Below are 64533 nucleotides of genomic sequence, written 5' to 3' on the forward strand. Positions count from 1 at the left end.
TTCTTTTGTGCAGTCCTGTGGGACTTGTGCTCGGGCCAAACCTTGCTGTTCTCGTGCCAGTGGGTTGCTTTTGCCTTTACCTGTCCCAAAGAGGCCCTGGACGCATATTTCCATGGATTTTATTTCTGATCTTCCTGTCTCTCAAAGGATGTCTGTCATCTGGGTGGTTTGTGATCGGTTTTCTAAGATGGTCCATTTGGTACCCTTGCCTAAATTGCCTTCCTCCTCTGATTTGGTGCCATTATTTTTTCAGCATGTGGTTCATTTGCATGGCATTCCGGAGAACATTGTGTCGGACAGAGGTTCCCAGTTTGTTTCTAGGTTTTGGCGGTCCTTTTGTGCTAAGATGGGCATTGATTTGTCTTTTTCTTCAGCGTTCCATCCTCAGACAAATGGCCAAACCGAACGAACCAATCAGACCTTGGAAACCTATCTGAGATGCTTTGTTTCCGCTGATCAGGATGATTGGGTGACCTTCTTGCCATTGGCCGAGTTCGCCCTTAATAATCGGGCTAGTTCTGCTACTTTGGTTTCGCCTTTTTTTTGTAATTCTGGTTTTCATCCTCGTTTTTCTTCAGGGCAGGTTGAGCCTTCTGACTGTCCTGGTGTGGATTCTGTGGTGGACAGGTTGCAGCAAATTTGGACTCACGTGGTGGACAATTTGACGTTGTCTCAGGAGAAGGCGCAACGTTTTGCTAACCGCCGTCGCTGTGTTGGTCCCCGACTTCGTGTTGGGGATTTGGTTTGGTTGTCTTCTCGTTATGTTCCTATGAAGGTTTCTTCTCCTAAGTTCAAGCCTCGTTTCATTGGTCCTTATAAGATTTCTGAAATTATCAATCCTGTGTCGTTTCGTTTGGCCCTTCCAGCTTCTTTTGCCATCCATAATGTGTTCCATAGGTCGTTGTTGCGGAGATATGTGGCGCCTATGGTTCCTTCCGTTGATCCTCCTGCTCCGGTGTTGGTTGAGGGGGAGTTGGAGTATGTGGTGGAGAAGATTTTAGATTCTCGTATTTCGAGACGGAAGCTTCAGTACCTGGTTAAATGGAAGGGCTATGGTCAGGAGGATAATTCCTGGGTTGTTGCCTCCGATGTCCATGCGGCCGATTTGGTTCGTGCCTTTCATTTGGCTCGTCCTGATCGGCCTGGGGGCTCTGGTGAGGGTTCGGTGACCCCTCCTCAAGGGGGGGGTACTGTTGTGAATTCCGTTCTCGGGCTCCCTCCTGTGGTCGTGAATGGTACTTTGGTGAGTTCTGTCTTTGGACACCCTCTGGTGGCTTTGAGTGGAACTGCTGATCTTTGAGGTTGGCTTTCTCAGCTGCCCTCGCTTATTGCTTCTGCTGGCTTCCCTATTTAACTCTGCCCAGGTCGTTAGTTCATGCCAGCTGTCAATGTCTCAGTACTGGTTCAGATCTCTCTTGGATTTCTCAGATGACCTGTCTACTCCAGCAGAAGCTAAGTCCCTGCTAGTTCATTTGCTGTTTATTGGTTTTTGAATATATTTCTCATTACATGCTATGTTTCTAGTCCAGCTTGCTATTATGATATTTCTGTCATGATCTCAATGGCAAGAGATCATAGCATCAGCATATATAGGAACTAGCTCTTGGAAGATGGAAACTGAGCTGACCATGAACTAAACCTAACGCACAACTAGCAGTGGCCGGGTAGCATGCCTACGTTGATTCTAGATGCCCAGCACCAGCCGGAGGACTAAATAAAGCTAGCAGAGGAAAATATTAGTCCTAGCTCACCTCTAGAGAAATACCCCGAAAGGAGACAGAGGCCCCCCACATGTATTGGCGGTGAATCAAGATGAAATAACAAACGTAGTATGAAAATAGGTTTAGCAAATTTGAGGTCCACTTACTACATAGCAGAAGACAGAAAGGACACTTTCATGGTCAGCTAAAAACCCTATCAAAACACCATCCAGAAATTACTTTAAAACTCTGGCATTAACTCATAACACCAGAGTGGCAATTCCTGTTCACAAGAGCTTTCCAGACACAGTAACGAAACTACAGCTGTGAACTGGAACAAAAATGCAAAAACAAACATGGACAAGAGTCCAACTTATCTAGTAGTTGTCTAGGAGCAGGAACAAGCACAGAGAGGCTTCTGATAACATTGTTGACCGGCAAGCAACTAACAGAGCAGCAAGATTATATAGCGACTCCCACATCTTGATGGGAACAGGTGAACAGAGAAGATGAAGACACCAGTTCAATTCCACCAGTAGCCACCGGGGGAGCCCAGAATCCAAATTCACAACAGTACCCCCCCCTCAAGGAGGGGGCACCGAACCCTCACCCGAACCACCAGGGCGATCAGGATGGGCCCTATGAAAGGCACGAACCAGATCAGAGGCATGAACATCAGATGCATTCACCCAAGAATTATCCTCCTGGCCGTATCCCTTCCACTTGACCAGATACTGGAGTCTCCGTCTGGAAACACGAGAGTCTAAGATTTTCTCCACAACGTACTCCAACTCACCCTCAACCAACACCGGAGCAGGAGGCTCAACGGAAGGCACAACCGGTACCTCATACCTGCGCAATAATGACCGATGAAAAACGTTATGAATAGAAAAGGATGCAGGGAGGTCCAAACGGAAGGAAACAGGGTTAAGAATCTCCAATATCTTATACGGGCCGATGAACCGAGGCTTAAACTTAGGAGAAGAGACCCTCATAGGGACAAAACGAGAAGACAACCACACCAAGTCCCCAACATGAAGACGAGGACCAACACGACGACGGCGGTTAGCAAAAAGCTGAGTCTTCTCCTGGGACAACCTCAAATTGTCCACCACCTGCCCCCAGATCTGATGCAATCTCTCCACCACAGCATCCACTCCAGGACAATCCGAAGATTCCACATGACCAGAGGAAAATCGAGGATGAAACCCCGAATTACAGAAAAACGGGGACACCAAAGTGGCAGAGCTGGCCCGATTATTGAGAGCGAACTCCGCCAATGGCAAAAAAGCAACCCAATCATCCTGGTCAGCAGACACAAAACACCTCAGATATGTCTCCAGGGTCTGATTAATCCGCTCAGTCTGGCCATTCGTCTGAGGATGGAAAGCGGACGAAAAAGATAAATCTATGCCCATCCTAGCACAGAATGCCCGCCAAAATCTAGACACGAATTGGGTCCCTCTGTCAGAAACGATATTCTCAGGAATACCATGCAAACGAACAACATTTTGAAAAAACAGAGGAACCAACTCGGAAGAAGAAGGCAACTTGGGCAGAGGAACCAAATGGACCATCTTAGAGAAACGGTCACACACCACCCAGATGACAGACATCTTCTGAGAAACAGGCAGATCTGAAATAAAATCCATCGAGATGTGCGTCCAAGGCCTCTTAGGAATAGGCAAGGGCAACAACAATCCACTAGCCCGAGAACAACAAGGCTTGGCCCGAGCACAAACGTCACAAGACTGCACAAAGCCTCGCACATCTCGTGACAGGGAAGGCCACCAGAAGGACCTTGCCACCAAATCCCTGGTACCAAAAATGCCAGGATGACCTGCCAACGCAGAAGAATGAACCTCAGAGATGACTCTACTGGTCCAATCATCAGGAACAAACAGTTTATCAGGTGGGCAACGATCAGGTCTATCCGCCTGAAACTCCTGCAAGGCCCGCCGCAGATCTGGAGAAACGGCTGACAATACCACTCCATCCTTAAGGATACCTGTGGGCTCAGAGTTACCAGGCGAGTCAGGCTCAAAACTCCTAGAAAGGGCATCCGCCTTAACATTCTTAGAACCCGGTAGGTATGACACCACAAAATTAAACCGAGAGAAAAATAATGACCAGCGCGCCTGTCTAGGATTCAGGCGCCTGGCAGTCTCAAGATAAACCAAATTTTTGTGGTCAGTCAATACCACCACCTGATGTCTGGCCCCCTCAAGCCAATGGCGCCACTCCTCAAAAGCCCACTTCATGGCCAAAAGCTCCCGATTCCCAACATCATAATTCCGCTCAGCGGGCGAAAATTTACGGGAAAAGAAGGCACAAGGCCTCATCACGGAGCAGTCAGAACTTTTCTGCGACAACACTGCCCCAGCTCCGATCTCAGAAGCGTCGACCTCAACCTGAAAAGGTAGAGCAACATCAGGCTGACGCAACACAGGGGCAGAGGAAAAACGGCGCTTAAGCTCCCGAAAGGCCTCCACAGCATCAGGGGACCAATCAGCAACATCAGCACCCTTCTTAGTCAAATCGGTCAATGGCTTAGCAATATCCGAAAAACCAGCAATAAATCGACGATAAAAGTTAGCAAAGCCCAAAAATTTCTGAAGACTCTTAAGAGAAGAGGGCTGCGTCCAATCACAAATAGCTTGAACCTTGACAGGATCCATTTCAATGGAAGAGGGGGAAAAAATATATCCCAAAAAGGAAATCCTCTGTACCCCAAAAACACACTTAGAACCCTTCACACACAAAGAATTAGACCGCAAAACCTGAAAAACCCTCCTGACTTGCTGGACATGAGAGTCCCAGTCATCCGAAAAAATCAGAATATCATCCAGATACACAATCATAAATTTATCCAAATAATCGCGAAAAATATCATGCATAAAGGACTGGAAAACTGACGGAGCATTTGAAAGACCAAAAGGCATCACTAAATACTCAAAGTGGCCCTCGGGCGTATTAAATGCGGTTTTCCACTCATCCCCCTGCCTGATTCGCACCAAATTATACGCCCCACGAAGGTCAATCTTAGAGAACCACTTGGCCCCCTTTATGCGAGCAAACAAATCAGTCAGCAACGGCAATGGGTATTGATATTTAACAGTGATTTTATTCAAAAGCCGATAATCAATACATGGTCTCAAAGAGCCGTCTTTTTTTGACACGAAGAAAAAACCGGCTCCTAAGGGAGATGACGATGGACGAATATGTCCCTTTTCCAAGGACTCCTTTATATATTCACGCATAGCAGCATGTTCAGGCACAGACAGATTAAATAAACGACCCTTTGGGTATTTACTACCCGGGATTAAATCTATGGCACAATCGCACTCTCGGTGCGGAGGTAACGAATCAAGCTTGGATTCTTCAAAGACGTCACGATAGTCAGACAGGAACTCAGGAATTTCAGAGGGAATAGATGATGAAATGGAAACCACAGGTACATCCCCATGAGCCCCCTTACATCCCCAGCTCAACACAGACATAGCTTTCCAGTCGAGGACTGGGTTGTGAGATTGCAGCCATGGCAATCCAAGCACCAACACATCATGTAGGTTATACAGCACAAGAAAGCGAATAATCTCCTGGTGATCCGGATTAATACGCATAGTTACTTGTGTCCAGTATTGTGGTTTATTATTAGCCAATGGGGTGGAGTCAATCCCCTTCAGAGGAATAGGAGTCTCCAAAGGCTCTAAATCATACCCACAGCGTTTGGCAAAGGACCAATCCATAAGACTCAAAGCGGCGCCAGAGTCGACATAGGCGTCCGTGGTAATAGATGACAAAGAGCAAATCAGGGTCACAGATAGAATAAACTTAGACGGTAAGGTGCAAATGGAAACAGATTTACCAAGCTTTTTAGTACGCTTAGAGCATGCTGATATAACATGAGTAGAATCACCACAATAGAAACACAACCCATTTTTCCGTCTAAAATTCTGCCGCTCGCTTCGGGACAGAATTCTATCACACTGCATACTCTCTGGCGATTTCTCAGTGGACACCGCCAGATGGTGCACTGGTTTGCGCTCCCGCAAACGCCTATCGATCTGAATAGCCATTGTCATGGACTCATTCAGACCCGCAGGCACAGGGAACCCCACCATAACATCCTTAATGGCATCAGAGAGACCCTCTCTGAAAGTCGCCGCCAGGGCGCACTCATTCCACTGAGTAAGCACAGACCATTTACGGAATCTTTGGCAGTAAATTTCCGCTTCATCTTGCCCCTGAGATAGGGACATCAAAGTTTTTTCTGCCTGAAGCTCCAAATGAGGTTCGTCATAAAGCAACCCCAAGGCCAGAAAAAACGCATCCACATTGAGCAACGCAGGATCCCCTGGTGTCAATGAAAAAGCCCAGTCTTGAGGGTCGCCCCGGAGCAAGGAAATCACAATCCTGACCTGCTGTGCAGGATCTCCAGCAGAGCGAGATTTCAGGGACAAAAATAATTTGCAATTATTTCGAAAATTCTGAAACCCAGATCTATTCCCCGAGAAAAATTCCGGCAAAGGAATTCTCGGCTCAGATACAGGTGCATGACAAACAAAATCTTGCAAATTTTGTACCTTCGTGGCGAGATTATTCAAACCTGCAGTTACACTCTGAAGATCCATTGCAAACAGGTGAACACAGAGCCATTCAAAGGAGAGAAAAAAAAAAAAAAAAAAAAATTTCAGCAGACTACTTATTTCTCTCCTTTCTCAGCCAAGGATTTTAACCCTTTAGTGGGCCGGTCAAACTGTCATGATCTCAATGGCAAGAGATCATAGCATCAGCATATATAGGAACTAGCTCTTGGAAGATGGAAACTGAGCTGACCATGAACTAAACCTAACGCACAACTAGCAGTGGCCGGGTAGCATGCCTACGTTGATTCTAGATGCCCAGCACCAGCCGGAGGACTAAATAAAGCTAGCAGAGGAAAATATTAGTCCTAGCTCACCTCTAGAGAAATACCCCGAAAGGAGACAGAGGCCCCCCACATGTATTGGCGGTGAATCAAGATGAAATAACAAACGTAGTATGAAAATAGGTTTAGCAAATTTGAGGTCCACTTACTACATAGCAGAAGACAGAAAGGACACTTTCATGGTCAGCTAAAAACCCTATCAAAACACCATCCAGAAATTACTTTAAAACTCTGGCATTAACTCATAACACCAGAGTGGCAATTCCTGTTCACAAGAGCTTTCCAGACACAGTAACGAAACTACAGCTGTGAACTGGAACAAAAATGCAAAAACAAACATGGACAAGAGTCCAACTTATCTAGTAGTTGTCTAGGAGCAGGAACAAGCACAGAGAGGCTTCTGATAACATTGTTGACCGGCAAGCAACTAACAGAGCAGCAAGATTATATAGCGACTCCCACATCTTGATGGGAACAGGTGAACAGAGAAGATGAAGACACCAGTTCAATTCCACCAGTAGCCACCGGGGGAGCCCAGAATCCAAATTCACAACATATTTCCTTGCTATCTGGAAGCTCTGGGGGTGCAGAGCTGCACCTCCACACTGTGAGTCGGTGTGGAGGTCTTTTTGCACACTCTGCGTGGTTTTTGTAGTTTTTAATACTGACCGCACAGTTCCCTTTCCTATCCTCTGTCTATCTAGAGAAGATTCGGCCTCCTTTGCTAAAATCTGTTTCATTCCTGTGTTTGTTACTTCCCTCTTAACTCACAGTCAATATTTGTGGGGGGCTACCTTTACTTTGGGGAATTTCTCTGAGGCAAGGTAGGCTGCTATTTCTATCTTTAGGGGTAGTTAGCTCTTAGGCTGTGAAGAGGCGTCTAGGGAGAGTTAGGCACGCTCCACGGCGATTTCTAGTGTGTGATAGGATTAGGGATTGCGGTCAGTAGAGTTACCACCTCCTCAGAGCTTGTCCCAGGTTTTCCTGTTTTAACCATCAGGTCATTTCGGGTGCTCCTGACCACCAGGTCCATAACAGTTTGGCTCTAGTGGAAGAGATGTCGCTCCCAATTATACTATTTTGACTCTTGTGAAATTGATGCCACTTTGGTCGTATCTGCCACTAATATTTGGAAATGTGGAGAGTCCTGATTGGGTCTCTCCATCTTCTGGGTTGGCTGCAGTTGAAGAGATGTCACTCCCCATTATACTATTTCTACTCCGGTGAAATTGATGCCACTTTGATGGTGCCTTCCCCCAATTATTTTAGATTTGAAGACTCCTGATTAGGTCTCCATCTGCTGGGTTGGCTGTAGTGGAAAATGTGTCAGGCCCTATTATAATATTTCTACTCTTGTGAAATTGATGCCACTTTGCTGGTGTCAGGTCCTAACTTTTTTAAATTTGAAGACTCCTGATTGGGTCTCTCCATCTGCTGGGTTGGCTGTAGTGGACAATGTGTCGATCCGTATTATACTATTTCTACTCTCGTGAAATTGATGCTACTTTGTTGGTGTCTGCCACTAATTTTTTAAAATGCGTACACTCCTGGTTGAGTCTCCATCTGCTGGGTTGCCTGTAGTGGAAGAGGTGTCAGTCCCCATTATACTACTTCTACTCTATTGTAATTGGTGGTGTCTGCCACTAATTTTTGGAAATGTGTAGACTCCTGGTTGAGTCTCCTTTATATGTGTTGCCTGTAGCAATAGGCCTCCAAGACCAGCAGGCCTCCACAACCTGTGAGTCAACTGCCCGTTTTACTATCCTTACATAATTCTGACAATAGTAGTCTACGAAACTGATAATTGTGTCACCTGAGTGTGGCTGAGCATCAAAGCAGGTTGAGCTGTTGCATGTGGTATCAGGGTTCCCAGCATTGCAGGCCTACACCGCTCCCTCACCCACCTCATCTTAATTTTAAGTTCAGTTCAAAGCTGTAAATGCTGGCCCACGCCCCGATACCTCATGCCTGGCTGATTACTGCCGTGCCATTCTAAGATTTGTACTGTGGGTGAATTGAGGCCACTTTCCTGGTGTCTGCCCCTAATTTGATGTATTTTGGCAGCTTTTGAGCCCATTTGAAGGTGTTGTGTATGCATTTTTGCCTCCCATTGACTCCAATGACGTTCGGCTATGTTTGGCGAATATTCAACTAATAAATCTGCAAATATTGCAAAATCGGCGATCGTAATCCGAACCGAACATTGAAATATTCGCTCATCTCTAATTAGGATTCTCTGGTACTATTAAGGCACCTGATAGGTGGGGGTGCTGTTTCGGTTGTTACATTAGGACCCACAGGTACTATCAAAGCATCTGATAGGTGTGAGTGCTGTTTCAGTTGTCACATTAGGACCCACAGGTACTATCAAAGCACCTGATAGGTGATGGTGCTGTTTCAGTTGTCACACTAGGACCCACAGGTACTATACCCAGCTATAATAATAATTGGGATAATTCAGCCATCTAATGCTGGGAATAATGAGGGCTCAGCGCGCGTCAGGCATCAGACATAACTGCATGTCATATGTCGGGAAGGGGTTAGAAGGGTTGTCCGGGACAAATCTATTGATGACCTAGCCACGGGCATTAATTTCCTAAAATTCTACTAGGAAATTCACTTTGCATCAAATTTATTCGATGTGAATCGAATGTGCCATGTTATGCTCTGAGGTCCACATTCTTCCAGCATATTCAGTGCTGACTTGGCCTCACAAGTTGAGAAGGGAAGATGGGAGAATGCTTTTGCAGGACCTCAGTCCATTGGATGGGTCATCTAGACCCGCGAATCTCCTAACCATTCGCTGCTCTTCTTTGACGTCATTAAAGTGGTCGCAGCGGTTGATGGACCCGAGTCCTGCGTATCGTACATCATAACGCCGTATGAGACCTGGTCACTCACATATTTTTAACCCCATCCTGGCCCTTTACAATCCAGTTTAATGGTGTCTGGACCCTATTTTACTGGATTTTGCTAAAAAAAAAAAAAAAGATATTTTTGTAAAAAAAAATAATAATAATTTGAAGTGAATTAAGCGATTTTACTCAGATGGTGAAATACAGCACAACATATCGAAGAATAACAACGACAACACCAGAGTTTTCATCAGTGGTTTTATTAAGATATACTTTTAGTTTACAGTTTTGCATCTATATTTTTTCTCTCATTATTCATCTACTCTTTTCTTTTCCTTTTTTTTTTTTTTACATTTTATCCTTTTTTCCCCCTCATTTTATCCTTTTATTTTTTTTTCCCCTCACAATAGAGTTCACGTTGCCAAAGTACCGCAGTTGTAAACGTCACTTCCGGTTTCTGCTGCTTACGTACTATCTTGCCATCCGGAAGTGAACTCTATGATCTGCGCGGGTTTTTTTCTCGCCCGGAACCGGAAGTGGTGAAAACAAGCCGTTTTCGTCGTCTTCGGAGGCTCGCGCGTGGTCCTGAACGACGTGAGAGCGGTGTGTGCGGAGCACGGAGCGGAACACCGGTGAGGAGGATGAGGGGGGGAGGCTTTTGAGTGTTTATCTCCTTAGAAACGGAGCTGCTTCTTTATGAGCGGAGAGCTACGTCAGTCGTCCATTATGGCGCTCGCGCTCAGTAATGGCGCCCGGGCCTGCTGCTGCGTGTCTTTGTGGTTACACTGTATCTCTCGTGTGTCCTCTTTAGAGCCTGGATATTTTACCTTGTATCCTACCATATAACACCACCTATATGGAATAGACATTATGGGATGGAATAGACATTATGGGATGGAATATCAGGAGGGTTTTCTGAGAATACACGAATTCTATATAAATAAATAATAATAATAATTCTGACTTAATCATATGCAAATTTTGCATTGGAGTGCTGATGTCAGCGGTGTATGTGCCGAGGACGGTGTCACACGAGGGACGGACTAAGATGGAAGAAATACAAAAAGGGACATAACTTATTGGTCCAAAATATGGAGGGGTATAATGTGTCCTGTGCAACTGAGGCATGGAATATATGTAGATAATAGGGGAATTAACACATATCCCATCTAAACAGGTGTGTATTATATTCCCTGGGCTTGATAGGTGGGGAATGAATGTGGAATATATGTAGATAGCAGGGAAATGTACATACATCCCGTATAAACAGGAGTACCGTATTTTTTGGAATATAAAAAAAAAAAACAGCTGCAAAGATTATAAAACTGGCAGAAAAATGGGCATTGAAGGGCATTAATCAAAGGGTTAAAACTGGGCCACTGATATCACACTGCAGACATATAGAACAGGGAGCCCCACATCAAAACCAGGTGTCTCCAGCCTGGCCCAAATGGGTTCTGTGCATGAGAACTGGCTTGAAAGTGGGCAGGCAGTCAATTTTAGCCATTCGAAAAAGTAACTGGTGTTTTTAAGGGGTTAAATGACTTTTGGCCACTCATATCACTAAGAATACATAGGTAGTGATACCCCGCATCAAACCCAGGTCCTGTTAGCCTTCCCCAAATGATTTCTGGGTATGAGAATTGGCATCAAAGTGGGCAAACAGCCCATTTTCACAGATTTGAATAAGTAATTGATGTTTTTAAGGGGTTAAATGACTTTGGACCACTGATATCACACTAAAAATACACCTTTGTGTATTCTTAGTGAGAGATCACTGGCCTAGAGTCATTTAACAGTTTAACGCCCTTCGATGCCCATTTTTGTGCCAGTTTTATAATTTTTGTAGCTGTTTTTTAAGTTTATTCACATCAGGGCACCTCGCTTCATTGTATGTTATTATTGTGATGCATATTTTTTCTTGTTAAACCTATAAAAAAAAGGAAAATAAAAAATTGCCGAAGAAACTGACAAATAAGAAACCTACTTCAGCCTTGTATAAACAGGTGTATATCGTATTCCCTCTGTTTGTTAAATGGGGAGTGAATATGGAATATCTGAAGATAATAGAATGAACATATATCCCATATACACAGGTTGTATATTATCTATGTTAGGTGGGGAATGAACATGGAATTTATGTAGTTAATAGGGGAATGAACACATTCCATTTAAAAGGAGTATATTATATTCTATGATTGTTAGGTGAGGACAGACCATTGAATATATTGTTCACATTCTGTTTACTCCTTGATCTTAAGGTACCGTTACACTAAACGACTTACCAACGAACACGACCAGCGATACGACCTGGCCGTGATCGTTGGTAAGTCGTTGTGTGGTCGCTGGGGAGCTGTCACACAGACGGCTCTCTCCAACGATCAGGGGAACGACTTCGGCATCGTTGAAACTGTCTTCAACGATGCCGAAGTCCCCCTGCAGCACCCGGGTAACCAGGGTAAACATCGGGTTACTAAGTGCAGGGCCGCGCTTAGTAACCCGATATTTACCCTGGTTACCATTGTAAAAGTATTTAAAAAAAAACAAAAAAAAAACTACATACTCACATTCTGATGTCTGTCACGTCCCCCGGCATCCACAGGGTTAAAACTGCTTTCGGCAGGAGGGCTGCTAATATGCACGCGCTGCTGCCGAGAGCTTCCCTGCACTGAATGTGTCAGCGCCGGCCATAAAGCAGAGCACAGCGGTGACGCTCTGCTTTACGGCCGGCGCTGACAGTCAGTGCAGGGAAGCTCTCGGCAGCAGCGCATGCATATTAGCAGCGCTCCTGCCGAAGGCAGTTTTAACCCTGTGGATGCCGGGGGACGTGACAGAAATCAGAATGTGAGTATGTACTGTTTTTTTTTTTAATTTTTACAATGGTAACCAGGGTAAATATCGGGTTACTAAGCGCGGCCCTGCGCTTAGTAACCCGATATTTACCCTGGTTACAAGTGAACATATCGCTGGATCGGCGTCACACACGCCGATCCAGCGATGACAGCGGGTGATCAGCGACCAAAAAAAGGTCCTGATCATTCCCATCGACCAACGATCTCCCAGCAGGGGCCTGATCGTTGGTCGCTGTCACACATAACGAGATCGTTAGCGGGATCGTTGCTACGTCACCAAAAGCGTGACGTTGCAACGATATCGTTAACGATATCGTTATGTGTCACTCAGCCTTTAGCTGTCTAGTATCAGTAAGATCACAGAGAATTTAGGCAAAGTTGGAGCGCAGCGTGGTAAACATTGCAGTGATGTTCTAAGACTGTGTGAAATTTCGGGCCCCCTGTGCTTCTTTTGTACGCTGCTTAAAGACACCTGCGATGTGGGTTTATGAGCCACAGCATGTCAATTTCTCTTAGGCTACGTTCACATTTGCGGTCCGCGCCACAGCGGCGCCGCATGCGTCATGCGCCCCTATATTTAACATGGGGGCGCATGGACATGCGGTGCACTTGCGTTTTGCTCCGCATGCGTCACTGCGGCGCACGCGTCCGGGCGCAGAGGACGCAGCAAGTTGCATTTTTGCTGCGTCCAAAATCAATAGAAAAAAAAACGCATGCGGCGCAAAACGCAGCGTTGTGCATGCGTTTTGCCGTGTTTTTGTTTGCGTTATGCGTTGCGGCGCCGACGCTGCGGCGCACAACGCAAATGTGAACGTAGCTTTATGGCATGTCTTCTGTGCTGAATTTCCATATTGACTTGCATTAGATGCGGTTAATACGCAGTGTGTTTTACCAGGTGCTTGGTTCATAGGTCACTCAGTCAGGCTCTGCGAGAATGGTGATTACGTCAGTAACGTTACTGACAGATTCCCTTTAAGGGAGCCTCAGAGCAGATCTAAATCTTTAATATTTTAAAGGATTTATTCAGGACTTTTTCTTTGCTGCTCTGTTGACGGGGCGGTATTGCCGATGTCATGCCGATTAATAGTCGACTCCTTGCAGTAACGTCCCGCTAACAGAGCAGTACATCGCTGAGCCTAATCACTGGTGCCAAGTTTTGAAGCAAGGAGGAAAGAAAGCGAGCTGCAACCACCAAATAGTTTGGGTGGGTTTTGTGTTACCTGACATCAGCTTGTTGCGTCACGTAAGCCCTGCGCCCAACCACCGCTGGTGTCACTGTGGACGCCTTCGAACGTATAAGCAATCAGGAGGCCAGTAACCTTCCGTTAATTACTTATCCATTTGAAGGTGGGGGCAGTGACACGGTGGTTGGTCACAGGGCTAACATGAGAACAACCTCACGTGAGCTCCTGGAACACAAGTTCCAACACCGCTGGAACAGCGCCGGCATGGGAAATGTTTTTTATTTTAACTTGGCCAAACATGGGGAGCGAGAAGAGGTTGTCCAAGTAGTGGCCGACTTCTTTAAAGTGGTGTTCCACTACTAGGACAATCCCTTTTTGAACTAAATGTTTGGCCCCGCTAAAACTAAAAATCCTATACTCGCCTCCCATGCTGTCGCCGTTCCTGTGGTGTCAGCACTCATGGTTCTGGGGTTCTCGTGCAGTTGTTGTAACACATGGTATCCGGCAGCATTGGTGTTACTCTCTCCACTTTCGTACAGATTGAAGGTGAAGAGGAAGTCAGGGCTGCAGCTTATACGTGGCTTCCGTACGAAGGCGGGGACAGAGACTCCAGTGGTGATTGAGTGCTGGGCACCACGTGTCACAGCACTGCACGAGAGCCCCGGGGTAGCGAGGGCTGACGTCACTGGAACAGCGCCGGCATGGGAGGGGAGTACTTTTTTTAAAAAATTTTAGCAGGGCAAACATTTAGTTCAAGAAGGGGCTGTCCTAGTAGTGGACAACCCCTTTAAGGCTTCGGAGCTGAAATTTCCCAAGATTTATTGGTCGCTCAATATCTACAGAGCTTGTTATAAAATAAACTTACATTGCAGGTAAATTGGCCAATGCACGGAGCAAAGGAGAGGTGAGGCTATATATGTGCAATGTTTCTATGCTGAGGCAGGAGGATGCCAGGACCTGAAGCCGCTGCAATGTTAAGAATGGAGGTGGTCCATGCATAGAAAAAAATCTTTTGAAAAATGCTCGTTTCCCTCAACCCCCACTATTTTTTTTGCATTGTCGCCCACCACTGCTTTCCCCTGTATTTAGTACTCGGCTGCACGGTTCAGACGACCATATTTCAAGGACCTCTTATGGACCACACTGTCCAGACTGACCTAAACTTACATTGTCAGACGCATATAGAAGTTTAAGTTTAGGTCAGCAGACCTGCAGACAGTCCGTCCACTGCTGTCTGAACCCAACCTTACACTGGTTCATGACTACACTATTTATTGGGCCATGTCAATGGGCCTTAGAGTTATTGCATATCTCCCAATATCACTTTTATTTGATCGCTCAGCCCTTTTTCCTCTATCTGAAGTTAGAGTTGTGGTTGACATGGATGATCGGGGCTAAACACAAACTCCTTTAACAACCTGTAACAAACAAAACTTCTCAGATTTTATTTCTCCTTTTGATTCTTAATTTTGTTTAAAGCATTAAGGCACTTTCCGTCCGGTAACTTGAGAGCCCCTTGCTCTTCTCCAGCTGGTGGCAACTCCGTAACTTGTCACTATGCTCGTCAGTATGTCACTTGCAGTTAGTACTAGAACGATGGCCCATGTCAATTAGTTATACCCCATTTGCAAATGTCCTGTGAGACAGAAAACAGTTGGGGCCTCTGCTTTTAGGGTTTGATGCCTTTTTCTTCATTGTAGTCCTATAACCTTGCACTATTCCACCACAGACTTCTCCAGGTCTGGCTATGTCCCAGAGACACCAGGTTATTGGTGCTTTGAACTTTTCACTTTTTTGTTTTTGTCTTTTTTTTAAAAAAAAACTTTGCTTCTAAACTGACCGGACCGGCTCATGAATTCTGCAATCTCTGTCCCTTTACCCCATCTAATGATGACCACATCGGTCATAGAGGTCTTCTATGCATATGTAATTATGTATTTTTAAACAAATCTGTTCCTGTTAAGGAGTGGACTTCAGACTAAAAGTTGGACCAGTTGCCATCAAGGTACCCCAAGAGGTGCAACCTGTTCAGACGACTTCTAATTCTCTCTCATGTCTAGGAAATGCACTTGTTCCCTGTTTTTGCTTTGTTCAGAATGGTATACATTGGCTTAAAAAGCAAGTTGGCACCTCTTCATAGCTGGTGTGGCTATTCGATATCACTATCATGTGTGAGAAAAGTGCCACCTGTGAGCTTGTGTAAAATACGATCTGTAGATTACAGAATGAAGTTCTCATTGTGTAGTATCTGTAATCTACATTGCCTCCTGCTCTTGATTGAGGGCCTAATTTGATGCTCCACCTCTTTGTACGAGGAGAAGTCAGAAAATATATGGTTTCCTGCTGATAGGATACAATTCTTCACCTAGTCTGCTTCGTTGATGCGTGACAGAAAACGTTAAATGCTTAGGCTACACTCAGTTTATTGTATACTGTGCCATTTCGGTGCGAGCTGAAGGTTAACTTCATCTTTTGTAGCTGTATACTTTGGCTTAACTGCATTAAAAAAACATTTCCATCTGATGGATCCATCAGAAAGTTTACTACCAACTTTATGTAGACAACCACAGGTGGATAAACCACACTACAACCGAGTATAATCCTCAATATGATATTTTATTAAAGAACAATTTAAAATTGGACATGTAATACATATAAAATGAGAAAAACTGGATACCAATGAACAGGACATAACGAGTAATCGGCACATAAAGCATGTAGCAGCAGAGTAGAAATTCAATGCCCCATAAAGTGCTAACAGTGATATGAGCACGCCTCCTGAGGAAGTCTCTACGAAACGTGCGTTGGGGCGGCAGGGACCAACGTTGTATCGGCACTCTGCTTTCCCTACATTTAGTGAGTATATCATGCCCTCTTTACTTTGAATTTTACATCCTGGGCTTTTACCTATTTCTTTGCCTCTCCACGTCTTACACCTGCCTTAATGTGGGCTAATAGTATTGAGGTTTATATATGGGTTGCCCTATCACTATGCAGCAGCATGTCGATCCTCTGTGTTTAACTTAGCCATTGCACATATTTAATACCATTTGGATGTCATTGACACCATACATTTTTTGAATATCGTGATTGCTGTAGTATCCACACTGGGCTATTTACATTGCTGTCTGCTCATATCACTGTTAGCACTTTATGGGGCATTGAATTTCTACTCTGCTGCTACATGCTTTATGTGCTGATTACTCGTTATGTCCTGTTCATTGGTATCCAGTTTTTCTCATTTTATATGTATTACATGTCCAATTTTAATTGTTCTTTAATAAAATATCATATTGAGGATTATACTCGGTTGTAGTGTGGTTTATCCACCTGTGGTTGTCAATATTCTTAGAGTTTTGTGTCCTATAACACGTTTCTGGGCATTTGTTTGGTTTTGATACCAACTTTATGTAGCTTTATTTCAGACTACGCGATCGGTTTACTTTCTTGCTTTACTATTTAGACTGGATCGGTGCAATTTCATAGGATAAAACCTAGCAGGAAACCTTACTTTTGTGACTTCCTCTCTCATTTCGGAAGAGCTCTCGCTGTGTCCATGCTTTACCTTATTCGATACTCTGTAAGTGTTAGTAGAAAATAATTTGATCTGGAGAAGTGCTATCCCGTATTTTTAGCTTCCCGTACTAGGTATTGCCGTCCGTTTTAAAACGGTTGATAAAGTATCATGTTCACCTTTTATGAATTGCGTTTGTCCTGTTTCACCCACCTGGTCAATCTTGCTTGGTTTATCCTTTTAATATGTACTTGTATGTTTTCTTTCTCGGGTCAATGTCCTTTTAACCATGAACAGTATAAGAATGTGGACACTTTAAGTAATGACTCAACTCTAAAAGTTCTACCATCCCAAACCAGTACCGAATTGAAAATTGAGCAGTCTCGTGTAGATCCATCTCTACGTGCAACTTTCTTGCCCCTCTGTTCACGATCTGCTCAGCAGCACATCCTCTGTTGTTGGATCCTTACACTTTATTTTCATTCTTGGTACTATGTGTTTAGGAAATGTTAATTTTTTTTTTTTTTTTAATCCTATTTTTGTTCAAATTGTTTCCAGATTTCTGTTGTGTTGACTAAAATTACTTGTTTTTCTACAGAATTGTGTGCCGTCTTTCTGCTTAACGAAGATCCTTCAGTCTTCCTCATAGCCACATTCTCAGCCGTAAATATACTCCTTCTCGGGACATTCTCATTTTTGTTCTTATTGCCATGAACCAGCGCAGTAACATGTCGAAGCCCTTTTCTCAGTCTTTAGGCAGAGACTTTATGAACGTCGGTTCTGGCCCCCAAGGCTCTCGTGGCTTGATGTCCAATTCCTCCAAAAACTTGCCATCGATATTTAGTCTTGGTAATCGAGCTCCTCCTCCTATGCCTCCTCAACACAGAGGAGAACCCAATCCGGCCAATAAGATCTTGGCCAGCTTTGGTCTGTCCTCTAGGGATTTGGATGAATTAAGTCGCTATCCAGAGGAAAAGATTACTCCTGAAAGTTTGCCGCAGCTAATTCAGCAGATTAAGAGGAGGAGGTCGGAAGACATGTCTATGTTAGGTTACAGAGAGAGGCTTCAACGAGAGCCTTTGAGAGCATCTGGCGGTGACTGGGATGATGACGTAAGACCTTTCAGAAGAGAGAGCTTTGGTGATCGCTCATCTGGTCTCGACCATGTGGTCGATTATGACCACGGGAGCCGCTCTCGAGAGTCCGCTTATCGCGAAAGGCTGGATATAGACGACCGCTTAAGAGATCGGGAAAGGTTTAGAGAAGACCGCTTCTCATCTGATGCTCCTTTCCGTAAGCTTAGTAACGACTTCGAGCCCATGGGCTACAGCCAAGCGCAAGAGCGATCTGTCTTTGAGAAGGCAAGAGGAATGCCGTCCATTAGAAACATTGACGATTTCCATGGAGTAATGCCGAAAGATTTTCCCCATATCTGTTCTCTCTGTGACATACCAATACATGCTAAGAAGGTGAGTTCCTACCTCCATAGCTTATTTTGGCCATGAAACCTTATACTCCTTTGTAGAAGTCATGATAAATCCTATGCTTTGGGTTCACTCTGACCTTTTAAAAACATTTAATCAGATTTTTTCACATCTCTTAAATAATGGTATCTTCTCAAATATTCTCACTTTGTCTGTATAGTGCTTATGATCATCAGCCAAAATCCAATTTTGTCCCGCTACTTTCCGCTTTATTTTCTTTCATGTAGCATTCCCTCTCGAGTCGTATCTGTATTGTCCTTGTTCCAAAATATTGTAATCTTGTTGGATCCCAATTTCTCTGGGATTTTATACTCCAATCTCACTTAGATGGTTCGGCCTGTAAAAGTCTTAGGAAACTATACAAATCCCTTGGTTCTTCAGCTCCCACTAGCCCTCGATCAATGTAATATGATCAGGGCAAAATCTTAATTGATGGCATTGCCGAACCTCGTTGAATAACTTCCGATATCGGCCAATGGTGTGTCACGTCTTCCCTCTAACTTATGTACCAAGTAATGTCTGGTGGGTGGGTGGGCATTATTTGAAGATCCCGTTTCAGTCCTTCACTTGGCCATAACTTCTGCTCCCCCCTCCCATTATTCCCTTAAACTTTTATTTTTCCGACTAGAGTCTCTTGAAATCTCAAACTTGACATTGACCCCAAGAATTCCTTCTCTATTCTCACACAGTTTCTAAACATAAAAAAAAAATATGGAAGCCAACTTTTTGCCTGGACGGCAGATTTGTTTCACGTGACCACTTCTTTCTTGTCTTCTACAAACACTCTAGCATTTTTGTTGTTTTCTCGATGAGCACCAAAATTTCCAACATCGTGAGCTCAATAACTTTTCTTTACAGCAGATTATAAACCTCACCAAAGAATATTTTTCTAAGGAATGTTGTAACCGTAGAGAAGAGCAAAATATTAATTTCAACCATCTGAATTTATTACAGAACCGTATTCCCTTCACTTAGACCCGTTTTCACGTATCCGTGAATGCAGACCATGCTCGAATCAGGAAAATCAAGCCTGACTGCCGGGTCTCTCAACCTGACCTAGCCGCTCCGTATATAGATGTTAGAGTTAGCTGAGGTCATGAGTTCTGCGTCTTCAGATTCGCACATGATCCATGCTTGACAGATGTGTAAAACCGGCAACTAAACCTAGACGTACCAAACAAGAAGTATAGAAGAAATCCAGCAGAGGTGGTGGCCTCATGATTAGTTCCATTTTTGACTGGTGGACAACTTATGCCCTGACCTCATAGGCCAAGAACAGAGCTTAGTGATCTTTTGTCCTAATGCCAATGGGGGGAGGCTCCTGCTGCAGCTAATGTTTTTACAGCTAAATACAGTACAGGGAGGAGTGGGGATTGACAGAGACCCACCCATAGAGAAGATATCTTCATATTTATCAGTAATATGGGAGTATATAGAAGCAACGAAAAGCTCGAAATAATTGCTGGGCTTAGGCTGGATTTAAATTGTTTCTTTTGCATATTTTTTCTGTTTAGGGATTCTAATGAGGTTTTTATACTTTTGTTTTCTGATCTATTACTTTTTCTTATTAGTGAGTGTCAAACTTCTAAAACGGGTAGTATGGGGATCCTGTTGGATTAAATGGCAAGGAGACTCTATGGCTTCTTCCATTTCGGTTTTATGAGGGATACAGAAAGAGCGAGCCAAGTTTTGACGTCCACTCCTGCTCAGTCTGCCGCTGCCTGATAATGGTTGACATAGAACGTGTGACACCACAGCTACATTCTTCTAAAGACCGTGCCATATCTGACCGCAGGCAGAGTGTGGTATTGCAGTTGGCTGAAATGGAAGGAATTAACTGTGGGCAGATGTGATGTTGTTTCTAGAAGATAGGACCCATGTTTTTCTCATTCTAGACAACCCCTTTCTCGGGATGAATAGGAAGCTCGGTTTTGATGGTATCTGACACTTGTCACAACATGTGGACAATAGACTAAATTTGAGGAACTTTTTGGCCTTTGCTGTCTTATACGGTTCTGTAATAAAAAGAAAAAATGCACAATTTCTCATACCCACTTGCTGCTTTTGTCAGAGGAATTATTTTGCCCAGTTTTATTGTATTTGTACTGTGATACTAAATAATTTTTTTCTGTAGGGCTGGCATGATCACGTCAACGGCCCGACTCACAGAAGACATTGTCTGCTGCTGATCAACCTGTACGTCAAGTATTATCATTACATTCGTTTCTTGGAACATAATATGTAGTGTCAAGGTGTTAGGATTATAGATTGGACTTTATGCACATGTTTTTTTTTTTTTTTACCACATTGCTGATTTCCCCTGTAACTGGGGCTGGTTTATTACCTCAGTTACAGGGAAATTTCGGCTTCCTGGGCCTCCTAAGGTACCGTCACACTAAACGATATCGCTAGCGATCCGTGACGTTGCAGCGTCCTCGCTAGCGATATCGTTTAGTTTGACACGCAGCAGCGATCAGGATCCTGCTGTGATGTCGCTGGTCGCTGAATAAAGTCCAGAACTTTATTTGGTCGTCCGATCGCCGTGTATCGTTGTTTGACACCAAAAGCAACGATACCAGCGATGTTTTACACTGGTAACCAGGGTAAACATCGGGTTACTAAGCGCAGGGCCGCGCTTAGTAACCCGATGTTTACCCTGGTTACCAGCGTAAAAGTAAAAAAAACAAACAGTACATGCTCACCTGCGCGTCCCCAGCGTCTGCTTCCTGCTCTGACTGATATCCGGCCCTAAAGTGAAAGTGAAAGCACAGCGGTGACGTCACCGCTGTGCTGTTAGGGCCGGAGCTCAGTCAGTGTCAGGAAGCAGACGCTGGGGGCGCGCAGGTGAGCATGTACTGTTTGTTTTTTTTACTTTTACGCTGGCAACCAGAGTAAACATCGGGTTACTAAGCGCGGCCCTGCGCTTAGCAACCCGATGTTTACCCTGGTTACCCGGGGACCTCGGCATCGTTGGTCGCTGGAGAGCGGTCTGTGTGACAGCTCTCCAGCGATCAAACAGCGACGCTGCAGCGATCGGCATCGTTGTCGCTATCGCTGCAGCGTCGCTTAATGTGACGGTACCTCTAGCACCCAGCAGTTACTGCTCCCTCTTTACATCCAGTGATAACAGGTTCACTGGATCCAGCAGAGCCTATTGCTGCCTAATCTGTGTACACAAACGTTGGTTCTGTGCTGTGCACACAAGAGATGGAAAAGGTAAACATATGATGATAAACCTTCTGCTTATCTTCTCTTTGGGGAGTCTGGCTGTGTCTGACAGCCGCTTCACACAGCTTCAGGAACATGTGCAAGCTGCTTAGGGTGCTTTAACGTTGTGTTTAAGGACACACTCAGTGCCCCGTCAGGGCATATGCCCGAAACACCGCAAATTGGGTTTCAGACATTTGCGGCGACTAGGCCATGGGCTGTAATGCTGCCGGCAGAGCGAACGTGCATTCTAAGGTGCATCATTTTCCAGAGTGTATGCCTACCGGAGTCTGACACTGAGACATAGTAGACTGCATCTGATTGTCCACCTCCTGTAGGCTTACACTCCTGAAAACCGTTGCTCTGCTGGCACCATTACATTTTATGGCAGGGGTAGGCAATTAATATTCCCAAGGGGCCACATGAGAGATTGTTGTGGAGCGCCGAACCAATAGGCTGAAAATAATTCTGCTCAGTATTAAAATTAACATCTTTGTATAAAATATTTGTATAAATATTTGACAATTTTAGACCTTAAGTGTGAGGTGTAATTTTTTTTCTTTCTTTTTAAAATCTAGATATCCAGATTGGAAAGGACATGGCGCGTAAGTATCCACTCACCTGAGCCATTATGATGGGTGGCAGTCAGTCTGTGCATTCACGGCAGCCATCAATCCCTACATCCGCTAGTAATGGATGCTTTCGGCTTTTTTTTTTTTTTTTTCTAATCCTCTAGTATTTTGTATCTGCAGCAGCTACATAGTGATAAACCTATTTGTCTTGCAGTGGAGGGGAACCGGGCATGCTGCGGCAGTCTACAAATCATGCTCCAGGACTTTTGGGACCGCCACCCCCAGCTCATTCAATGTTTTCTATGGGAGGTGGACCTGAAGGAAGACGAGGAAACCAAAGGGGTAACTTAGGTGAGTGTGAGATTTGTCCTATTAATTACCAGCCCGACTTGAAATCGTCGATCTATTATTCCTCATAGATGAGCTTGTCGCGGTCAACCTTACTGGTTTGGTGTATTCACACACCTTTAGGCTGGTTACTGGCTCCACTATTGGGTCATATTGTGACCGCAGTATAAGAGGTGACAAGACCCCCAAACTGAGAGGTAATACTGGGTACCAGGATGATCGGTTGCATAGGCGTTTTATACTTTGGAAGCTTTAATTCATCCTACTCCTGAGTTATATGTATTGCCCATTTCCTGAGGGAGACTAGACTTATTTGGATGTGGGCGCCATCGCAACGGATTATACTCGTACCTAGAATTTCCCGCTTGACTGCAGCCATCTACACTTATAAGTGTCCTCCCTTATTTATGCGCAACTTCCCCAGTTCAGTAGCCTGAGTGTTTGTCACTTTTTCTCAGTATATCCAGGTTAATACCCCATGTGCGTGGGCGTCTTCTGTATTTTAAGACATAAACTGAATCTTAACCAGTTAAATGCCGCTGGCGATCCCGGACAGCGGCACTTCATACGTGTCGGCCGGAAGCACAACACACGTGATCACAGGGTGCCGATGAGTTGCCATGACAGCTGAGGGTCTTCAGAAGACCCCCTTGTGCCTGTCATTTTGACTTTTATGAGCGCCGGCTCGTGGCCGGCATTCATAGATCATGATTTCTACCACACAAAGCAGTGCCGAAGTGCTACTATGTGCATCACAGGTGATTGGATGATCACAGCTTCAAGTCTCCTAAGGGAACTATTGTACACGGTAGAAAAAAAGTTTAAAAAAAAAATAAGAAAACACATGTTCAAATCACCCCTCTCTTGACCCATTGAAAATAAAACAAAAAAAAATACACATTTGGTATCGTTACTTTAAGAAATGTCCAGTCCATCTAAAGTAAATGAATCAGTGGTAAACGGTGTAATGAACTGACAGAATTCCTTTTTTTTGTTTTTTCTCTATCCCCATGATGGCACCACGGAGAGAGGGGTCCGCCCCCAGGGACAGGAAACCTACAGGTGAAAAAGGGCGTACCTCTCTCCCACATCAGTTGGTTTCCTGTCCCTGACGGGGAACCTACAGCACGTACCTGAAGATCCAGGGGCTGATCCAGTTCGGTTCCTGGCAGGGGGCGCCCTGGCACGGCTGGGTTCAGCAGGTTTTTTCTCTCCCCTTCTTTTTTTCTCCTTCCCTGAAGCACCACCGCTGAGGTCGGCGGACCTGGAGGGTGAGTGAGGAGGTGGAGGCAGTGAAGAGGATTGAGTCTGTCTCCCCCAAAGAAAAAAAAAAGAGAGGGGGAAGAAGGAGGAGGTGACGGCGGTCACCGTCATAGCCTCCGTATCGCTGCTTAAACAGCGCATGGGGCAGCGGCGGCTACCTAACCATGGAGCCCCATACAAGCACCACATGCCCGAGGCCGGACACGGGGCAGCTGAACGCCGGCGCCACCACCGCCGGAGAGTGACAGCGGGCGCCGGCAGGAGTATCCTGCCCTAAAGAAAGCTGCGGCTGCAGCATTGACGACGGCGGCAGCGGCCGCCGAAGTGAATTACCGGTAACAGCGGCGGCTGCAGCGGCGCATCCGACACCCCGGGAGCCGATGACCGGCATGGCGCGCGCGCCTCCCAGCAAGTTAAAGTGCAGGCACGATGGGAGCACTTCCGGTTCGGCGCAGAAACCGGAATTGAAGCAATATGGGCTGCAAATTTAAACAGCTGAGCAGCCCGGATTCGCTGCTCAGCTACCTTCACTAAAACAGTGCGGGACCATGAGCGACCAGGAGCAGCAGGATGCGCAGGAGGTGATACAGCTATCTCCTGAGCAAGCGCAAGCACAGCGGCAGCAGCGCTCACAGCATCAGCGCAAGGGTACTTCCTCTCAGCAGCGCAGCAGCAGCGGACGCTCAGGGTCACAACGCAGCCGAGCTTCTGCGAAAACTACGCGGTCTGTGCCGAACCCAGCAGTGGATATAGTTCCCAGGCCCGAGACGGTATCTCTTGGTCACAGGAGGGTGAGTGATCTACGTGAAAGTTCGGATTTTTGATATATGGTCACTTTTTTCTTCTAGGGAAGGAAATGTGTAACCAAATTAAAGCACAGGGTATGTGCTATATGCCCGGAAGAGTTACCTTCCTCATGGGAAAAGAAGCTATGCAGTAATTGCATAGAGAAGACAATTCAGGAAGAGACTCAGACATTTGCCTCAGACCTAAAAACATTAATAAGAAGTCAGGTGGAGAATGCCCTCAAAGGCATTAAAACATCAAAGAAAAAACGAAAACAAGTCATAGATCCCCTGAACCTAGTACGGAGGAGTCGGAAAGTGAAATATCCGACTCCGGTGATTCATCAGCCTCCGACACCTCGTCACTATCCTCTGAAGGGGGACACAGTTGCTTCCCTATCGAAGAAACTGACGCCTTAGTAAAGGCCGTCAGGAAAACAATGGGCCTGGTAGATGAACATCCTAAAAAATCGGCGCAGGATATAATGTTCAGCGGGTTGGAACAAAAGAAAAGAGCATTCCCAATAAATGAGAAAATTCACTCTCTAATTAAGAGAGAGTGGAAAAAAACGGACAAAAAAGTTCTCTTGACTCCCAAAAGAAAATACCCTTTTGACGACCCGGCCTGCTCATCCTGGAGTAAGGCACCAAAATGAAACATGGCCATAGCAAAGGCCTCCAAAAAATTTGCCCTGCCTTCCGAGGACATGGGTACCTTAAAAGACCCAATGGACAAGAAAGCTGAGATTTTCTTAAATTCCTGGGAAGCGGCAGGGGGAGGACTGAAACCAGCCATTGCGGCCACCTGCACGGCCCGTGCCCTGATGGTATGGCCCGAGCACCTGGACTCTCAATTAAAGGGGAAAGTGGCAAGAGAGACAATCCAAAAATCGGTGTCTGTGATGAAAGGTGCGGCAGCCTTTTTGGCTGACGCATCGGTAGATTCAGCCAGATTAGCAGCCAGGTCAGCCTCCTTCTCGAACGCCGCAAGACGTGCCCTGTGCCTAAAGTGTTGGCCAGGGGATCTGCAGACAAAACGAAACTTTGCTCTATACCTTGCGAGGGCGAATTTCTGTTTGGATCCACATTAGATGACATCCTCGACAAAGCCGGGGATAAAAAGAAGTCCTTTCCCAGGTTCCCCAACCAGTCTTACAGGCGCCCCTTTCGGAACAGAAAGTTCATGCGGAGGAGACCCCCAAAAGGGAATAAGGAGGCATGGGAAGACAAAAGGAATAAAAACAGAGGATTCTTGTTTAACAAAACTCTCCCCCGATAACAAGAAAACACAATGAAGGTGTTCCCCAGGTCGGAGGGAGACTAGCCAGTTGTCTTCCAGCCTGGGAAAAAATATCAAACAGTCCCTGGATATTAGGGATCATACGAGAAGGTCTCAAACTAAAATGCCACATGTCACCGAGCAATTCCTTTATGGTGACACCACAGAGACAAGCGCACGAACAGTCAGCTCTCCAAGGAGAAATTTTGAACTTGATTCAGAAGGGAGTCTTACAGGAAGTTCCATATCAGGAAAGAGGCATGGGCTTCTACTCGCCCCTCTTCCTTCGGAGGAAACCAGACGGATCATACAGGACGATCATAAATCTCAAAAGATTAAACAGTTTCCTCGAGATTCCACACTTCAAAATGGAGACAATAAAATCTTGCGTGAAAATACTCTTTCCCTTGTGTTTCATGACTGTTCTAGACTTACGAGATGCATATTACCCTGTGCCTATTCACAGGGATTATCAAAAGTATCTCAGACTTGCAGTGAATATCCAGGGGGAAGTCAAACACTACCAATTCCTGGCTCTCCCCTTCGGGTTAGCGATCGCACCTCGGGTAGTCACGAAGATAATGTCAGAAGTGATGGCCCACATACGGGAACAGAATGTACTAATAGTTCCCTATTTGGACGACCTCCTGGTGGTAGGGACCTGATTCCAACATTGCAAGCAACAGTTGGATCTGGTCATGACTTCACTGTCGAGTCTAGGTTGGCTGTTGAACATGCCCAAATCCAGGGTAGTGCCCTCCCAAGTACAGGAGTACTTAGGGATCGTACTGGACTCGACCGCGCAGACGTGCTACCTTCCTCAGGGGAAGATTCAAAAAATGACACAGGCTGTGTCACAGTTGACAATGTCTCCAGTCACCACTCTCAGAAAGGCAATGTCCCTGCTGGGCTCCATGACTGCTTGCATCCCGGCCGTGCAGTGGGCACAGTGTCATACCCGGGACCTTCAATGGGAGACTTTAGATTCAAGCCTATTTCTGCGCGGAAATTTAGACAGGCAGTTAAACATTTCATCAAGCACGATACACTCCCTAGGGTGGTGGGCAGACCCGGTCAATTTAACCAAAGGGGTTCCCTGGGCACTACCGACGGAGAAAATCCTGACGACAGATGCAAGCCCCTGGGGGTGGGGCGCACACATAAACGATCAAGTAGCACAAGGGAATTGGAGCGAAACCCGAGCTAGTCTCTTCAAACATGAAAGAACTGTTAGCGGTAAAGTTGGCCCTAATGCACTTTCTAAATCTCCTTCACTCCCACCACGTAAAAGTCTTCTCAGACAACCAGGTAGTGGTAGCGTATTTAAACCGTCAAGGAGGCACCAGGTCTCGAGCACTGATGGAGGTGTCCCAATCCATCTTCCACTTAGCAGAACACAATCTGAAGTCCTTAAAGGGAACCTATCACCCAGTTTTTTAAATATTAGATAAAAATAGTGTGAAATGGGGGCAGAGCTGGGCTTTACATTACTGCCTTTTTGGTGCCTTTACACCCCCGTTAGGCTGCCGAAATACCTTTGTGAAGTGGCCGTTTTGTCCTGTCACTCAAGCTGGTCAGGTCGGATGGGCGTGGTCACAGCGCTGTTTCTCCCCCAGATCAGGCTCATCATTACGTTGGTGGCGTAGTGGTGTGCGCATGTCCAAGGTCCCGAATCCTGCACAGGGGTGTGAAAATAGCAGCGATGTCCGTTATTCCATTGGTGGTCGGTGGGCGCGGCCATCTTGCTTTGGCCGCGCGTGCGCAGAAGCGGCGCTCTGCTGGCCGCGGGCATCCGCGCGTGCGCAGATGGCTATCGCGGCGGCCATTTTCGTGAAGCAGAGTTCGCATCTCGGCTTCACGAAAATGGCCGCCGCGATAGCCATCTGCGCACGCGCGGATGCCCGCGGCCATTTTCCTGAAGCCGCGGCCAGCAGAGCGCCGCTTCTGCGCACGCGCGGCCAAAGCAAGATGGCCGCGCCCACCGACCACCAATGGAATAACGGACATCGCTGCTATTTTCACACCCCTGTGCAGGATTCGGGACCTTGGACATGCGCACACCACTACGCCACCAACGTAATGATGAGCCTGATCTGGGGGAGAAACAGCGCTGTGACCACGCCCATCCGACCTGACCAGCTTGAGTGACAGGACAAAACGGCCACTTCACAAAGGTATTTCGGCAGCCTAACGGGGGTGTAAAGACACCAAAAAGGCACTAATGTAAAGCCCAGCTCTGCCCCTATTTCACACTATTTTTATCTAATCTTTAAAAAACGGGGTGATAGGTTCCCTTTAACAGCTCTCTACATAAAAGGCTCAGAAAACCAAACGGCAGACTTCTTGAGCAGGACTCGCTTAAAACAGGGGGAGTGGTAGCTAAAACAAACGGTGTTCAACCAGATCGTAAAACGTTGCGGACAGCCAGAAATAGATTTATTTGCGAGCAGCCAAAACCAGAAGGTAAAAACATTCTGCTCAATCGATCCCCGGGGGGGCCCAGTAGCTCTGGATGCTCTTACAATTCCCTGGAACTATCGTCTCGCCTACGCATTCCCTCCGATATCCCTTATCCCCTTAGTACTGAGGAAAATTCGGGAGGGAGCAACAGTGATAGTAATAGCTCCATTCTGGCCCCGCAGAATATGGTTTTCTTGGCTAAGGAAAATGTCCATAGCAAGCCCTTGGGTTCTACCAGACACTCCGAGTCTTTTATCCCAGGGCCCAGTGTGTCACCCCAGCGTAAAAAGCCTACACATGACAGCTTGGCTTTTGAAAGGAAGTTACTAAGTGATAAAGGTTTTTCACCCAACCTAGTTTCTATACTTTATTACAGAGTAGAAAACTCGTAACCACTAAAATATATGGGAAAGTGTGGAAAAAGTTCATGTCAGTATCGGGCACAGATCCATCTAGGGAAATCCCAATAGGGAAGATTCTTGAGTTCCTGCAGAAGGGGCTGGAAAAGGGCCTAGCTACAAGTACTCTAAAGGTTCAGGTAGCAGCCTTGGGAGCTTTGTATAATCATGATCTAGCCAAAAATCGCTGGATTATGAGATTCATTAAAGCCTCAGGTAGGTCCAGGCCTATCCCTCTTCATAATGCTCCCCCATGGGATCTAAACCTTGTTTTAAACGCTCTGACCAAACCTCCCTTTGAGCCCCTGGCGGATGTCCCTTTAAATATCTTATCTCTAAAAACCGCACTCCTAGTGGCCCTAACCTCGGCCCGCCGCGTCAGCGATATACAAGCATTATCTGCATGTCCACCCTTTACTCTAATCCTCGACGATAGAGTCATTCTTAAAACTGACCCGGCTTACCTCCCTAAAATCGCGTCACAATTCCATAGGACACGAGATCTCTCTGCCCTCATTTTGTCCCAACCCCAAAAATGAGGGGGAAAAAACACTGCATACCCTAGATGTAAAAAGATGCCTAGCCCAATATCTTTCAGCTACTAGGGAGTGCAGGAAGGATAGGGCTTTGTTTGTCTGCTTCCAGGGTCCGCGGAAGGGACAAAAAGCATCGAAAGCCACGTTGGCGAGGTGGATAAGAGATGCCATCGTCCTATCCTACTCATCTGGCGGGACGGCCATCCCGGTGAATATAAAGGCTCATTCAATCAGAGCAGTGGCGTCATCCTGGGCGGAGAGAGCTGGCGCTTCAATACAACAGATATGTAGAGCGGCCACTTGGTCTTCCCAGTCTACATTTTTCAAACATTACCGTTTAGACTTGACCTCCTCTGATCTCACCTTTGGGCGAAGGGTTCTAGAGGCAGTGGTCCCTCCCTAAGAGTTACAATCTATGCAGATCTCTCCGTGGTGCCATCATGGGGATAGAGAAAATTGTAGTTACTTACCGATAACGGTATTTCTCTGATCCCATGATGGCACCCGTATATTCCCTCCCTTTTCACACACAGGTGTGCACATTATAATGTATTGATAATTAGCTTTAGTCACGGTGCCTCTGTTAAGTTAATTTAATTAAGTTTAATTTGTAAAACGTTGAGTTGCAGCTGAAGTTCTGTATAAGGCTCTGTAAACCAACTGATGTGGGAGAGAGGTACGCCCTTTTTCACCTGTAGGTTTCCTGTCCCTGGGGGCGGACCCCTCTCTCCGTGGTGCCATCATAGGATCAGAGAAATACCGTTATCGATAAGTAACTACAATTTTTACTGCTGAAGCATTGCAATAACTGGCAATTAAACCATCATATCTACCACAAAATGGTATCAATAAAAATGTCAGCTCAGGACATTAAAAAATAAACCTTCATCCAGCCCCAGATCCCGAAAAATGGAAACGCTACAGGTCTTGGAAAATGGTGACATAAGCAATGTATTTGTTTTTCACCGCTTAAATAAAAAGAACCTATACATGTTTGGTATCTGCAAACTCGTACTGGCCTGGAGAATCATATTGTTATGTAGTGCAGTTAAAAAGTACAACTCGTCCTGCAAAGAAAAGCCAAACACTGCCATATTGACAGAAAAATAAAAAAAAATTATGGCTCTGGGTTATCCAGAGAAGGGAAGCTTTCTTTGGGTTCCCACAATCAACAGCTTTTATAAAGAGCGTCTCTGGAGGATCTGTAATGTCCAGCATTATCATTATCATTTTGAATGAGTTCTGCACTGATCGCTGGGGGTCATTATTGTCACATATTGGGCCCTTTTGCCAAGTTTTTTCCACTGTTTTTTAAACGATATTTTAATGCATTGGGAACGTCGCAAAAATCTGCTTGCTTGCCACAGAAACGGGAACGATCGAGAGTCTAAGAGACTTAATAAATCTGCCTGTGGATGAATAAAATAAAATGGCTCGTTTGATACACCACTCCGTCCATAGACATCTCTGGACCGTGCATGTACTAACGACGACTTGTTCACATCCTATTGTATTGTAAAATGTAATGTTTAGTGTAATGGGGTACTCTTTTATTCCAGGAATGCATGATCAGGGCCCTGGACCAAGACGTATGCAGAACAGACCGGTATGTACATGTTCACTTACAGAGAGGCTGTCTGACACCCCGCAAGGACACGTGCACACCGATCCTGGCGGCCATCGTGCGCACGTATCCTGTTTAATTAGAATGGGACATGTATTGACCAATTCTCGGAGGCTGTCCCAGAGAATGAGCATGCTAGAGATAGAAAATGTCGGGACGCTCTGAGTGCATCGGCGTTAATTTTTATCCATCTCCTCTTCCAGCACACCACCGGTAGAGTTGTTCACATCATAAACTTTGAGCGAGGGAGGAATCTGAAGAACCAGCTGCTCTGGCTGGCCGAGCCGTTCGGAGTCATTACCAATTTTCTCATTTTAAACACCATGAATGAGGTATCTGTTAAGATGGATGGAAAAAATAAGTTGCAAGACTTGTATGTGTAATATATAGTATATGTGTGCATCCATGTAACGCAGAGCTGTTAGTGCTGGAATAAAAGCTAAAGGGGGTCTGGTCTCCGTTGCGAGTAGGACCAGTGAAGGTCTTCATCCCAGGTACACTAACACCTATGTATTACATCAATATATTGGTGGAACTGATAGTGCGACCATTTCTCCAAAGTGTCCCAAGAGCTGTTTGACAACACCAGGCCGCATGTTGCTGGTGCTAGTGTCAGCCGCCTGCGTGGCCTTAAATACACCACCATGGCTTTAGCGTTTCCGGACTTCTCCCATCGATCACATCCGGGACCTCATGTCGGTGATTACAAAGGAGCTGCCAGTAGCGGATCTTGATGATTTACCCAAATGCATTCAGCGTGGCAGAATGTTCCTCAGACGGCCATTAATGGCCTCATTGATGGCAGCTGAGGCTGTAATTGACATGATTTCTGCACTTCATACTCGATACTGGAAAAAAATAAAACATCAGGATGTTTTGAAAATGTTGTTCCCATATTTGTTTTTCACCATCTTGATACCATTATCCCCCTTGGTGCTGCAGTTTGTGTTCCAAAGCTAAAGGATTTTTTTTTTTTTTTGTGAAGGCGTTCATTGAAATGTCCACCCCAGAAGATGCAATGGCAGTAGTAGACTATTACAGCACAAACCAAGCTCTCATCCACGGGAAACCTGTTCGCGTTCACTTGTCTCAGAAATATAAATATATTAAGGTAAGTTCTCAAATATTTTGAAGAAATTTGCCATTTCGTTTTTGGTCTGTGTATATGCAGAAATACCATTTATGCTAGTCTTAAAGTAGTCCACTACCTGGGTAATGCTCTCTTAAAGAGAATCTGTCAGCAGGTTTTGCAATGTCCGAGGACAGCAGGAAATGTCGCCTAAATCACAAAATGCAGCTGTCCTTTATTAAGCTGTGTGCTGTTTACTTACAGTGAAGGTTTTATCTCCAAGAGATTATCACTTCCCAGACTTGCTACCTCATGCCAAGTTGCCTGACCACGACACCTCCCCTGATTAACAATAGACACGGTACATACAGGGCTTGTAACCACAAGTATGCGAAGTGCATACTCCCAGCTACATTCCGACTAGACTTGAACGTCAAGTCAGAATGTGTCCGGACAGCGGTTATTTGTGCAACTCTGCTCTATTGTCTACCATTGAGCAGAGCAGAACTAACCAGAACACCCACCATTGGACAATGGTAGCGCTGTGGGTAGAATTTCACCCCCCCAATCCTGGACAACCCATCAAAAAAATTGTTTGCCCTTGTTTCCTGTCTGTTTTTAGTAATTACTTTCCTTCCATTGTAATAGAAATAAAAAAAAAATTGCTTAGAACAGTGTTTTCTTTCCTCTGTTATCCCTCCTGGTAATTATAAAATAAACTAGAAATAGGCCCTATGCTGTCGCATCGGGAGTGCGGTGAAGTTAACATGTCTCATACCGCTTTCCACCATATCTGTTCTATATCATCCCTCTGCATTTTTGTATTTTTCAAAAAACCAACAACCATGGATGACCATAAAATACCAGGCAAGGTAATACTGATAAAAAAATATGCCTTTATTAATGCATATAGCAGTAGAGCGAATAAATTAAAATGTGCACACAACATAGAGCATTTTAGATATATAACATAATTAAAATCAATCAAAAGATTGGACCAGAATTTTTATTTTTTTTGTAAGCGTATAGATAATTAGACGAAATGACCCTCTGGACACTTGTAAAGTAACTGCTACAAAACCAACAAATTACCGTATATACTCGAGTATAAGCCGACCCCCCTAATTTTGCCACAAAAAACTGGGAAAACTTACTGACTCTAGTATAAGCCTAGGGTGGGAAATGCAGCAGCTACCGGTGAATTTCAAAATTAAAAATAGATGCTCCATACTGTTCATTATGGCCCCATAGATGCTCCACATAAAGCTGTGCCATATATAATGCTCTGCACCGTTCAGTATAGCCCCATAGATGCTCCATAGAAAGCTGTGCCATATATAATGCTCTGCACCTTTGATTATGGCCCCATAGATGCTCCATAGAAAGCTGTGCCATATAAAATGCTCTGCACCTTTGATTATGGCCCCATAGAAAGCTGTGCCATATACAATGCTCTGCACCTTGGATTATGGCCCCATAGATAGCTGTGCCATATACACTCACTGGCCACTTTATTAGGTACACCATGCTAGTAACGGGTTGGACCCCTTTTGCCTTCAGAACTGCCTCAATTCTTCGTGGCATAGATTCAACAAGGTGCTGGAAGCATTCCTCAGAGATTTTGGTCCATATTGACATGATGGCATCACACAGTTGCCGCAGATTTGTCGGCTGCACATCCCTGATGCGAATCTCCCGTTCCACCACATCCCAAAGATTTCATGTTGTTTACGCCAAATTCTGACCCTACCATCCGAATGTCGCAGCAGAAATCGAGACTCATCAGACCAAGCAACGTTTTTCCAATCTTCTACTGTCCAATTTCGATGAGCTTGTGCAAATTGTAGCCTCAGTTTCCTGTTCTTAGCTGAAAGGAGTGGTACCCGGTGTGGTCTTCTGCTGCTGTAGCCCATCTGCCTCAAAGTTCGACGCACTGTGCGTTCAGAGATGCTCTTAGGCCTACCTTGGTTGTAACGGGTGGCGATTTGAGTCACTGTTGCCTTTCTATCAGCTCGAACCAGTCTGCCCATTCTCCTCTGACCTCTGGCATCAACAAGGCATTTCCGCCCACAGAACTGCCGCTCACTGGATTTTTTTTCTTTTTCGGACCATTCTCTGTAAACCCTAGAGATGGTTGTGCGTGAAAATCCCAGTAGATCAGCAGTTTCTGAAATACTCAGACCAGCCCTTCTGGCACCAACAACCATGCCACGTTCAAAGGCACTCAAATCACCTTTCTTCCCCATACTGATGCTCGGTTTGAACTGCAGGAGATTGTCTTGACCATGTCTACATGCCTAAATGCACTGAGTTGCCGCCATGTGATTGGCTGATTAGAAATTAAGTGTTAACAAGAAGTTGGACAGGTGTACCTAATAAAGTGGCCAGTGAGTGTACAATGCTCTGCACCTTTGATTATGGCCCCATAGATGGCTGTGCCATATAGAATGCTCTGCACCTTTGATTATGGCCCCATAGATGGCTGTGCCATATAGAATGCTCTGCACCTTTGATTATGGCCCCATAGATGCTCCACATAAAGCTGTGCCATATATATAATGCTCTGCACCGTTGCCCCATAGATACTCCACATAAATCTGTGCAATATACAATGCTGCTGCTGCAATAAAAAAAAAAAAAACACATACTCACCTCTCTTGCTTGCAGCTCCTCAGCGTCCCGGCGTCTCTCTGCACTGACTGATCAGGCAGAGGGCGGCGCGCACACTATATGCGTCATCGCGCCCTCTGACCTGAACAGTCAGAACAAGAGGACGCGAAGACAGAGCGGCGCCCGGCGTGTGGAACGCGGACAGGGAACTATGAGATACTTACCTGCTCCCGGCGTCCCTGGCTCCTTCTCCCGGACAGCTGGTCTCCGGGTGCCGCAGCCTCTTCTCTGTCAGCGGTCACCGTTACCGCACATTAGAGGAATGAATATGCGGCTCCACCCCTATTGGAGTGGAGTCCATATTCATTTCTCTAATGAGCGGTACCATGTGACCGCTGAACAGGGGAAGAGCTGCGGCACCGAAGACCGTGGGACGGGCAGGGGGAGCGCCAGGAGCAGCGGGACTAAATGAGTATGCGACACGCTCTCACTCGCCGACCCCACCACCGACCGTGACTCGAGTATAAGCCGAGAGGGGCACTTTCAGCCCAAAAATTTGGGCTGAAAATCTCGGCTTATACTCGAGTATATACGGTATTAGTTATTTGTGATCCTATAATAAAAGTATGTATAAAAATATATAAGATATTAGAAAAAAGGGGTAGGGAAATTCTATAATTGTGAATAAAGTGCAAGTAGTGTCACATTACAAAGGAACAAGGGGGTGGTCTCTATAGGAGCAAAGTGCATAGTGTCAGTAAGAAAAAATATGGAAATAAAAATTAAATGTCTATACCTTTTTAAGGTCCACCTGGTTGCTATGGCGTGCGCACCCCGACGCGCGTTTCGGAAATGGCTTATTTCGTCACCCCCCTGCGTGGGAATAGTGGAGACGTGTATGTCACTTGCGCAGTGATTACTGTGTTGTGAGCCATAGCCCGTAACCTTCTGTTAACTTTTTGTTCATACATTTCCAGTATTTCTTCATGCTTTTCCAGGAAGATTAGTGGAGGAACATCTCAGTGCCCGGGACCTAAAGGAACAAGCTGAAAGCTAGAATTGTAATCTTGTGTTCTATTCTCTTTAGAAAGTGGAAAAACCTGACGTAAAAGCCAAGCCGAAAAAACCAGAAACGGGCAAAGTTGTGCACCTTAGTAAACTGCCCAGTTTCGGCTACACGGATGCTGAGCTCCTAAAGCTTGTCGAGGACTTCGGCAAAGTGAAAACCTATATCCTAATGAGAGTGAGAAATCAGGTAAAATTACATGGGGCGACTGTGAGGAAAATGCTTTAAATTTCCTGCAAAGGTATTCACATGTTGTTGTGTCTCAATAAGATATATATATATATATATATATATATATATATATATATATATATATATATATATATATATATATATATATATATATATATATATATATATATATATATACATATATATATATATATATACATATATATATATATATATATATATATATATATATATATATATACATATATATATATATACATATATATATATATATATATATACACATATATATATATATATATATATATATATATATATATATATATATACACATATATATATATATATATATATATATATATACACATATATATATATATATATATATATATATACACATATATATATATATATATATATATACACATATATATATATATATATATATATATATATACACATATATATATATATATATATATATATATATACACATATATATATATATATATATATATATACACATATATATATATATATATACACACATACATGCTGCCGGACATGGTTTTTATGTTTTTTGTTTTTTTTTGTTTTAGTCTTTTGTTGAAATGGAGAAAGTGGAAGACGCTCGGGACATGGTAAAGCGCTGTGAAACTGTCCCTCTAGTCTTCCATGGAAAAACAGTGAAGGTAGACCTGTCTGAAAGATACAAGAAGCTTGTGCTAAGGGTAAGCATGGCATTGCTCCCAGGAGGGTCACTTACTGTTGTGTTTCTATGATGGGGGTGTAAGTCGCAAATAGAGGTAGGTCCCCTAGTCCTAGAAACCATCATTGTTACCGCCATGGTACAGGCAGATACGGTGGAAGGACTAGTCTGATAAACCACTTCCCACAGCTTGGCATCGGGGTTTTTCTTTCTTCTTCCCATATTGTGTATTTATAAAAAAAAAAAAAGTTTTCTGAGGCTTAAAAATAATTTTTCTGCAGGCTTTTGCTATGTAATCGGAGAGCAGCATGATGTGGAGACAGAGACCCTGATTCCAGCAACGTGTCACTTGCTGCTGTCATGGTCTAATTTTGATGCAGTCACGGTTTTCTATGCTGCAGATAACATGCTGATCTGTGTAACCCCGCCCACACCACTGATTGGCAGCTTCTTGTGTAAATAGAAAGCTGCCAATCAGTGGTGGAGGCGGAGTTATACAGAGCATTTGACTAGGAGGCACCTAGTCCTGTAGTGCTGTAGTGATGATCTGCAGACAAAACACTGATTATACTGAAATTGCAACACACAGCCCAGTAAATGACACATCACTGGAATCAGGGTTCCTGCTCCTACATCATGCTGGTCTCATGTTGTATAAAGGAAACCTGACAAATTAGCTTTTAACCCCTTCACAACATGCGCCGTACATGTATTGCGCATGCCGTGTCTCTCCCTCTGATGCGGGATCCGACGCAGGGCCACCATCTGTCCCAGCACATGTCAGCTGTTTTGAGCAGATTCCAGTGGAGGCTATTGAAGCAAGTGAAAAAAAAATTAAAATATAAAAGTGCAAATCATCCCCCATTAAAAATAAAACATACACATATTTGGTATCGCTGCGTTCAGAATCGCCCGATCTGTCAAATATAAAAAGAATTAATCCAATCGGTAAGCGGCGTAGCAAAAAAGTTTAAATTATTAGTGTTTTTTTTTGTTTGTTTTTTAATTTAGTGCTGATTATTTTTTAATTGTTAATTTTTTTTTCTCCAGATCCCAAACAAACTTATTGAAGAAAAGGAAAAAGAAAAGAACCGGTAAGTATTTATTTCACTCTGTATAATGTATTATGCCAGAGGTGAGTCTGCTTTGATGACCGTCTCGCCAGCTTCTGATTCTACATTATCCTGATTATTCTATTCTGCGGTTACAATAGAATTTATGGGAAACTTGGACGAAGTCTATACCATTCAGAAATGGGTCTGCTGTCTCGCTGTCAGATTTGCAGTTTTGGAGTAAGCCTAAGTGATTGAAAAAAAAGACCACTGAGGCCAACATTTTGCAGTTTGTACCCTGTTTGCCTCATTTAAAGAGAATGTGTTTTCATTAATGGCCTAATGTTTAAGTGTTTTTGGTTTTTATGTATATAATAATAAAATGTATTAATCTATAAAAAGTAGAAATCCAGGATCTTGCAATGTTCTCACTGACCTTAAGCCTCATATTGGCATTCCTGCTCTGTACAAGAGGATTAAGAATAGACAGGGTTATAATGAAAACTAACACAGGATCCACCATTCCCAATAGGAGATGTCACAGCTCACCTCTTCCTCCTGTACAATGACTGATAACACAGGATCCACCATTCACAATAGGTGATGTCACAGCTCACCCCCCCTCCTGTACAATGACTGATAACACCTCTATATACAGTAGATAACACAGGATCCACCATTCCCAATAGGAGATGTCACAGCTCACCTCCTCCTCCTGTACAATGACTGATAACACAGGATCCACCATTCACAATAGGTGATGTCACAGCTCACCCCCCCCCTCCTGTACAATGACTGATAACACCTCTATATACAGTAGATAACACAGGATCCACCATTCAAAATAGATATCACAGCTCACCACCTCCTCCTGTACAATGACTGATAACACCTCTGTATACAGTAGATAACACAGGATCCACCATTCACAATAGGTGATGTCACAGCTCACCTCCTCCTGTACAATGACTGATAACACCTCTATATACAGTAGATAACACAGTATCCACCATTCACAATAGGTGATGTCACAGCTCACCTCCTACTGTACAATGACTGATAACACCTCTATATACAGTAGATAACACAGGATCCACCATTCACAATAGGTGATGTCACAGCTCACCTCCTCCTGTACAATGACTGATAACACCTCTATATACAGTAGATAACACAGGATCCACCATTCACATTTCACCTGTTCAAATGAAACCGCCTGATTGGGGGGGGGGGTGTAACCTGTGAACCCTCTCTCAGCTGCAGTGTAATTTAACTGGTGACTTTGCAGTGAATGGCCCTAAATCCCACCGAATGAATCTTCTACTGGGTCTGACATATTTAGAAGTTTTCAGAGACCGCAGGAACAATTTTCTTTTTTTTTTTTTTCTTTTATATAAATCCCAGTGCCGTTAGCACCCCCTTGTGACAGAATGTTAGGTCACTGTCCATTCCGCCATGGCAGGCAGGGTTGTAGCTGTCAGATGCGCTTATCAAATAATTTTTTTTTTTTTTTTTTCTGTAGCAAGAGAGCTCATTCTCCTGACCGAAAAGGGGGTGTAAAGGAGAAGCAGAAAAAGACAGATTCTGAAACTGGCGGTCAGGCCACATCTGAAGAAGCCACCGCCGATGACACCGTTCACACCTCGGAGGAGGCAGATGAGAAAGATATAGTGACCGATTCTTGTGAACCTGAGCTAGTTGAGGATGATGAAGAGGAGGAGGAAGAAGAGGGGAACGATGAAGAAGCCGTTGCTCTTCTAGAAACCGGCAGCTCCGTGGCTGATGAAGAAGTTCCGGACCCAAATGAGGCTGAAGGAAACAATGATGCGGAAGACCAAAGTGAGGCGCAGGAACCGGACTCTTCAGATCCCTCAGCATCTGTCCCCAAGCAAAAGAAGGTATGAACGACACGAGTGATACAGCATGGTATGTGCCGCCGCTTAGAATCGCGTTCCGGGCGGTAATCATTTAGTTAGTCTATTGAGTACGGATTAGTTCTAATGGCAAAAAAGGGCAGAACCATAAGCACAGTCTGATCGTTTACGCTCCCAATCGGTGCAGTCAGGCGCCATCCTTAGTCTCCACTTTGTAGTCTGGAGCCGGAAGAGAAGCTGTGGCGGAAAGACTTGTCAGAAAAGCGTCATCCTCCCCGTGTCAGAAGTACTAAGCTGAATGCACGTCCGGGACTCGCCATTTGGATGACTTTTGTGTTTCAATAAGGGGCTGATATAAATTTGTGATTATATATTTATATATATATATATATATATATATATATATATATATATATATACCCCGTATTTTCCGGCGTATAAGATGACTTTTTAACCCCTAAAAATTGTCCCAAAAGTCGGGGGTCGTCTTATACGCCAGGTACGGCATGTGCAGGGAGCGATCCTGGATGTTCCCAGGGTCTGAAGGAGAGGAGACTCTCCTTCAGGCCCTGGGATCCATATTCATGTTAAAAATAAAGAATAAAAATAAAAAATATGTATATACTCACCCTTCCGAGAAGCCTGGCTGTCACCACTGCAAGCGTCTGCCTCCGTTCCTAAGAATTGCAGAGCGTGAAGGACCTTCGATGACGTCACGGTCAGGTGACTGGTCACATGAGCGGTCACGGACCAATCACAGGCCAGTCACCTGACCGTGACGTCATCGAGGGTCCTTCATGCTCTGCAATTCTTAGGAACGGAGGCAGACGCTTGCAGCAGTGACAGCCAGGCTTCTCGGAAGGGTGAGCATATACATATTTTTTATTCTTTATTTTTAACATGAATATGGATCCCAGGGCCTGAAGGAGAGTCTCCTCTCCTTCAGACCCTGGGAACCACACGCCGTATAAGATGACTGGGCTTATAAGATGACCCCCGTCTTATACAGCGGGCATATCCCAAATTCCATATTTTATATGGAAAAGTTGGGGGTCGTCTTATACGCCCAGTCGTCTTATACACCAGAAAATACGGTATATATATATATATATATATATTTTATTAATGACCTGTTTTTTGCTGTCAGGCAAAATTTTCTGGGAGCATCAATGATTTTGTTACTCTTGACGAGGTTGGCGACGAAGAGGATCCGGATAAGGCGAGAGCCGCCAGGAAATCTGCAAAAGAGAAGGCCGAGGGGGAGCTCAACACAAGCATGGAGAAAGCGGAGCAAGAAAATGAAGAGGACGGTGAGGCTGGCCAAACGCACCCAGTATCTGCTAGCGAGGGTGTTGGAGGCACAGCGGAGTATAATCTTGGCCCGTTTGAGGCCAACAATCCTGTCGGTGAGTATATGTAACGGTGCGGTGCCGTGTTGCTCTGCAGATCAACGGCTGCAGTTTTTTCCCTGTAAAAAGTTGTCATGTTTTGACTTCTGTTTTATGTTCTTTCTATAAGGGGTGGAATTTGTAGTTGCCAAGACTGGTTTCTACTGCAAGCTGTGCTCCTTGTTCTACACTAACGAGAACGTGGCTAAGGTCACCCACTGCAGCACCTTGCCCCACTACCAGAAACTGAAGGTGAGCGTTTTGTCCTTTCACATTCATTACCTATTGCTGCTTTGTTTGCTTGGTGGCGGCTTTTTGAGGATGGCTGAGTTCTGTTTCAGCCTGTCAGACTCCCCTCCCCCACGTGCGAAGCCGATTTCCACCGCTTATTGGTGCTGGCATGTACATTATTTGACTGATAAGGCCAGTACGAAAGACTGACAAAAGCCCACTAGAGCATCGGCTGTGAAGCAATGGCAGATTTTAATAAGCAATATTATGTCCTTATTCTCTTGTTAAATCCCCCGTTGCTTCGGTGCCATTGCCCTAGTTGGCTTTGCCAGTTTCTCATTAATTTCCTGCAGAGTTGAAGTTGCTCTACAGCCATCTTCTTAATATTCGTCTTCACATCTTGATGGATCTGAATTACCGTAGCCAGGTTCCAAACACTCTCAAAGATGTGTGTGTTGATAAAGCAGCAAATCGAGAGGGTCGTACAATACTGGCAAGGATTGCACAGTTTATGGATGGGTCGTTAAAAAAAATGAATTACTGAAAAGTGTACACAACCGACTTCTCAAATTCCCACTAAGTACTGATGAGCGCTGGCTTTGCAGGAAAGTGATGAGAGGTGAAGCCCATTAGAGCATCGGCACTGAAGCAATAGCTATAATTCTGACAATTGTACATATTTGAATCTTTTTTTTCTCTCTTTTAGAAACTTTACTCCAAGATGGTAAAGGCTCCAGAGACAAACTAAAATCCTGAAGAAAAAAAAGTTGTTTAATTTGTTCTGTTTAGTTTGCAACATGAGAAGCTAATGCTTTATGGCGATGTGCCGAGTACATAGTATGTGGGCAGCAATGTCCTTTGAGCTTTGTTCCGCACTAGGTTTACACATCCCAGACCTACATTGGTATCTGATGTGGGGGTGACATCTTGCGATTTCCCACACCAGACTACTACAAAGCCCAGCAAACCGTCGGTTGTCGTTGATATTGATGTCCAGCTTGTTGTGAATCCTCGGCATATTTGACATTCTGCACTAGCGAAATGTTTTCTATCGTTTTAATATGCTTTATGTGCATTCGGCGTGGCTGTTTTTATTTGTTTTTGGGTTTTTTTTTCCTGATTTTCTGTTTTTAAGACCAATCGATCACATTAAATCCATCACAATAAACAACTATAATCTTGCCTTCATACAAGAAAACAAAGATTGTTCATCCGTTGTGTGACCCCCCATAAATATCCAAAACTGCATGTAACCAATATGAGACCCCCACTGCTGGCTTCATCTGTGATATCCATTGTTCACCTTTCTGATTTTAGAGCAGAACTTTTTGACGAATTATTTCATTTGTTTGTGTGTTTTTGACAGTTTAATGGAAAAAAATGGATTGTTGTCAAGTTCATGATGACTTAATTTACTATTCCTGTATTCTATCACTTCATTGTTTTATTTTGGTTAGTCAACTCGTCCTAGCTGCCATATCAAACTTTTGTTCCCCCCACCTAAAAAAAAAAACAAAACTGATTTTTGTCAGATGCCAGACAATGTCACCTGGATTCTGATTAGTTGAATGATGTGAGACGAGACTTTTTAAACGGATTTTTCACTACGATGATCCTTTAAAATGGGTCACATTCAATCAGCCGCCAGATCTGATCTACCGTTTCTGGAAGCGGCCACTAAACACCATGATTTGTTAAACTGGTGTACATCTATCTGCTCAATGATCTGATATTGAGGGTCTGTTCTGATTAATCAGCAATATCATAGAAGTGGAAAACCCCTTTTAAATGTCATTATGGGGATATAACCAGAGAGACGATCATCGGGATTCAGTTTTTGAGAACTCAAGCCTTCAGTAAGCTATATTATTTTTTATGGGTTTTAGTGTTTGTTTTTTCGCAGTCTTTAGCCTACACCTAGCCGGGATGCAGTAAATCACCAGGCTCCTTCAGCGATGAACAGTATTCACGTGTCACTGAATTGTAGTTGTTTTGTCTCCTCCAAAAGCTGACTTAGCTATTAGGCGAGGGTTACAAATTTTTTTTAAAGGGTTTTTCCAGAATTTAGAAAGATATGGTTGCATTCTTCTCCAAAACGTCGCTACCTACTGTTTCTGGTCAGCATGGAAGATGGGTTGTAGTACCATACACAACCTGTAGACTGGGGGTGGTGCTGTTCTTGGAAGCATGAAACCACTTTTTTTTTTTTTTTCTAATTCTGGAGAACCGCTTTGATTGGCCAGAATTGATCAATTTCTCATTTCACTTTGTCTTCATGCCAAATGTCAAGATTTGTGTAAACAGTGTTGCCCCCCCCCCCCCCCCCCATACTGTGGAGCTGTAGAAAATAAGTGAACTCTCCATAGCATTCCAGTTGTCATTAGTTGAACCTTCATGTATTTGTTTAGAAGCGTTCGAAATAAAACCTTGTATTTTACCAATGTCTTGGGATTTTTTTTTGTATGTGTTGTGGTCATTATTGAGCTACTTGAAACACCCAAGTTGTTTTTGCTATACTTTTATTTCATGATGTGTCTTTTTGACAGCAGTTTGTCAAATTGAAAGATGTGGAAGGACTTCAGTCAATGTGCAGGGTTGTGAAACACCTCACGGGAGACAATAACTGGTCTTTCTGGTCAGTTTAACTTGAGCTGTGCAAAAGGATTAATCAGATCCTGCTCTGGAGTGTGTCTGACCGCCCTCCGCTCCGGAGAGTGTCTGACCGCCCTCCGCTCCGGAGAGTGTCTGACCGCCCTCCGCTCCGGAGAGTGTCTGACCGCCCTCCGCTCCGGAGAGTGTCTGACCGCCCTCCGCTCCGGAGAGTGTCTGACCGCCCTCCGCTCCGGAGAGTGTCTGACCGCCCTCCGCTCCGGAGAGTGTCTGACCGCCCTCCGCTCCGGAGAGTGTCTGACCGCCCTCCGCTCCGGAGAGTGTCTGACCGCCCTCCGCTCCGGAGAGTGTCTGACCGCCCTCCGCTCCGGAGAGTGTCTGACCGCCCTCCGCTCCGGAGAGTGTCTGACCGCCCTCCGCTCCGGAGAGTGTCTGACCGCCCTCCGCTCCGGAGAGTGTCTGACCGCCCTCCGCTCCGGAGAGTGTCTGACCGCCCTCCGCTCCGGAGAGTGTCTGACCGCCCTCCGCTCCGGAGAGTGTCTGACCGCCCTCCGCTCCGGAGAGTGTCTGACCGCCCTCCGCTCCGGAGAGTGTCTGACCGCCCTCCGCTCCGGAGAGTGTCTGACCGCCCTCCGCTCCGGAGAGTGTCTGACCGCCCTCCGCTCCGGAGAGTGTCTGACCGCCCTCCGCTCCGGAGAGTGTCTGACCGCCCTCCGCTCCGGAGAGTGTCTGACCGCCCTCCGCTCCGGAGAGTGTCTGACCGCCCTCCGCTCCGGAGAGTGTCTGACCGCCCTCCGCTCCGGAGAGTGTCTGACCGCCCTCCGCTCCGGAGAGTGTCTGACCGCCCTCCGCTCCGGAGAGTGTCTGACCGCCCTCCGCTCCGGAGAGTGTCTGACCGCCCTCCGCTCCGGAGAGTGTCTGACCGCCCTCCGCTCCGGAGAGTGTCTGACCGCCCTCCGCTCCGGAGAGTGTCTGACCGCCCTCCGCTCCGGAGAGTGTCTGACCGCCCTCCGCTCCGGAGAGTGTCTGACCGCCCTCCGCTCCGGAGAGTGTCTGACCGCCCTCCGCTCCGGAGAGTGTCTGACCGCCCTCCGCTCCGGAGAGTGTCTGACCGCCCTCCGCTCCGGAGAGTGTCTGACCGCCCTCCGCTCCGGAGAGTGTCTGACCGCCCTCCGCTCCGGAGAGTGTCTGACCGCCCTCCGCTCCGGAGAGTGTCTGACCGCCCTCCCTGTGGAGTCGGAGTCGTGGAGTCAGTTAGTTTTGGTCGGAGTCGGTAGAAATGTACTGACTGACTCCAGCTTTAAAAAAAATTTATTAATATTTCATAATTGAACTTTCATATGAATTTTATAAATGTTACTCAAATATATGTTCTATCAAACTATGAACAGCAGTGATAAGCAGTTCTGCTGGAGATAGAGACATTTCTTACTTCTTGTGTGTCACTGTTCTCCACTGCCCTTATCTAATCTTATACTTGGTTAACCTCATGGTGCCCCAACCCCCCTACATACAATGTATGAAAGTGAAAATGTGTTGCAAATTCTTAGTAGTAAAGCTCCTCCTCTAGACTAGATGTTTACTAGGTGTGTGTCTTCCAAGCATCTCACAGCTGCTACTCAGAAGAGGAAGACTGTAAGAAGTATTATCCTTTCAACAAACTTTGCATCAGTTAACTGTGAGTACATGAGGAATAACAGTATTACTGACCACTATATCAGTTGTACGACCTGGCAATAATTTTGTACAATTGCTTTTAGGAAAAACAATTGTCATTTGGATTGTGAATGCAGAATTAAAAACCTGAGAATGTCAAAGAAGCGTCACATTAAATCAGCTGTATTTGAACATTTCACCATCACTCAAGATAGAAAACATTATGTCTGTCAGTATATGACAAATGATCCAGACGAAAACAAATGCTGTGAAGCCAAGATCAGTGCATATTCAGGCAAAGATAAAAATGCTCCTACCAGAGCTTCTAATCTAAAGAGACATTTATAGCGCTTTCATCCAGAAGTACTGAAAACAGTGGATGAGAGACTGCATCCAAACCAATGAACCAGTGCCCAGCTCTTCCAGCCAAACAAAAGAGCAGAGAACTTTGCAGCCATCAGTTGCAAGATATTTTGTCAGTGACAAAGTTACTGTGACAATGACAGTAGATACATTTAAAAAACAGATCATAGAGCTTGTTGTAAAGGATAGTGTGCCTATTTCATTATTTTCACGACCAGCTTTTATGTGTCTGAATGAGGAAATGGCCCGCAAGCTTGGTGTTTCTCCGGAGAGAGAGCGAGTATTAGAAAATTAGTAATCGAAGAAGCTTTTAAACAAAAGGAAGAACTTAAAAAAAACTCTCAAGGGATGCTTTCTGTTTCTTAAAATGGATGCCTGCACACTTCACAGAGTGAACTATTTTGCCATCAATGTCCGATTTGTTTGTGACAAAAATTAAATAGTTACCAAGACATTGGCAGTAAAAGACACCAAAGCTCATCACACCAGTGAGTTTCTCCAGGTCTAGGTGGAAAAGGTTCTGCAAGACTATGAACTTAAAAAAGAGCAAGTTCTTTCTGTCGTAACTGACAATGCTTCAAATATGATAAGTACTATTAAGCTAATGAATGAGAGTAATGATGGTGACCAGCAGCTAGAAGAACATTCTGGGTCCACAGACACAGAAATGTTTGAAATAGGGGAACACAGTATTGTAACTGAGGAGCAAACTGAAGTTGCTTCAGATGAACAACAACATGATAGTTTAGATCTTGTTGAAACTGTGTCAGTACGTTCTTTCATTCATCACATGCGCTGTGTTGTGCATACGCTACAGCTGGCTATAAGAGACAGTCTGCAAGAAGGACATGCTGCACTGATTGGCAAGGTGAGAAAATTGGCTACTGTTGCCAGAACCCCTAGTCGACTCAATTTTGCTGGAAAAGGGGCAATTATTGATCAAGCCACACGATGGGGCAGTACTTACTTAATGATTCAGCGCTTGGTTGAACTGAAAACCTTTCTTGTAGACATGGCTAACCCTCAACTGATGCTAAATGAAAGTCAGTGGAATTAGGTGACTGAGCTGGAAAAATTGCTAGAGCACCCATTTACAGTGACTAAAAAATTACAAGCAGAGGACTTAACTCCAGGTATTTTCTTAAAGAAGTGGAAGAACCTGATGTTTCGCCTGCCCCAAAGAGGAGGGTTAATTGCAAGTGGCATTGCTACATCAATGAAACGGAGAGAGGAGCTACTATTACAAAATAACATTCTTTTGGCAGCTGTTTATGTAGACCCAATGCATCGGATTCTTCTACATGATCAACAGCTAACTAAAGGAAAAGAAGCTCTGTTTGAAAGAGCAGTAAGGATGAAAGGGTTGCAGAACAGTCAGGAGGAACAAGAAGAATTTGGTTGTCCTGCCACATCTTCACCCTCATCAACTGATGAAGAATTTAATTTTGAAAAATATTTGGATCACAAGGACCGTGCAAAGCGTTCCCGCATAGAAGAGTCATCCCCATCAAAGAACACAGCCAGTACATTTCAGCAGAATTTTTCATGTGCACTAAAAGAAATTGAGAAATGTGACCGTTCATCAAAAATAAGTGCAACAAGCGATTTCTCTGTATCCTGACATTGTCAGAGATGTTGCCCGAGTGGTTACTGCTTTGCCACCAACCCAAGTTAGTGTAGAGAGGTTGTTCTCTGCTCTCAAAATAATTAGATCAGATTTGAGGGCATGCATGAAGGAGGATCTGACAGAGGCAATACTTTTTCTGAGGACAAATTTATAGATTTCTTAACTGCATAAGTGTTTATTGCATATTTACTTACAAGAGTTTATAAAAGTTTATAAAAGTTACTTGCTATATTCTAATTGTATTTTAATAAATACAGTTTTTGCTCTAAGTGGTCTGATTACTTATATGATGGTGAGAAACTGAATAAGCACAATGTTAATATTTTACAACAGTAAATTTATTGTTACGAATTGGCCATTTATGAAGGAGTCGGAACCTGATAAAATCCAGGAGTCGGAGTTGCAACTGTGGCTTACCGACTCCACAGCCCTGCTGACCGCCCTCCGCTCCGGAGAGTGTCTGACCGCCCTCCGCTCCGGAGAGTGTCTGACCGCCCTCCGCTCTGGAGAGTGTCTGACCGCCCTCCGCTCCGGAGAGTGTCTGACCGCCCTCCGCTCCGGAGAGTGTCTGACCGCCCTCCGCTCCGGAGAGTGTCTGACCGCCCTCCGCTCCGGAGAGTGTCTGACCGCCCTCCGCTCCGGAGAGTGTCTGACCGCCCTCCGCTCCGGAGAGTGTCTGACCGCCCTCCGCTCCGGAGAGTGTCTGACCGCCCTCCGCTCCGGAGAGTGTCTGACCGCCCTCCGCTCCGGAGAGTGTCTGACCGCCCTCCGCTCCGGAGAGTGTCTGACCGCCCTCCGCTCCGGAGAGTGTCTGACCGCCCTCCGCTCCGGAGAGTGTCTGACCGCCCTCCGCTCCGGAGAGTGTCTGACCGCCCTCCGCTCCGGAGAGTGTCTGACCGCCCTCCGCTCCGGAGAGTGTCTGACCGCCCTCCGCTCCGGAGAGTGTCTGACCGCCCTCCGCTCCGGAGAGTGTCTGACCGCCCTCCGCTCCGGAGAGTGTCTGACCGCCCTCCGCTCCGGAGAGTGTCTGACCGCCCTCCGCTCCGGAGAGTGTCTGACCGCCCTCCGCTCCGGAGAGTGTCTGACCGCCCTCCGCTCCGGAGAGTGTCTGACCGCCCTCCGCTCCGGAGAGTGTCTGACCGCCCTCCGCTCCGGAGAGTGTCTGACCGCCCTCCGCTCCGGAGAGTGTCTGACACATCATTGTGATGTGACATGCTTGATGGCAAGGAGGCCTACTAGGGAATAGGAGGTTGATCTGCTGCAGACGTGGCCTTGGACTATGTTCCTGCAAATATTTTTGCTCAAATGGGCCATCAATCTTGAGAAACTGTCCAATAATCCCTTCTCCCACCCCAGAGAGTGAAGATGCTTATGTTTATGCAGAAAATCAATAACTCGTGGACAGGAAATTTTTGGTAAATTCTATAGTCTCCTGAGTCATTAGTTATGGAAATTACAGAAAGCGGGAGAGATCGGGCAGATTTGTTTTGGTAAAGATACTGTTGCTCCTATCTCGCTTTATAAATGTGAAGGTGTAGACTTCCATGTGACTTCAGGCACTTTATATCAGCTTCAACTTGAGTTTCAAAAGGAAAAAAAAGTACATTTTCCATTTCGTTTTTCGAAAGCCTCAGACAAGGTATTGCAGGACCAGATTGAAAAAGACTTCCTCTGGTTGAGGAAAGGGGAGAACATGGATAAATCTTTTGTGTACTTCCAAGAAATTTCCAGCCTGTCCTGAGTGATTCCCTTTGAAAAGAGAACAAAATCTGGACACCATAATATTCAGATCTGAGAGATGATCCTTAGGAAATTTTTCTGGAAGAAGAATTCACTCGCCTGGATTCCAGAAGTTCCTGCTAAGATAATCCTTCACGTTCACTGCTCGCTGGATGTGAACTTTTGGAGTTGGAGACTTTTAGTCCATCCCTGGTTGTTTACATAAAACTTATGCCAAATCGTCTGGATGAGGGGATGACCCTGAAGAAGAGAAAAGGGCCAGGTGATTGGCACACAATTCCCTCTGGTTGGAAGACTTCATTTTTTTACTTGGACCCCTGCCCTGGACTTATTGAACATCGTGGACTCATCAGATGTCTAGAATCTGAAGAACACTGGGTAAAAACCTTGCTCAAATGGATCCAACATTTTTACAGTAGACTCATCTGGTCGGAAAAGGACATCATCTTGTCCAGACTGTAAGGGAATACCTGTTCCATCTCTGAAAAAATGTTCAGGAGAAGCTTGATGGTGAATTGCACACCAGGACATTGAGGCTTTAATCTCTGATCTCAGCCTGGCTTCTGAAGATGCCTTTTCTTTTTTGGGTGGTGAAGCCAGTTATCCATTTGTGATATGACAAAAACTGCCTGCCATCCTACACTGTAAAGGTGGCAACAACTTTGATAAAAATTTCTGGGTGCAGGCGTTAAGTCTAATGAGTCTTGTAGCTTGGGAATTGGGGGTATTGAGTTCTGAGGAACCCGTATGGGCGGAGAGCAGGAACATTGACATAAATATTCATTTTTAAACCCTAACAATGTTTTGTAACTTTGTTCTAAAAAATTCTCTACCATTCTCCCTATACAGCTAATCAGTATATCTAACACACTTTTTTTTTTTTTTTCAAATATTGTTTCAGAACGACTCTGCAGCTGCTTCCTTACAGCTTCCATCTTTCCCCTGGAACAGGACTTCATCAGAGGATGGTGCCTCAGTCACAAAACACAGCTTCTGTCACTGCTGTGCCCTGATCTGTGTCAGAGGGAAGGATGGTGATAGAGATGTGGCAGCTGCCTGCATCTTCAGTGGCCTCAACTATACTTTTTTCACTGCCGCTACAGTCGCTGCTTCTATCACCCGTCCCTAAAATAAGATGTTATTAAGGTTCGGCGATAGAAGCAGTGTGAGTAACAGAATCCCTGCACCACAGCTTCTATCACCGCCCTTAAATGAATCGTCAACAGGGAGTGGTGATAGAAGCCTCGTGAGTGTGAGCAGCACCGCTTGGTGTTGACTATTCGTTTGAGGGCTGTGAAGAAATCTGTGGGTTGGCGCTTCTGTCACTGTCCCTCTGATGGCATCCTATTCCATGGGAAGGTGATGGAAGCTGTGGGTGAGTGCAGAGCCATCCTCCTGTGACATCATGTTTGAGTCTCCCCCCTCAAATGAAACATCACAGAAAATAAAGTAATATAAGAAATTGGGAAAAAATTATGTACAAAATGGTATGGAATTGTTTAATAAAGTAAATTTACAAAAGATTTTAGGAATGGAGGATGGATATTTATAAAGGAAATTATAGGTATCGGACGATTCTTTAAGTATTTGATACACTTAAGTACCTTAGCAGATCTTGTGGAATCTCATATTTGATAAGTCAGAGCTGTTAAGGTGGCGCAAGGGGATTCTTCGCAAGGTTACTATTTAACAACCTTCAACTACGGTTAGAGCCATGGCGACTTGATGGTGTTAAACACTCTATGGGGAGATCAATCTTGTGCAAATTTTAGATAGGTCCACCAGAGTCTTCTCCACTGTTACCTTGATTGTATCAAGCCATCAGGTTGCTGGTCTTCGTCTTGTTCCTTCCATTCTTCCGACCATGATGTCCTCCTCCAGTGATTGCTGTCGTCATGTGACATGTCCAAAGTAGGCAAGTCATAGCTGGTGATCCTTGCTTCGAATGACCTGTCTGGCTTGATTTGTTCCAAAATGGATTTGTTTGTCCTTCTTGCCATCTATGATATTGATAATCTCCTTCTCCAGCACTACATTTCAAAGGCGACAATTCTTCTATCTTCTTTATCGTCCAGGTTTTGTGTCGATATGTTACCACAGAAAAGACCAGACTATGTGGGTGCCGTGTCTTCATCGCCACTGAAATGTTCCTTGATTTGAAGACTTCATCCAGTGACTTCATTGTTGATTTGCCCAGAGCTATTCTATTGACTTCCTGTGTTGTCATTGCACATCTTGAGTGATCATCGATCTGAGTAGGTTGAAGTCCTTTACAACTTCCAGTTCATCACCGTCCATCTCAAGTGTCCCAGTTGTACCTGGCAGTGGTCAATATCTTTGTCTTGTTTCTGTAGAGTAGCAGTCCCATGTTCGAGCTTTCCATCTTTGACACTTCGTAATAAGGCCTTCATTCAACTACCCTTGTTGCTATCAACATACCGTCTGCGTATTTAAGATTGTTGATGATTCGTCCAGAAATTTTGATTCCTCCTTTTTTTTGGGGGGGGGGTAAATCCAGCCTTCTTGAAAATTAGTTTCTGCATGTAAATTGAGGAGTACTTAACAGGAATCCAGCCTTGTCTGACTGTGAATTTTAATCTTACTGTTTGAGTAGATTTCTCATTCGACAGCTGATTTTGTAACAAACGTCCATTGAATTAGGTACAGTCTGTCCATGAGTGACTACATAGCTGGCGTCCTTTCAATTCTGGACTTGGAGATAGAACAAATATACAAAGTTCCTTTTTCTTCTCTGTAAAATGCAAAACTATATCCTGTTCACTGTGTTTTTGGACCCCTGTGAGCCTCTATTATTGTGAGCTTCTGAGGAAGTGGTGGACAACTCCCAATATCTATTTTTTTTTTTTTTTTATAGATGACATTTTAGTGAAAATATATTTAATGGCATTCAATTACTCCTTCATGTTCTCTGCATGGGCTTGATGATTTCATATGCCTTAATTGGATAGATGGCCAGCGGGGATGGGATCATCCACGATTTTACTGGTACTTTCGAGACCCCGGTTTATCAAAGCAGTATAAAGAAAGAAATCCATAAATAAAAAAACAATGGAAACCTAACTATGAAGCCTATATTTCCAAGACATAACATACTAGAACCTGGCCCTGATCCTTGATTCCTCTGCCAAAACTAATTGGAACACAGGCATGGACAGACGCTGCGCCCTTCCCACTGTTGAAAAGTCGGTTTCTAAAACTGCATTTGGATGACACCATTGGGAATAGACATACTACTCATGACTGCAGGCCCTATTCACCCCTTGGGTTAGGGCAACGCAGGCATTATGTGATGGTTATATTGGTAAGGATGTTTAATAAGTGTTGGCGTCATGGCCTTGGCAAAAAATTGCTCCAAAATCTGGCAGTTTCAGTTTTAGACTTAATATTAGTGATGAGCGAATGTGCTCAGAAAAGCGTTATCCGAGCAAGCTCGTGTGCTAACCGACTGTCTTCGGTGAGCTTTGCATCATGTACAGGCTTAACAGATTAGCATGGAAGTTACTGGACAATGCAAGAAACCGTGAATGGAGGAAACGAGGTTCCAGCACCTATAGTGCTTGTAGAATGCTGCTAATACAAGTCACCCACCAAGTAATGGATGGCAAGTTAAAGAGCATGAGATTCAGGTAAAGTCCTGTATATATTAGACTGGTATGTGCACCACATGCAGGAATCGGGGCATCAGGACCATGCTTATCTACGTGTTTTTTGTGCCAAGGTAAGTGTTCCTTACATTTTGCCATACCGGCGTACGCTCAAAAAACCCTAAATGTCTTAGAATACGCAATGGAAGAGGACTATTCATTCTTCTGAAATGCATCTTTTTTTGTAACATCTTGTCGAGTGTTTTAGATGTTCCTCACTCCGGGTCCGATTAACTGGAGAAATGTGGGATTATTCTGCTTCCAAACCCCTTTGCTTTAAAACTTGCTTCAAAGTTCGAGCATTGGACCATCAGGATTCTTTCTGAACACCTATAAGGGTGAGGAGTCTGAACCTATTCCACTCTGGTCTGTGTAGTTTGATAAAAGTGCTTCTCACTAAATTAGAATATCATCAAAAAGTTAATTTATTTCAGTTCTTCAATACAATAAGAAAATATATATAGAGTCATTACACACAGAGTGATCTATTTCTAGTGTTTATTTCTGTTAATGTTGATGACTATGGCTTACAATGGAAACTCAAAAGTCTTTATCTCAGTAAATTAGAATAATTAACAAAAAACACCTGCAAAGGCTTCATAAGCATTTATAAAGGTCCCTTAGTCTGTTTCAGTTGTTCCACAATCATGGGGAAGACTGCAGACTTGACAGATGTCCAGAAGGCGTCACTGACACACTCCACAAGGGGGGTAAGCCACAAAAGATCATTAGATCTAGATTAGCTAAAGAAGCTGGCTGTTCACAGAGTGCTGTATAGAAGCATATTAATGTAAAGTTAAGTGAAAGGAAAAAGTGTGGTAGAAAAAGGTGCACAAGCAACCGGGAAAACCGCAGCCTTGAAAGGATTGTTAAGAAAAGGCCATTCAGAAATTTGGATATTCACAAGGAGTGGACTGCTGCTGGAGTCATTGCTTCAAGAGCCACCACACACCTACATATCCAGGACTTGGGCTATAAGTTTAACATTCCTTGTGTCAGCCACTCATGACCAATAGACAACACCAGAAGCGTCTTACCTGGGCCAAGGAGAAAAAGAACTGGACTGTTGCTCAGTAGTCCAAGGTGTTGTTTTCAGATTAAAGTAAATTTTGCATTTAATTTGTAAATCAAGGTCCCAGAGTCTGGAGGAAGAGTGGAGAGACACAATCCAAGCTGCTGGAGGTCTAGTGTGAAGTCTCCACAATCAGTGATGGTTTGGGGATCTGTCATCTGCTGGAGTAGGTCCACTGTGTTTTATCAAGACCAAAGTCAGCGCAGCCGTCTACCAGGAAATTTTAGAGCACTTCATGCTTCCCTCAGCCAACAAGCTTTTTGGAGATGGAAATATTCTCCAGCAGGACTTGGTACCTGTCCACACTGCCAAAAGTACCAATACCTGGTGTAAAACCAACAGTATCACTGTGCTTGATTGGCAGCAAACTCGCCTGACCTTAACCCCATAGAGAATCTATGGAGTATTGTCAAGAGGAAGATGAGACACCAGACCCAACAATGCAGACGAGCTGAAGGCTGCTATCAAAGCAACCTGGGCTTCAATAACACCTCAGCAGTACCACGGCTGATCGCCTTCATGCCATGCCGCATTGATGCAGTAATTGATGCAAAAGTAGCCCCGACCAAGTATTGAGTGCATTTACTGAACATACAATTCAGTAGGCCAACATTTCGGATTTTAAAATCATTTTTCAACTGGTGTTATAAAGTATTCTAATTTACTGAGATAATGAATTTTGGGTTTTCATTGGCTGTAAGCCATAATCATCAACACTAACAGAAATAAACGTGAGATAGAACACTCTGTTTGTAATGACTATATAATGAGTTCACTTTTTGTATTGAAGAACTGAAATAAATTAACTTTTTGATGTTATTCTAATTTATCGAGAAGCACTTGTAGTCCAATGAACCTTATCTACTTTACCTGTGGGAGCGGAATCTTTCGTGTAAACCAAGTATTGTGTTCAGAAAGTTTCAACCAGAGAATAATTGAGTTTTGGTCAATGTGGGTCCCTTTATTCTTAACAGCTCTGGTCAGTACAAGAGACACCAATTTTCTCTTCGTTATCCAAGACTAAAGTCCCCCATACATAAAAGATAGCTGTTGGCTGAACGATGGTTTAGATGTTCGTTCATCTGACAGCCATCTCTTCCGAACTCCATTGTACACAGGAGCACTTGGCCAAGCCGACCATGTCTTTGTTTTCTATGTGAGGGGAATGGTAAGATTAATCTGGCTGAAGCTTAACTCCTGGAGAACAAAAGTTCTAAATCGGACAAATCGTATCCTTCTCGGGAAAGAGTTGGGAGGACCTCAGGTCGTCATACATACTAGAATATCCGATCAATATCAGTGGGTTCAAGCTACAGTTGTCTAATATGTATGAGGGTCTTAAAGTTGCCCATACACATTAGGTAGAAGTTCACCAAACAAATTTCGTGTTAGCAACTGTCTCCACCGACTTTCCCATACATAGGAATGGGCTTATGTTCTCTAAGAAAGACACTAGGTAGGAAATACCACATGAGGCGGAGAAGCTGTAAGTGCATGTTGCAGTTAGGCAAATCACTAATAGAAAACCAAAAGCTAAGAATAGGTCATGAGACCTGAGATTTAGACGAGCCATGCTCATCTGCTCTGACCCCACTCGTAGATTTTTTGCTAGCTACGGTCATAGCTTTCCCTGCTCATACATTACCTGCCCAGCTCTGCCATCTGACCACGAATGTATTAATGTGAAGGATCTATTTTTTTAATTTTATACAACTGCATATTGTTGACTTATTGTAATGATAACAATTAGACTGTTTTTCAGCAGTAGAGTGACGCCACCACATTCCTAATCGCCCGCAACACCAGTGTACAGGTCCTTCTCAAAAAATTAGCATATAGTGTTAAATTTCATTATTTACCATAATGTAATGATTACAATTAAACTTTCATATATTATAGATTCATTATCCACCAACTGAAATTTGTCAGGTCTTTTATTGTTTTAATACTGATGATTTTGGCCTACAACTCCTGATAACCCAAAAAACCTGTCTCAATAAATTAGCATATTTCAACCGTCCAATCAAATAAAAGTGTTTTTTAATAAACAAAAAAACCATCAAATAATAATGTTCAGTTATGCACTCAATACTTGGTCGGGAATCCTTTGGCAGAAATGACTGCTTCAATGCGGCGTGGCATGGAGGCAATCAGCCTGTGACACTGCTGAGATGTTATGGAGGCCCAGGATGCTTCAATAGCGGCCTTAAGCTCATCCAGAGTGTTGGGTCTTGCGTCTCTCAACTTTCTCTTCACAATATCCCACAGATTCTCTATGGGGTTCAGGTCAGGAGAGTTGGCAGGCCAATTGAGCACAGTAATACCATGGTCAGTAAACCATTTACCAGTGGTTTTGGCACTGTGAGCAGGTGCCAGGAAGCATGAAGTGCTCCAAAATCTCCTGATAGCTAGCTGCATTGACCCTGCCCTTGATGAAACACAGTGGACCAACACCAGCAGCTGACATGGCACCCCACACCATCACTGACTGGGTACTTGACACTGGACTTCAGGCATTTTGGCATTTCCTTCTCCCCAGTCTTCCTCCAGACTCTGGCACCTTGATTTCCGAATGACATGCAAAATTTGCTTTCATCAGAAAAAAGTACTTGGGACCACTTAGCAACAGTCCAGTGCTGCTTCTCTGTAGCCCAGGTCAGGCGCTTCTGCCGCTGTTTATGGTTCAAAAGTGGCTTTACCTGGGGAATGCAGCACCTGTAGCCCATTTCCTGCACACGCCTGTGCACGGTGGCTCTGGATGTTTCCACACCAGACTCAGTCCACTGCTTCCTCAGGTTCCCCAAGGTCTGGAATCGGTCCTTCTCCACAATCTTCCTCAGGGTCCGGTCACCTCTTCTCGTTGTACAGCGTTTTCTGCCACATTGTTTCCTTCCAACAGACTTACCATTGAGGTGCCTTGATACAGCACTCTGGGAACAGCCTATTTGTTGAGAAATTTCTTTCTGGGTCTTACCCTCTTGCTTGAGGGTGTCAATGATGGCCTTCTTGACATCTGTCAGGTCGCTAGTCTTACCCATGATGGGGGTTTTGAGTAATGAACCAGGCAGGGAGTTTTTAAAAGCCTCAGGTATCTTTTGCATGTGTTTAGAGTTAATTAGTTGATTCAGAAGATTAGGGTAATAGGTCGTATAGAGAACCTTTTCTTGATATGCTAATTTATTGAGACAGGTTTTTTGGGTTATCAGGAGTTGTAGGCCAAAATCATCAGTATTAAAACAATAAAAGACCTGACAAATTTCAGTTGGTGGATAATGAATCTATAATATATGAAAGTTTAATTGTAATCATTACATTATGGTAAATAATGAAATTTAACACTATATGCTAATTTTTTGAGAAGGACCTGTAGTAGGCCTCTATAGGAGTCACCGTGGGTAGACACATCTTTGATCGTACCATTTAAATGTTCCAGTAAAGAATATAAATTACAGATTTAATCTAAAATTTTCTCATGAAAATCATATAACTTACCGCCATCTATAACTTCCAAATCAGATAGTGTCATGTTGACACTGGACAGTCCTAAACAGTGGAAACCCCCACAAATGACCCCATTTTGGAAACTAGATTCCTCAAGAACTTTATCTAGATGTGTGCTGAGCACTTTGAACCCTCAGGGACTTCACAGAATTTTACAATGTTGAACCATGAAAATTACATAACACATTTTCCTAACAAAAATGTTGTTTCGGACCCATTTTTTTTTTAAATTTTCACAAGGGTAACAGGAGAAAATTGATGTAAAAATTTGTTGTGTAATTTTTCCAAAGTACGCAGATACTCCATATTTGTTGAAAAATGACAGCTTGGGCGCATGGTAGGGCTGGAAAGGGAATGAGAGCTATTTTGGCTGGTACAGGTGTGGATACCATGTCACATTTGAAGAGCCCTTGACATACCAAAACAGCAGAACCCCCCAGAGGTGACCCCATTTTGTAAACTACATCACTCAAGGATTTCATCTAGGGGAGTAGTGAGTATGTTTAACCCTCAGGCGATTCACAAACTTCTATAAAATTGGGTTGAGTAAAGTAAATATTACTATTTTTCCACTAAAACGTTGCTTTGACCCCAAGTTTGCAATTTTCAAAAGGGTAATAGGAGAAAATGAACAGTACAATTTGTAATGCAATTTCTCCTGAGTACATCAATACCCCATAAGTAGTCGAAAACTACTTTGAGGCACAGTGCAAAGCTCAAAAAGGAAGGAGCGCCATATTACGGTGCAGATTTTGCTGCACTGGTTTGAGGTGTCATGTCACATTGGCAGAGCCCCTGGGTTTCCAGAAAACCTCCATAAGTGACCCCATTTTACAAACTACACCTCTCAACGAATTTATCTAGGGGTGCAGTGATCATATTGACCCTACAGGTGTGTCAAAAACTTTTATACCATTGGGGAGTGAAGAAAAAATAATTACATTTTTACTGTACCATAAAAAAAGTGTTTTTGCCCCAAATTTTACATTTTCACACTGGGAAATGGGTATAAATGGTACCCAAATGTGTCACACAATTTCTGCTGAATGTGGCAATACCCCATATGTGGCTGTACAGTACTACTTAGCCATGCGGAGAGATTCGGGAGGGAAGGAGAGATAATTGACTCTTGGAGAACAAATTATTATAGAATAGTTTCCGGACTCCATGAATAGAGACCTTAAATAACAAGAGTAGAATCCCCCTTCCCTCAAGCGACCCCATTTTGGAAATTACACCCATTTGGGAATTCATCTACAGGCATATTTTGACAATTTTGACTCCATAAGTGTTTTTCAGAAACAAGCAGCAGCAAACTGCCATTATTATTTATTCTTCCCCACCCCAGTCTCAATTCATCATCATTTGCAGTCACCACCCCCAGTCTCAGTTCATCACCATTTGCTGTCCCCCACTCCCATTTTCAATTCATGCTCATTTGCTCACACACTCATTTTTTAAAAAAAAAAGTTTTAAAAACTTCCCCTCAGACGATCCCCCCTGCAGACGCAACTCCACTTTTGCTATCCTGGCTAGTGGCGCTCATACATTCTGGCGCGTACATGATGACGTTATTGCCTAGGCGCCATACCTAGCCAGTCACAGAAGAGGCAGAGGGAGCACTGGAGCTGCGTGGCTGTGCTGTATTGACGGCTGTTCTTCACCATGGAGGAAAGCTCCCAGTGCCGAGATGTGTGACGCTGTAGGCGGTGCTCCAGCTCACAATATATTATGCCCTGGGGCCCGGTGAACCAAAGCACAAGAGGGGGGCCCGGACTGGGTCCACCCCACCTCTATCATTCTGCTTACCAGGCCCCATACAGCAGTAAGGGCAGTAATGCCCTGATGGCAGCCCTGATTATAGGCATCGGGGTCTTTAGCAGACTCCCAGCTGTTATGGCATCCCATTGGCATGCCGCCATCACGTCATGGGTGCACCCCCTTGCCAGCATGTGATAAATGCCGTTGTTAGAGATTGACAGCGGCATTTAACATGTTAACAGCTCCTTCACTAGTGGCTGTTAGAGGCAGATGATGGCTAAATACTTCAGCCATCATCTGCAGGGCAAGATACGGGCTCCGCGTGAGAGCCTGCATCAAAAGCAGGGACACAATATAGGATGTAAGTTTACAAAAGTTAAAAAAGATGTCTTGAAAATGTAATGAACTTACAAACAAACTTTAAAAGAAGAAAAAAACAAAACACATTTTGCTGCTATTTCACAGCCTTCTAGAAATCTAGTCATAGAGAGTGATCCGTCATAACCTAGAAAATAGGAAAAGACTGGGGCTAGCCTTGATAGGTCTTTATTACATACAGAGCAGCCACTGGACAATGGCAGGAGCAATAAGTGCTTGGATGCGCAAGAAAAGGAGGTTCCAGAACCTATAGTGCTTGCAGAATGCAACCTTCTTGCAGATGTTTCCCTTGGTGAGGTTTGAACCCAGGACTCCAGTGCTGTCAGACTACAGTGCTAACTAAGCACTGAGCTGTCCATACCTTGGCGAGTGTTCCAGTCGCTCCTCTCCCAGGTTCTGGTTAGCTGGAGAAATGTGTGATTCAAACTGACCCTATCCTATTTTGCTTTACAACTTGCTTCGAAATTCGAGCCCTGATCCATCTGGATTCTTTCTGGACATAAATAATGACGAGTCCAAAGTTATTCGACTCTGGTCTGCGCAGTTTGATAGGTGGTAGGGACTGCAATTGACAACTTGCGAAAGAGGTCCATGCAAACCAACGCAAATCCTTCCGAGAGCTCAAAGGTTTCCTCCCACACAGTAATGTCAGGTATGGCACTCTCCAAACACCCTGCAATCCTAGAGGACAGTCCCGGCATGTCGAAATTTTGGCATACAAATTGTTTAGTCTCTGCCCACATAATGTAGGCAGACAAATTAGTCATGGCTAAGATGGAGCATTGTCTAAACCAGGGGTGGGCAATTATTTTCCCGAGGGGCCATGTTGAGAGACCATAATTGTTGTGGAGGGCCAAATAAATAGGCTGAAATTAATTCTGCTCAATATTACATTTTTTATTAATATATTCTTTATTTTATTACTCAATATTGAGAATTAAGTCTACGGAGTCTCTGCAACTGCTAATACACTATGAAAGGACTTATTGTAACCTGTATTCTTATCAGTAGTGACTAATCAAAACCATACAATTTACTGCTTTATATAAAGATGATAAATCATACTGCTCCTGCTATCCAGCCCTTGTATCTTGATCACCAGCTCCCAACACAATATGATGGCCCCTCAGTACTCATATACACACAGTATGGTGCCTCCACAGCCACCCAAAAACTATGATCACTCAAAGCTTCTCACACTGTATGATGGCTTCCACAGACATCCCATACACATAGTATGATGCCCACACAGCCCCCCAAACACTATGATCCCTCAAAGCTTCTCATATTGTATGATGGCCTCCACAGACCTCCCATACACATAGTATGATGCCACCCCAGAACACTATGATCCCTCAAAGCTTCTCATACTATATGATGGCTTCCACAGACATCCCATACACATAGTATGATGCCCACACAGCCCCCCAAACACTGTGATCCCTCAAAGCTTCTCATATTGTATGATGGCCTCCACAGACCTCCCATACACATAGTATGATGCCCCCCCCCAGAACACTATGATTCCTCAAAGCTTCTCATACTGTATGATGGCTTCCACAGACATCCCATACACATAGTATGATGCCCCCCAAACACTATGATCTCTCAAAGCTTCTCATATTGTATGATGGCCTCCACAGACCTCCCATAGACATAGTATGATGCCACCCCAGAACACTATGATCCCTCAAAGCTTCTCATACTATATGATGGCTTCCACAGACATCCCATACACATAGTATGATGCCCACACAGCCCCCCAAACACTGTGATCCCTCAAAGCTTCTCATATTGTATGATGGCCTCCACAGACCTCCCATACACATAGTATGATGCCCCCCCCAGAACACTATGATTCCTCAAAGCTTCTCATACTGTATGATGGCTTCCACAGACATCCCATACACATAGTATGATGCCCCCCAAACACTATGATCTCTCAAAGCTTCTCATATTGTATGATGGCCTCCACAGACCTCCCATAGACATAGTATGATGCCCCCACAGCCCCCAAAACACTATGATCCATCAAAGCTCATACTGCATGATGGCCACCCCAGACCTCCCATAGACATAGTATGATGGTCCCACAGCCCCCCAAACACTATGATCTCTCAAAGCTTCTCATATTGTATGATGGCCTCCACAGGCCTCCCATACACATAGTATGATGCCCCCCCAGAACACTATGATCCCTCAAAGCTTCTCATACTGTATGATGGCTTCCACAGACATCCCATACACATAGTATGATGCCCCCCATACACTATGATCTCTCAAAGCTTCTCATATTGTATGATGGCCTCCACAGATCTCCCATAGACATAGTATGATGCCCCCACAGCCCCCCAAACACTATGATCCCTCAAAGCTCATACTGCATGATGGCCTCCCCAGACCTCCCATAGACATAGTATGATGGTCCCAGAGCCCCCCAAACACTATGATCTCTCAAAGCTTCTCACACTGTATGATGGCCTCCACAGATGTCCCATACACATAGTATGATGGTCCCACAGCTCCCCACACACTATGATGCCACCCAGAGCTCCTCACGCTGTATGTTGGCCTCCTGTATGAAGGCCTTACACTTTTGGCATCCCGTTTGTTGGTCCCGTCTGTGCTACGTCCTAACCACAGCAAAATGGGATTCGGGAGTATGAACCAATTAGGTCATAGACTATAATGGTGCCAACAGAGTGAACATGCGCTCTGTTGTGCATTATTTTCGGACATGTACGCCTACTGGAGACAGACACCCAGATGTCTGAGTGTCCATCTCCTGTAGGCGTACCCACCTGAAAATGATGCACGACAGAGCACACGTTCACTCTCTCGGCACCATTATAGTCAATGGCTCCATCAGCGCATACACCCCAATCCTGTTTTGCAGGGGGTTCAGATGTAATCCCCAACAGGACCAACAAACTGGTGCCAAAACGCAGTGTGAAAGCACCCTACTTACAAGGGTTTAAAGTTTCCCCAAGGGGGATGTCCAACTATGAGATCGCGATCTGTGTTGTCCACAGCTGACATACGATGCATTCCCAATTCAGGATACAAAGGCAAAAGGCAGGAGAGGTATTCAGAGAGTGCAAGGGTCAAGGCTGGCAGAGTTCTGTTGTAAGCAGAGAGCAGGCAGATGTCAGATCTAGCAGCAGATATGAGCATGAGGTCTGCAAAGGAAAATAACAAGACATCAAGGACCTTACTGTACTGGTGCAAAACACTGAGGAGGTCCTCAAAAAGTCTGGGACACTTTGGCATTGGCTGGAGTCATTTGGCACAAACAAGAGGCCAGGACCTTATTTTTGGATATGACCCATGGGCACAGAGGTGATATACAGGAAAGGAGCTGTCGGAGGGCCTAGTTAAAGTACCTTCCTGCCATTGAAATAGGGCTGGGGCACAACCAGCTGCTGGACCGCTTTGTATCCTCACAGGAGCACTGCTCTGGGATATAGAATCTTTTGTTGAATCACCATTGTTGGACAACTACTGTATCTGCATTTTGTTCTAATGATTAAGTCTATGGCATTATCGCTCCCAATCAATAATCTTCTTCCGATCCTCACTTTTTGGCTAAAACTAAGCCCACCCTGGCAGAGAGAGATCTTTTTTTTGCAAACTTGCCCCTGTCTTGGATTAGGCATCGGCACTACTCGCAAGGAAGGAATCTCAACACTCTCTTTGGGCAGCATATATGTAGTCTTCCACTTCACCCAGCAATAGTGTATCTGTATTGGAATTCAACCTACCATGTCAGTGAAATGTCTTGATGGTGTGGACTAGTCTTGGTACCCATGGCTGTTCGAATGTCATCCCCCCAGGTTTGTAGACTTTAGGTGTGCCAAGGGTGGATATCAGCATAGAGTTGGACCTTGGCCGTGTGATTTTGACTACATGGATAGGATCATTTGCCATTTATTAACACCTTTTGGCAACTTGTGATTGTTAATATCACCATTTTACAACAATGGTTGTTAAAATGCTAATATTTTAACTCACACATCAGGGCACATATTGATAGATACAGCCTATTGGTCATCAACACTCCATGAGTACTATATGGCAGATGTACACCTCTGTAAAGTAGTGCCATATTGAGTCAACGTGGTGAAGCAGGGACGTAGTGTGCCTTGGTAAAACCTGCTCATGCATCTTAAAGCATTCCAGACATTTCACCAAAAGCAAAGTAAAATGTTCTTGTTCTAGACGCCTCTCCATTACTAACTGCTGAGCTTGATGTCACCTGACAATTCAAAGGTGACATCAACCCCACAAATATTACTTCATTTGCCTCCGCCACAGGGCAAGTGGGAAGTATCAGGCAAAGAGCTAGAATTGGCGAATCTAATAGATGCTCCTTTTCTGGGGTGGCTGCGGGCTGCTATTTTTAGGATGGGTGGTCAATACCCATGGCCCCTTCCCAGCCTAAGAATACAAGTCCCCAGCTGTCTGCTTTAGCTTGGCTGGTTGTCAAAAATGGGGGGACCCCAAGCCATTTTGTTTTATCATTTATTTAAATAATTTAAAAAAACAAGCATGGGGACCCTTCTTTTCTCGTTAACCAGCCATGATAAAGCTGACAGCTTAGGGTTGCAGCCCATAGCTGTTAGTTTGCTCTGGTTATCAAAAATAGAACAGACCGCACATCATTTTTTTATTAATATTTGTTTATAGAGCTGGCGCCGGCTGATGAATACACCCATCATCGTTACCTGGTCAGCGGTACCTAGTCTCCTTGTTATCAGTGACAGCAAGCGGAGGCTCTGATCACAGCTGCTGGCTCACACAGCTCTCTGACCAGCAGTAATAATCTTACCACTGACCAGAGCCGCTGCTGTTTCTTGGGCTGTCATGCAAATGATAGCATAGGAAACACCCAATGTACGGGGTGCTGAACCCGAACACTGACACAGACTTCCTGGAGAAGTCGATGTTCGGGATCCGTTCCCGAACTGTATGTGTTAGG

General features: G+C 44.6%; 1 protein-coding gene across 3 annotated transcripts; it reads left to right on the top strand.

Annotated features, from left to right (window-relative positions):
- The first annotated feature begins 9979 nt into the window (after window positions 1-9979).
- MATR3 (matrin 3) lies at window positions 9980-43619 on the top strand. Of its 3 annotated transcripts, none has more exons than XM_077266545.1 (15): window positions 9980-10117; window positions 17634-18504; window positions 20654-20715; window positions 22305-22331; window positions 22513-22649; window positions 30927-30973; window positions 31195-31323; window positions 31977-32102; window positions 35758-35925; window positions 36528-36659; window positions 37688-37731; window positions 39212-39587; window positions 40711-40969; window positions 41082-41203; window positions 41889-43619. In XM_077266545.1, exons 2-15 carry the CDS (start codon window positions 17746-17748, stop codon window positions 41928-41930), a joined length of 2430 nt encoding a protein of 809 aa, XP_077122660.1. In that variant the 5' UTR covers window positions 9980-10117; window positions 17634-17745; the 3' UTR covers window positions 41931-43619. The 3 variants fall into 3 exon arrangements, with proteins under 3 accessions (XP_077122660.1, XP_077122661.1, XP_077122662.1); XM_077266546.1 differs by having other exon boundaries at window positions 40756-40969; XM_077266547.1 differs by lacking the exon at window positions 17634-18504 and having other exon boundaries at window positions 10014-10117.
- The last annotated feature ends 20914 nt before the right edge of the window (window positions 43620-64533 follow it).

Source organism: Ranitomeya variabilis, chromosome 5, assembly GCF_051348905.1.
Source record: "Ranitomeya variabilis isolate aRanVar5 chromosome 5, aRanVar5.hap1, whole genome shotgun sequence".
Lineage (NCBI taxonomy): Eukaryota > Metazoa > Chordata > Amphibia > Anura > Dendrobatidae > Ranitomeya > Ranitomeya variabilis.

What these genes read in the sequence shown, in the direction of transcription:
- MATR3 (XM_077266545.1), top strand. Translation starts at nt 17,746, where the DNA reads ATGAACCAGCGCAGTAACATGTCGAAGCCCTTTTCTCAGTCTTTAGGC. An exon ending in TACCAATACATGCTAAGAAG is followed by an intron (nt 18,505 to 20,653) that starts GTGAGTTCCTAC and finishes TTTTTTCTGTAG; the next exon opens with GGCTGGCATGATCACGTCAA. An exon ending in CCCACTACCAGAAACTGAAG is followed by an intron (nt 41,204 to 41,888) that starts GTGAGCGTTTTG and finishes TCTCTCTTTTAG; the next exon opens with AAACTTTACTCCAAGATGGT.